The sequence below is a fragment of the Podarcis muralis genome, chromosome 13, assembly GCF_964188315.1.
Source record: "Podarcis muralis chromosome 13, rPodMur119.hap1.1, whole genome shotgun sequence".
Lineage (NCBI taxonomy): Eukaryota > Metazoa > Chordata > Lepidosauria > Squamata > Lacertidae > Podarcis > Podarcis muralis.
Window position 1 is genome coordinate 25,433,043 of NC_135667.1, and position 66,512 is coordinate 25,499,554.

Sequence of the window (66,512 nt, forward strand, 5' to 3'; positions counted from 1 at the left end):
TAAAAGAGCAAGTCATCTGATGAAGATCACCATTGTCTGGAGTTGGAAAACACATGGGCATGTCTTAGGAGGACCACACTGAAGTTTCACACAGAACTTTATTAGCTTATTCTGGGAGATCTCAAATGTCCTCTCCTAGATTGGAAATGGGAGGAAACCGCTGGTGGGAGGAATTATAAGTCACAGTGGGGTGTGGGGTGGTGTCATTTACCTTTAACAAAGATAAGCTTCTCCAATCAGCAGGTCAATTGCTTTCAGAAACCAAGCTGCTGAGCCCTTTGCCTGGTTCCTTGCAACTTCACTTCTAACAGTGAGGGAGCCACCAGAAGGCCCTCAGAACTGGAGTTCCATGTCTGGGCTGAGCGATGGGGGTAGAGGCAAATTGAATTGTGGTCAGAAACCTAAAGGGGACCAATGTACATCTTTTAGGATCGATGTTACATGGTCCAGGTGGCTGCTCCCATTCACCAGTCTAGCTTCCACCTTATGGATTAGTTTTAGTTTCTGTGTTACCTTCACATGTAGTCCACATACAGCACACTGCAATAGCCCAAGTGGGAGTAACCAGAACATATTCCTCTCTGGCGAGACAGTGGCTTAGAGAGGTAGAGTCTCAGCCAGTGTATCAGATGGAGCTGGTAGACAGTGGTCCTGGGTGTAGAATTAACCTGCACCTTCATAGACAGCTGTGAGTCCAAAATGATCCCCAGGTCATTCACCTGATCCTTTAGGGGCACAGTAGCCACATTCAGAACTTCTGCGCACCTCTGAAAATTGTGTTTTATTACTGTGAATGGGAAGGTCCATTACTTTATTAGAAGACTTTAGACAGCTGTAATTTAAGAAGGAGGTATCTTAAGGTGGCCTCGAAGGGTGAGCTTGTTTAGCCCATGCTTGTCTGTAGCCATTTTAGTGAATTGAGGCTAGCATCTCTGATTTTGATCTGATATTTTGGGAGGTATTGTTGGCAATTTAAAGCTTGCAATATGTTTTCAGCTTTTTGTGCCGCCTTTTCTTTTTGATACTTTGAGGACTTGACAATTTTGGGAGTAGTTGGCTTGACAGGGCTCCCTGCCACTCTGTTTATATTCTGTTCCCTAGCATCTGCAGTTGACCTTCTGCTATGACTCCTCAGAAGAATAAAGGAGCAAAGCAAAAAGGGAAATCTGTGTTTAGCAAGCAACATTCCCCTATACTTGTTTCCTCCTCTGATGAAGAGGGGTCTGTTTTGTCTTCTCTCTTGGTGTGTTTGGATGCCTTAAAGAGAAGAGCAGCTGATTCCTTTCCATTGATAGCACTGGTTTCCTTGTGTGCATAGGGAGCTATGTCTCAAACAATATAAGCATATTGAGACTATGTTATGGGGCTATAAGGAGAAGGGGAGGAACAACATAGGCCTTCCTATTCACCTTCATGTGGCGGCCTTGGAATGGGAGGCTGTTTTGGTTACCCTAGAAGCTGCAGTATTAAAATGAAATAGCCCAGATTCATTCTGCTCACATGTAAATATCCTAATGAATTGAACATTACTTACCCCCAGGTAAAGGTTTAGACTTGCAGCCCTGACTTCAGAGTTTGAGAAAAACAAAAATGCTTAATTGCTCTAAATGATAGAGTTATGGCATCATTTGGCTCTTAACCATCTGAGCCCTCATATGTTAACAAAGTCTCCTGTAGAATAAAAAGTCTAAACTCTTGTGAAATGAAGAGTCAGTTTATAATTAGCATAATTGTAATTTAATAACCAGATAGGAAGACAAAATCATTTAATTCTTCAATTGGTTCTTCGTATTAGCTGTTCCCTTCTGTTCAATTCAGGCTTCAACAAAATAATGTAGCATTTGGGTGAAAAGATGCAGACCAACAATCCAGCACTGGAGGCTAAGATAGAAAAGATCTCCACAGCTACCATGTATTTCCCCTTAGTGCTCAAGTAGGTTGGAACAAAGGACAACCACACACTGCAAAACACTAACATGCTAAAAGTGATAAACTTGGCTTCATTGAACGTGTCGGGTAACTTCCTGGCAAGGAAGGCCAAATTGAAGCTGGCAATGGCCAGGAAGCCAATATAGCCAAGGACACAGTAAAACATTGTCACAGACCCCTCATTACATCCTAGTATAATTTTTTCAGCCACTGAATGTACATCAGCCTCTGGCAACGGAGGAAAGATTGCCAGCCACACAATGCAAATGCTTCCTTGTATAAGGGAGCAAGAAAGTACAATGGAATTGGCCAGCCTCTTTCCCACCCATTTCCTCATTCTGGATCCTGGCTTGGTGGCCATGAAAGCCAGAACCACAGTGAGGGTTTTTGCCAGCACACAAGAAACAGCCACTGAGAAGACGATGCCAAAAGCAGTTTGTCGGAGGAGACAGGTCACCTTCTGAGGTTGTCCAATGAATAGCAATGCAGAAAGGAAGCAGAGCAGGAGGGAGAGGAGAAGCGTGTAGGTGAGCTGCTGGTTGTTGGCTTTGACAATGGGAGTGTTGTGGTTCTTCATAAATGTGAAGAGGACTAGAATGGTGACCAAAGAACAGGAAAGAGCAGAAAGGGCTAAACTGATCCCCACAGGTTCTTCAAAAGACAAGAAGCTTATTTCCTTGGGAATACATAAATCATGGTTTTTATTTGGATATGTTTGTTCTGAACATGTGGAACAATCACTCATATCTGAAAAGGAAAATACGTGGCTTAATCTCACAAACATGCCTTTAATCTCAAGAGCAGCGGATTATACAATTTGAATTTATAGCCCTGTTGTGATTAAATATCACGTAATCTCCCTCCTATTTCTAAACACATTATTGCTTACCCTTCTGGTCTGAAATCTTCCCTTCTGGACAGGGGATGCAATCATAGCAACAAAATGGCTCCCCTTCTTTTGCTTTCTTGCTTGAACCAGGTCTGCACTGCTCACTGCATAGAGAAATAGGCCTTGCCTAATCCATGAAGGAAAAAACAGAATATAGATCTTGGAGTCATCACGGGGATGGCTAATTTTAAATTATCTTATTTCAAACTGAACCTTTAGTCACCACATGAAAGTGGTGATGCAGGCTGACCGTGTCCAGAATGCACTCATTGTGAGGAAGGAACCATGTTCCCTTTCTCAAAGTGAGACACTGAGGGCTGTTTTCATAAACAGAAGGCTGGTCATTTATATTAGCTGCATTGCAGGAAATAATCATTTATGGCTCCCCTGTATCCAGCAGCTAAAACAATGATCTAATTGTGCCTTACGATAGTGGCAGTGCCACAGTCAAGGAGTGTGGTCATGTCCATTTTGTTCCATTTGAATTATTTAACTCCTGTCTCATTGCCAATATTCAATATTCAATCAATTATAGGAATAAATATTTTTAAAGAAACATGCTATTGTGATGGTATGGTGTCAGGATTCTGTCAGTGGCTCCTGAATGGTTACCCGGGAAAGTATAAAGACAAGGAAAGGTTTCTTACAGTCCTTTTTTATTTCAGACTTTACAGAGAGAGGCTATAGAACCCTGCCTCTTGAATAATGGCGTTGTTCCAAGTGAATCTCCACACTCACTTTTTCTCTTTCCAACTTCTCCATCCATCAACATAATCACCTCCTCTACAGGTACTCCTAAGTGCCCTCAGTCTTTGAGCTCCTTGCTCTCATACTTTTAAGGCTCACCAGGTTCTGAGAGATGGAGGGTCTGATATGATTCTAATGACAAGGTGTCAGCCAAGTGTTGGTCCAGCTCTCCCATGATTTCCCAACTTTCCCCCCTCATCTGTCTCTGAGCTGTGACCTCCCTCAAATGCCTGTTGTAAATACAGTATATGCCATCTACCTCTTCTTCCTCCCTAGAAGAGCCAGGATGGGGAGATGGATTCCACCATTCCTCCTTTGCCCATTACCTGACACTGTAGCCTCCCCTCATCAGTCAAAGTACCCAGAATACTGAGGTTACTGGATCAGCGAATTACAAAGTATTAAGGGCTGTTTTGTTACAGGCAAGCAGGAAATAAAGTTTTCCACTTGTTGAGAGGGAATAGGAGTCCTGACTGGTGATGCTAGCTAGATTGTTCACTTCCCTGACTCTCACTCAGCAGACTTCAAGCAGCTGACAGAAATCATTGCATAAAGAAAATGCTTAAAAGTGACATATAGCTTGGTCCTATGAAGGGAATTTGATATTTTGGGTAATATTCAATGGTGCAGTATTCTGAGCATACTCACTGAAATTAGTGTGCGTGTTTGCAATCCCATGTGCATGATACCCGAGGCCAGGTGCGGGGTATCAATGGAGAGAACATCAAATTTAAGTGGTGCAAACTAGTAGGCATGCAATGCTACTTGTTTGATAATTTTAGCATAGTCTCCCTAATTATTAATAAAATGTTCCTTAGATGGGGTCAATGCTCCATAACTTTCCACTCCCCTTCTGAGAAGTGCACTCCAAGATCTGCCTCCCATGCCATTTTCAATTCTCACCCGACCTCCATCATAAAATCAACCATCATATTATAAGTTTCTGAGGCAATGACCTTTGTGTCCCTGGTGTCTTTCATATATATCTGCCCAAAGATTTGTGGCTGATTTAATATATTTCTCAATAATTATCTTCTATGAAGATTAACAAAGCTGGAACTCCGTTAAATCACCTTATTCTCTGCTCTGAGTTAATGCATCTAAACTTCTCTTGGGGAGTGACTGGCTTCATTCAAGCTGATCCTGAATTCTCTATAAGCTCAGATAACGAAACACATAAAGGTAAGAAAAGGTAAAAGAACCTTGTGCATGTTTGTGTGTGAGAGAATGTTCTTTTGATTTCTTTTTTTGTATAAACAGATTCAGGATTTTTTATTTAAGGTTATGTTTTTCTTCACAGCACCACTTTCCATATTTTAACCTTTAAGCCACAAAGTGAAATATGGTTGGCCATACAAACATTAAGGGAAAACCCCCTTAAACCCATTGTACTCAGCACAGAGACTGATATACCTGTGGAATTTTGTAGATATCCAAGACTGTTGCTGCATGAAGAGAGGTTAGGGGGTCAAGTCCCCCAATGACGGCTATCAAATCATTCTGAGTGTCACATTTGTAGTTCGGGACGAATCTGTCTGGGCTGGATGTAAGGAGCAGTGTGGCATGATAAGTCCCCCTTGCAATGAAATAGCTGTCAAAGATGTGGAAGCCCAAGGTTGTATTGGATAAGATCTGAGGGTTGCCATTGATCTCCTTTACTGCAAATGCCAAGGCAAGGATGTGCTGGTAATTCTTAGGCACTACGCTGGAATGAGAATTGCAATATGCATCAGAAAGATAACCTACATTGTGTAAATTATAATTACTGATTTTTCACCAATGCAGTAGTAGTAGTAGTAATAATATTTGCCCATCTGTCTGGGTTGCCCCTTGCACTCTGGTGGCTTATCCTTTGCCAATTACCAATTTGATGCAGAAGGTACCGTAGTTTCAAATTACTCATGACCCAGAAAATTTTCACATAATAATCAGAGGCGTTCTGTTAAAGGTACAACAACATAGCTTTACTCAATGTGATACAAAGTCTACGTCTGGCCTCAAATAAGCTTTTAAACCTACAGTCACACATCTGGGAATAAGTCTTATTTTACTCAATTTCACTGTTGGATTGTGCTGTAAACCATTATTTGAAATGTAGCGCACAAGGGCAGGAGATAGTATTATTACATTCAAGTCCATATTTGCAAATTGTTTTTCTAAAGTTGTGGTTATGGATTGTATTTTTTAAAAAATAATAATAATATTGCAACCCACCTTTGGACCTTATGATGAAGTACAGGTAAGAAATAAAATTGATGATGATGATGATGATGAAACCATTTTATAGACTCATTTTATAGACACAAAGCTGAAACTTTGCATATTGCTTTTCTAAAGTTTAAAGCACCATCCCTGTATTGGCTAAAATCCACCCTAAATGCTTGACATCTTTACCAGAAGTGAGAATGGATTTAGGTCTGATACTCATTTCTGGCCAAAAGAAAGTTCAATAAAATTGTTTGACTTCAAAATAAAACAAAAAAATTCCTTCCAGTAGCACCTTAAAGACCAACTAAGTTAGTTCTTGGTATGAGCTTTCGTGTGCATGCACACTTCTTCAGATACACTGAAACAGAAGTTGCCAGATCCTTCTATATAGTGAGAAGGTGGGGAGGTGAAGAAGTGTGCATGCACACGAAAGCTCATACCAAGAACTAACTTAGTTGGTTTTTAAGGTGCTACTGGAAGGAATTTTTTTGTTTTGACTATGGCAGACCAACACGGCTACCTATCTGTAATTAAAAATAAAAGTAATTGGTATCAAAACCGTAATTTAATTTGCATATTTATCTTTAAACCCGATATTCTTACATCCACTTTTTGTATAAGGATAAACAGCTCCTTTGACCAACTCTTTTGGAGCCTGAAACAGCACAAACAAAGACATTGGAAAATTACATTCATCATTTTCAGTATTGCCTTTCTAAAGTCGAAGCTACAAGCCTTGCTTTTCTATGGATTAAAATAAAATTAAATGTAATAGCTTAGCATTTTTGAAAATAGAAATTGAACAGGTTGTATTCATAACTATAATTTTACGTTGGACATTCATTTTTTCAACCCAATATTCTTTTCACATAAGATATGTTTAAAGGGAAATTACAATGTTTAGGTTTTGGTAGCCAACCATTCTGGGCCATTAATCAACACTTCACTTAATGATGGAAGTATCAGTGGTCAATAACCAAAACAATAAATTGTGTAGTGGGTGGGTGGGTTGGGGGAGCGGAGAGGACATGAATATGAGAACAATATGTATTCTTATCATATCACACTTGCAAAAAAACTTGCAAAGAATGCAAATATGTATTCTTATCATATCACACTTGCAAAAACTCATATTGACTGTTTGAATCCCCCCCCCCCAATGTGGAGTCCATTCATTTAATACGTTCGGGGACCTATGCAACATCCCCACCATCCATCCATTTTTCTAAGATTATGGAGCACTGATGGGTGATGTCTCTATAATCCTGCATTCAGACAATGCATTCATCTGATTTATGTATCCTCCAAAAATTTTTCAACTGCTTGTCCTTCTATGGGCTGGGCAATTGAGAAATTACCTGTTTAGCTCTATTCTTTTTTGAAAGTAAAAAAAAAATACAAAAGGAAATAAGACACAGTAAGGCACAGGTGTAAGGTTTAAGCTATAGGGTGGACTATTCAAATGAACAAAGAAGGGATTCCCTTACATAAACTCTTCAGGCAGTACCTGTGGGGGTTCTTCAGTAAAGGTTAAGGCATTGGAGATGATGTAGCCGTGAGAAGCTATGCCACCAAGGATGACGTCTCCTGACTCGTGATACTTGTGAAGTGGAGGGTGTGGATCATGGACATGACACTTCACAATGTGAGCTTTGCATGTCGTGTGAGGTGGCAGTACAAGAAGCATCACCAGAAATATCAGCATCCTGAGTGCAATGACAAATCTTCACTTTACACTATCTCCATTGTCAACTCCCTTCTTAGAGTGTCTATAGCTTCAAAGGCTATAGCTTCAGTCAGTCTGTAAAGAGGCATGCTGCCCTGAATAATAAATATTGCTGGTGGAAAGCAGTAGTTCTAAACTCTCATTGTTATATTTAGTAAATGTCATCTTTCAATTTCTTTCTTATTCAAATTCCACAGGGAGTTTGAGAGGCAGAAGAATTAATTACTGTCATTTTTTTGATGTCAGGTTTTCACTGTGGAATAGCCGAAGGGAGCTAGTTTGTCACATCTGAACATATCTCCCCTAATGAGTTGAGTATTGAAATGAGAGTAAATAATCAGATGTACAACACCATGTTTTGGAGTTAGAAAACACATAGTCAGAGACGAAATATAGCTTTCAGAGTCTGAGCACGCTGAGAGCCAAGGAGAGGAGATAAGCCTGGAATGTGAAAAGGGGGAAAGGGCAGCCAAGCTGCAGTAGCAAACTAATCTCTGAGTACAAAGAGCAGGAGGGGGGGAAGTCCAAGGGGGAAAACACAAACTGTCAGTTCAAATTCGGGCTCAGAAGCAGGGGCACCAGAAATAGCCTGTCCAAAAACGCGTAGGCTCGCGAGAATATGCGAGAAGCGGGAAAAAGAAAGAAAACGAAAGCGGGGGTTTCGTTGCTGGGGGAGGAAGAGGCGGAGCTCAGACATGCCAACAGCAAACTTGGGAGAAGACACTGAGGACTGAGCTCCGCAGTGATTTACGTGTTTAAGCAATAAATCTGAGATAACTACTTCCGGAGTTGTCTTGCTTCTGTGGGAGAGACCCAAGCCATTACACACATGAACATGTCTTAGCAGGACCACACTGAATATTCATACTGAACTTCATTAACTCATTCTAGGAGATATCAAATGTCCTCTCATTGATTACAAATGGGGACAAACCATTGGTGGGAGGAATCATCAGTCAGGGTGGGGTGTAGGGAAGCTTCACTTACCTATAACAAATACATGTCTATCCTCCAATCAGCAACTCAGTTGCCTTCAAAAACCCAACTGCTGAGTCCTTTGAAACTAGACTCAAATGCTTCTGGGAAAGACATTTCCTTAGTATGTTACTTGGGCTGTGTCCATGCTACATAGAATAAGAAGCTTATATGCTGCGGAATACAGAAATAGTGTTTTGTTTTGTTTTGTTTTGTCTTGTTGTTGTTTTTAAAAAAATGTGAATAAGTTTAGTTTGAACTTGCAGGACCTTCAATCAGCAACTGGAAAATGTCTGGCTTGATCTCACAAACATGACATTAATCTTCATAGCAACCAACCCCTTTCTTCTCATAGAAATATTAGTTGCAGTATGGTGATTGTGGAGATTTCTAGGGCTGCACATCAAAGTCAGCAGAAGACTGAACACAATCAGACCTATTCAGGGGAATCTGAGCTTCCCAAGAGTCCCATGAAGATAGCTCCTTATTTCCCTTGGGTGGGTCACACAGAGTGATCTGGCACTATCAGTGTACTGTGTGTTGAATGGGAAGTCTACAATGGTATGTCCCCTGCAGGGAACACAGTAGTGAAGAAGTTCCGAGCAGGATTGAATCCACTACTCACAGCAGGGCAGATTATTGTAAAGCAGTACCCTGCAGGATTCAATCCTCTTGCTCTTGGCTTGGAGAGGGGAAGAAAACATAAATTCTCTTTACACCTCATGAGTTTTAAATTAGAGTTTTGAAAGGACTATTGGTTGATTATATTTCCATCCTGCATGTTTCCCCAACTGAGCCCCAATTAAACCTTAGCTCTGCATTATCACAGCTGTTGGTAATTAAGTAGGTGCTGTGTTGACCTTGGACTACTAGTATCCACAAGAAAGTATTCAAGAAAAATTAAAATCACTGTATTTTAAAGATCTTTTCCATGAATTTATATTTCAGTATTTCATACCACATTTGTGGTACTACTCTAAGGCAGTGGTTTTCAACCAGTGTGCCATGGCACCTTGGGGTACCTTGAATGATGGTCAGGGAGGGTTCCCTCCCTTCTTTGATGCCCTCATGCATCTGCCTCCCAATGGCTTGTGTGGCTGTTTGTTGCTGCAGCCCTGGCTACAAGCTCCTCAGGCGAATGGTGCCTCTGGGGCTGGCCAGGAGGTGCTGTTTGCCTAGAGCTGGGGCGGCCTTGGAGTAGACAAGCAAATGGGTGAGGGATCCCAGCCAGCCAGTCTGCTAGCCCTTGCTGTTGGGAAGGAACAGACAAGTGGGAGACTGGGCAGGCATGCACCACACTGGCCTTTCTTGTGTTTGCTGTGTGAAAGGTCTACCTGGCAATTGAAGGGGAGCCCTTCCACCATTCAGGCTCAGTGGCATCTGCTGTTGTCACTGCTGCCTCCCAAGGTGAGTAAGCTGCTGTCCTCATGTTCACCTTTGACCAGTCTCTGTCGGGCCACTAAGGCTGGGGGCATCTTCTTCCCAGGCCCCTGTGGGGTGTTAGGAGGAGTCACCTCTCTTGGGGGGTGGCTCATGGACCAGGGGTAGTTGCAGCTGCTCCCTGAAGGACTCTCAAGGAGAGATGAGGAGCCTGAGGGAACACTCCACAAGGGAGGTTGTTCAGAACTGGGTGGTGGCCTGCCAGCTCTGCAGCTTTTGAGGCTTAGAGCCACGGAAAGAATGTAGTTGATCATGGAAGCCATGGACTCAAAAAGATTGAAAACCTCTCATCTAAGGTGTCTTATTTTAAAAAGAAACAATTAAGCAATACATTACATTACAGTTAACCAATGTAGTACATAAAGTAGTTTCAAATTACTCATGCCATGGCACATTATTCAGCTTATGATCAAAAACATTCTGTTAAGGTGTATCAATATAGAATCCCTCAATACTGTACAAAGTCTGGCCTTCAAGAAGGTGGCAATCCCTTAGTCACTCAGTTGGGAGTAAGCCTTATTGAACTCAATGGCAGTTGGAGTGTGCTTTAAGTTATTACATAAATATTTGAAATGCAGCACATCATACCAGAATATTTAATTAGGAGATTAAAGTCCAAACTTTATATATTACTTTTCCAAAGGCCAAATTTTGCATATTGCTTTTCTAAAGTTGAAAGCACCATCCCTGTATTGGCCAAAAGAAAGGTCAACAAAAATGCTAGATATACGGTATTTCGTAGAGGGGTGAATGGATTTAGCACAGATACCCATTTTGGGCCAAAAGAAAATTCAACAAAATTGCTTGACCTAAAAAAAGAAAAGCGAGAAATTGATATCAATTTAAAACTGAGATTCTGAGGGTTTCCATTGATCTCTTTCATGGCAAATGCCAAAGCCATGATGTGATGGTAATTATTAACTATTACATTAGAACAAGAGTTGCATTCCACATCAGACACATTTCCCATGTTTTGTAAAATAATCACCAATGCATCATTTTTATTTTTATATATTGCAGTATTGCCATTTTTTTCATAACTCTTAGCCTAAATTGCCCTAAGCAGAAAGGAAGTATATTTGTACTTAATAATAGGTACAGATTGATTATATTCTCCGCAGCCAAAGATGGAGAAGCTCTATACAGTCAGCAAAAACAAGACCTGGAGCTGACTGTGGCTCAGATCATCAGCTTCTTATAGCAAAATTCAAGCTTAAACTGAAGAAAGTAGGAAAAACCACTAGGCCGGTAAGATACAATCTAAATCAAATCCCTTATGAATACACAGTGGAAGTGAGGAACAGGTTTAAGGATTTAGATTTGCTGGACAGAGTGCCTGAAGAACTATGGATGGAGGCTCGCAACATTATACAGGAGGCAGCAACAAAAACCATCCCAATGAAAAAGAAATGCAAGAAAGCAAAGTGGCTGTCCAACGAGGCCTTACAAATAGTGGGGGAGAGAAGGCAAGCAAAATGTGAGGGAGATAGTGAAAGATACAGGAAATTGAATGCAGATTTCCAAAAAAATAGCAAGGAGAGACAAGAAGGCCTTCTTAAATGAGCAATGCAAAGAAATAGAGGAAAACAACAGAATGGGACGGACCAGAGAGCTGTTCAAGAAAATTGGAGATATGAAAGGAACATTTTGTACAAAGATTACCATAATAAAGGGCAAAAGTGGTAAGGACCTAACAGAAGCACAAGACATCAAGAAGAGGTGACAAGAATACACAGAGGAATTATACCAGAAAGATATGGATGTCTCATACACCCCAGGTAGTGTGGTTGCTGACCTTGAGCCAGACATCCTGGAGAGTGAAGTCAAATAGGCCTTAGAAAGCACTGCAAATAACAAGGCCAGTGGAAGTGATGGTATTCCAGCTGAACTATTTAAAATTTTAAAAGATGATGCTGTTAAGGTGCTACACTCAATATGCCAGCAAGTTTGGAAAACTCAGCATTGGCCAGAGGATTGGAGAAGATCAGTCTACATCCCAATCCCAAAGAAGGGCAGTGCCAAAGAATGCTCCAACTACCGCAAGGTTATGCTTAAAATTCTTCCAAGAAGGCTCAAGCAGTATGTGGACCGAGAACTTCCAGAAGTGCAAGCTGGATTTAGAAGAGGCAGAGGAACCAGAGACCAAATTGCAAACATGCGCTGGATTATGGAGAAAGTGAGAGAGTTCCTGAAAGACATCTACTTCTGCTTCATTGACTATGCAAAAGCCTTTGACTGTGTCGACCACAGCAAACTATGGCAAGTTCTTAAAGAAATGGGAGTGCCTGATCACCTCATCTGTCTCCTGAGAAATCTGTATGTGGGACAAGAAGCTACAGTTAGAACTGGATATGGAACAACTGAGTGGTTCAAAATTGGGAAAGGAGTACGGCAAGGCTGTATATTGTCTCCCTACTTATTTAACTTATATGCAGAATTCATCATGCGAAAGGCTGGCCTGGATGAATCCCAAGCCGGAATTAAGATTGCCGGAAGAAATATCAACAACCTCAGATATGCAGATGACACAACCTTGATGGCAGAAAGTGAGGAGGAATTAAAGAACCTTTTATTGAGGGTGAAAGAGGAGAGCGCAAAATATGGTCCCATCACCTCCTGGCAAATAGAAGGGGAAGAAATGGGGGCAATGAGAGATTTTACTTTCTTGGGCTCCATGATCACTGCAGATGGTGACAGCAGCCACGAAATTAAAAGATGCCTGCTTCTTGGGAGAAAAGCAATGACAAACCTAGACAGCATCTTAAAAAGTAGAGACATCACCTTGCCAACAAAGGTATGTATAGTAAAAGCTATGGTTTTCCCAGTAGTGATGTTTGGAAGTGAAAGCTGGACCATAAAGAAGGCTGATCGCCAAAGAATTGATGCTTTTGAATTATGGTGCTGGAGGAGACTCTTGAGGGTCCCGTGGACTGCTAGAAGATCAAACCTATCCATTCTTAAGGAAATCAGCCCTGAGTGTTCACTGGAAGGACAGATTGTGAAGCTGAGGCTCCAAGACTTTGGCCACCTCATGAGAAGAGAAGACTCCTTGGAAAAGACCCTGATGCTGGGAAAGACGGAGGGCACAAGGAGAAGGGGATGACAGAGGACGAGATGGTTGGACAGTGTTCTGGAAGCTACAAACGTGAGTTTGACCAAACTGCGGGAGGCAGTGGAAGACAGGAGTGCCTGGCGTGCTCTGGTCCATGGGGTCACGAAGAGTCGGACACGACTAAACGACTAAACAACAATAGGTACTGTGCTTCTCTGTAAGTTAGGGTGTATGGGCTGATAAGGGAGTGGTAAGACCTCTGGTGGGGAACAGGTCATGCTGCTTCAGGGATAGTTTGTCCACCTTTGGCTCCCACCCTGCCCTCAGTTCTCATTTGTGGCTCCTAGAAGCTGTCACCATGCCATCGTGACCACATCCCAGGAAATCTCTTTGCAGCTAAACCAGGTGATTGTAGTCGATGGGTCTCAAACTCTCAGCAGCTTCCCACTGAGATGATACTGAAATTGGAGATTAGCTGTTAAATTATTTACCATGTGTGCAAAACTACAACACTCACCTGCATAGATAGCAACTGCCTAGTGGGAATAAGGCATCTTTAGCATATCTACCTAGGCCCACAAAGTCATGGTGCTCATAGTGTTCATGCTCTAGAGAACAGGGAACCTCCTCCCTGGTCCTGGCACACCTTCCTCATACCTTTATTTCCCTGAAGCTTTCTTCAACAGCCAAACCCCAAAGCCACCATTATGAGGATGCAGATATTAGACTATTTACAAAAAGTAGGTAAATCCCTTACATAAGTTCTTCAAACAATGTTGGTGGAGGTTCTTCAGTGAAGGATAATTGTTTGGAGATTATGAAGATCTGAGAAGCTAGGCCACCAAGGATGAGGTCTCCTGACTGGTGATACTTGTGAAGTGGAGGGTGTGGATCATGGACATGACACTTCACAATGTGAGTCTTGCATGTCATTTCAGGAAGCAGTGCCAGCAGCAACACCACAAATGCTACCATCCTGAGTGTGCGTTTCCACTGACACCTCCCTCAATGTATTGTCTATAGTTTCAAAGGCAGGCACTGAATACTTGTCAGTCTGAAATAAACCTTAAACCTGAGGAATAAATTTTGTTAGTCCTGAGCCATATTTTGAACATGGCACTTATATAAAATACTTCACTGTCTCCACCACTAAAAATTGTAGGTGGTTTTGCATGTGGCAGAATTAATTACAGTCTACTTTATAATAACAAAGGAAAATAATTGCAAAGTCAAGGTTGGAGTTTCCCCTGCGGAATTGCAGAAGCTTTCAAAAAATTATGTTTGTCACACCTGGACATGAATTTTCCTTTGCTTCATTTTCTGCCTAGCAATTTTGATCTGATGTGCAGCTCAAAGCTTAGCTTTCCATTAATTTTTTGCCCTTCCTCAATGGTCCAATTGAGTTTTGGTCTTTATTTATTTCTCTCTTTTTTACTTTACAAAGTTGTTATTGTACTTCACCAGACCTTAACCTATTAAATTTGTAAGAATGGATTCCAAATATAATTGAGTTTGTCCATGGCAAGTCTGTGTTTATATGCAAGTTGTTCACATGTTTTGAGTTTGTAAAAGTCTTCCATCCAATTGTAGAAGGGAGCTGCATTTTTATTTTTCCAATTCATCAGTATCAGTCTTTTGCTGTGGTAAGAGCATGGAGAGTCAACTCATATTGTCCTTTTGTAAGGTTTCATATGCTGGGTATATAATTCAAAAGGATATTTTGCCCTGTAAATGTAAGGTTGTTCCGTACGGTTCTGTTGATAGTTTCAGTTACCTTCTGCCAAAAATCTCTCAGTATAGGACAATGAAAAAACATATGTTTTAGAGAAGCATTATCCCTATTGCATCTTCAACAGTTAGATACCCTAGATAGCCCTTTTTTAGACAAACATAATGGGGTCCAGTATATTCTAAATGTTATTTTTTTGTTGTATGAGCCTCAGTTTAAGGTCCTGAGGTGCCCTTGTTATAGCACTTAAAACAGTTTCCCACTGTGTGGTCGAAATAGAGATCTCTAATTCTTTATTCCATTCCTCCCTCAATACCTGTATATCAAACTGGTTTGATAGTAACAAAGATTTATATATGTTGATGGTTGGGTATTATTGTTGCACAAGAATTAATCAGCTACTTCAATATCTTTGGGGTCTCTGAGGCTGTAGAAGCTGCTGATCCATAGAAGGTGGTTGGCAAGTGTTTTATCTGGAGATATTGGCAGTGAGCATTTGCGTGCCAAGACCCCACACCCCTCAATTGCCTATTGATTAATAACACAGAGATGTGAATATTTAGGTTAATAGGCTAAAACAGGCCACAACTTTATTGGTTACAGATGGGAGTGGTTTGGCTTAGGGTGAAGCCAGGCAGTGTCTTGACTCTCACCTGTCTGCAGGGAGTCCAGCTAAGGGTATGCTACCAATAGGGGGAGCCCTATGACTTACACCAAATAGGGACACCACAAGGGAACCCTGTTGTGGTCATAGCATGGCCGTAGCCCACGCCTGTGCTTAATACAAGATCCACACCCCTGGATCCTGTTAACAGATTGCCCTTATAGAGGTGGGGCAGGCGGAGGATACAACCTACCCTCCATTAAACAAAGGCTTACTCAATGCCTAACCTTACAAAGTTGTGGTAGGCGAAAACCAAATGGCAGCTGCTAATTCACTAAGTGGAAAAATTCCTTCTGGCCCCAACAATAAGGTGGCCCACATTTGTCCATAGCAAGAAACATGCAGATACTTAAATGCTTCAAAAACCTCTTTTTATTAGCTGTTCCCTCTTGTTCAGCTCAGGCCTCAACAAAAGAATGTAACATTTTGGGGAAAATATGCAACCCAACAGCCCTGCACTGGAGGCTAAAATAGAAAAACTCTCCACAGCAACCATGTATTTTCCCTTGGAGCTGAGATAGGCTGGAATAAATGACACCCAAACACTGCAGAAGACCAACATGCTGAAAGTGATGAACTTGGCTTCATTGAAACTGTCAGGTAACTTCCTGGCCAGGAAAGCTACAGTGAAACTGATAGTGGCCAGCAAGCCCATGTAGCCCAAGACACAATAAAACATAGGTACAGATCCTTCGTTACATTCTAGTACAATTTCTTCATTAAGTGATTTTGTGTCAATGTCTGGGAAAGGGGGAGTAGTAGCCAGCCACACAGTACAAATGGCTGCTTGAATAAAGGAGCAAGAGAAAACAATGGTGCTGGCCAACTTCTTCCCCACCCACTTCTGCATCCTTGATCCTGGTTTGTTGGCCATGAAAGCCAGAACCACAGTGATGGTTTTTGCCAGCACACAAGAAACAGCCACTGAGAAGATGATGCCAAAAGCAATCTGTCGAAGACACACCACCTTCTTAGGCTGTCCAATGAATAGCAAAACGCAAAGGAAGCAGAGTAGAAGGGAGGTGAGGAGAGTGTAGGTGAGGTCCCTGTTATTTGCTTTGACAATGGGAGTATTGTGGTGCTTCATAAATGTCCCTAGCACCAGAGCGGTGGTCAAAGCAAAGGAAAGAGTGCAACAGGCCAATCCTATCCCCAAAGGTTCTTCATAAGACAAGAAGATGACAATCTTGTGAAGACAGAAATCCTGTTCTTTGTTTGGATAGCTTTGCTCCATGCATTTGACGCAATCATTCATGTCTGAAATGAAAAGTTATTGACTTCCTCTCACAAAATCTGAACAGCACATATTGCTGAGGAAGGAAGGATGCAAGAATTGGGGGTGAAGTGAGGCACCCATGGGAGCAGCTACCTAATATTTTGTGGCAAACTCCCTCTCAGTATTGGCTCATGTAGACCAGTCTATCATTGCCCACTCCTCCCCTGGGAAAATACTGCTGAGTCATTCATTTCTTACCTTTCTGGTCTGAAATCTTCCCTTGAGGACATGGGATGCAGTCATAGCAGCAAAATGACTTCCCCTCCTTCACTTTCTTGCTAGAGCCAGGATTGCAGCTTTCACTGCACACAGAAATAGGCCTCACCTAAGTCATGAAGGATACAGTACAAGAAATATTTTGTGCTGAATCCATAAATCAAAAAGAACAAAGTGAGAATGAGGAGCTTGGAATCCTTATACTGGGGCCTTTTTTAATGTTACTATAGTGATGTTTCCACACATTTTTCTACACCGTCATATTGGTAATGGTTGACATGTTTCCTGTTTTCTTTTAAATTATCCACTGTTGTTATTTTTTCACAGCAAGGCAGAATTGATTGAAATTCCTCAGTCAATAATATCAAAAGGGCAGAACCTTTGGAATATAATTTAATATAGTATTTTATATATTTCTGTGGGGTTTTTTAACCTTCTCAATTAACACACTCTCTTTTCAAGCAGTCATTCATTGTCCACTAAAAATCATTTTACATATCATAACACAGTGTCAGTGCTCATTCAAACCTGGAAGTCAATCTAAATTCCATACAATTAGATTCTACCTGGTTAAACCAGGTATGCCATGTCACAGCATCTTCATTGATGGCGAATAGTTGGTCGGAAGAAACCTGGGGATCCACTGTCCCAACCTTCATCCCCTGAAAGGATTGGTTGGAGAAAATAATCCAGTTGATAATATCAAATCCAGCAACAAGCACCCCATTCTCGTCAAAAGAAATCATGTCCCCAGCACTGTTGTTAAACGAAATGCTTCTCAGAAAATGATGCAGCTAGAATGGAAAGAAAAGACAAGAGTTTAGAACATTCTTTAGTGGGATCTTTCAGACTAAATTCAATACCATCAGTTCAATGATGGCATGGGTGGGTTTTGAGTGGAGGAAGACAGATCAACAAAATTGCATCAGTCTCCACAGATTAAGGCAGAAAAAACTATTTTCCATTTCATGGTAAGAGGAAGGGAGATGTAAATGCCAAGATGAAAAAGGTTCTTTGGGGTCTTTCTTAACACACAGGATAAAATACAATGTTGGATAAAATATCAACCCATTACCTGCCACAAATCTTGAGTCTGAACTGTCCATCTTCCTCCATCCACCATTGCCCTCTTTTTAAGTCGAGATGAAGACACAGTTTGTAGAGTATGTGCCATGACATATACAGCATTATAGATACTGTAGCTGTGGCCAGACATGCTCATTTCAAAATAAGTGCCAGGAAGGCTCTCCAGCTTTTCATCCCCTGTGCAAATGTTTCCTTGCACCTCGTCAACAGTGGTATTTTGGAATATACAGTCAAAGGCCTGTTCCCAGAAGTGCCTGATAAAACCATCACCTTTTGTGCTGGAAGGGCTTCTGCTCTCAAGGAAAGTTTTAAATCCTGATAGATTATTGGAGTGAAATGTGAAGGACAGAGCACCATGCAGCATTTGTGTCTCCCAAGTCCTCTGATAGACAAATGAGACAAGCTCCATCTGGGCTGTCATTATCCATACTTTGCCTTTAGGTTTTTTAGACACATCTAGATTTGACAAATATGGCAACCATCTCAAAAAAACCAAAGTATAGGATTCTCCAGAAGCCACCAATACATTTGTTTGAGAGTCCATGATTTTATCATGTATTCTTGCCCCATCTTCCATCATGCTTCCCATTTCAGTGACGAAGGATAACATGGGTAATCTCTCTATGAAGGCAAAACAGATGCCTCTCTGGGAGAACACTGGAAGCACACTTTGCAGAAATCTTTCTCCACTGTCATTATCCATCACAATTATCCCAATCCATGTCCACCAGAAATGCAGAAGCAAAGAGAGAATCCCTTCATACTGAAGGGCTTCCTCAGGGACCAGCTGGTAGAACAAAAGGCCTGAGGCTTTGTCATGCCTCACTGGAGCTGGGCCATATATTAACTAAAGAGAGATATAGAATGGAGGGGTGTGTGATGATAATAGTAACAACAATATTGAGAAATATGAATGTCCAAAGATCAGCACATACACTATTCAAGCAGAAATTACAACAACCAGGCAAGCAAGTGAATGTTGTTATTTTCATGCTGCAAAGAGGGGCCTTATACTGATCAAATGGTGGCTAGCTTATGTCCACCTTGCAGAGGGAAGCTGGGGAGAACTGGCTGAGGGAACAACTGCACTGCAGAGTCCTTGTCTCACACCTTTAACCAAAAACTTGTTTTAAACACAATACAACACAATTGTCAATATAAATTAAGTTTGTTTGCTTATTGCCCATTCATTTCTTGGTTCTATTTAAGGTGCTCAAGCTAATATTTAAAGCCATAAATGTCTTAGACCCCAAATATTATAAAGACTGCCTCCTTCCCTACAGTCCCACTTGGGTATTAAGATTGGCTTTGTGGCCCATCTTGCTTGTTCTACCATCTCAAAAACCTGGGACTGGTGGCATGGGAAAGGACATTCTCTTTGGTAGCCCCTAAGTTGTGAGGTGCACCTGGCAAATTCAGTATGTAGTTTACACTGAGAGCTGAAGACACATCATTTTACCCTGGCTTTTGACACCTGATATCTGTATTTTCACGACCTCGCTTCTTCCCATTACATATCAGATAGGTGGCATCACTGTTATCTGTTTGGCACCTACTGGAAATTTTCCATTTTCAATCAGTCTTTTAAGTGGAGATGTTTATCCCCAGTAGCGTCGCGTGGGGGGTGCAGGGGGGGCCAGCCGCACCGGGCGCAACATCTGGGATTAGGGCAAATCCACAGGTTAGGGGGCACAAATCCACGGGTTAGGGGGCGCAAATCCACGGGTTAGGGGGCGCAAATTACTTGCCTTGCCCCGGGTGCTGACAACCCACGCTACGCCACTGTTTATCCCTATCTTTATCCATGTTGGGTTTTAAATTGTTTTTATGCATGTAATGATTTTAGTTTCCTTTTTATATGTTGAACTTGTATACATGATTTGATTGTTGAATATTTTTATTGTTAGATGGCTTTGAGATGTTTCATAGGAAAAGATTAATAAGTGGAAATAAATAAATAGATAGTAATAAACACAATACCTAAATAATGTATAAGTACTTTAAACAACACACATTTCTCACCACCTAGCCTTACCTGTATTCAAGTTACTCAAGTATGGAGCTTCTTGCTCAGTTCAATGAAAATCAGGATCTACATACTTTTGAAAATGGGTCACCTTCCTACATGTGGTCCAGTCTAAAATAAGAACTTCAACATACATATATGGCTCCCCTCCTATCCTGGCACAATAGTGTGTATAACAGATGGCAAAAAGGAGAATGAATTAAAACACTGAATTTCACTCATCCAAATTTAGCTAGATGCTGTAGATCTTCTGTTCTTCTGTTTAATCTGCACAAGTACCAGAAGAATATTTTCATGAATCTCAGCTCAGCCTTTTATGGATTCCCATTTATGAACAACCAAACACAAAACGAAGAAACCCTAATGGCTGTTTCTCCTGATCTGGACATGAAAGGTACAGAAAAGATCACGTCTACCTCATTACCTTCATTTTACACAATTATGTCAATAAACAATGAAATGGAATCTGGAAGGATAAAGCAGGTATGAAAGATGTTCAAAACTGCATGTTTCACACACACACACACACTACCTGTGGAATTTTATATTGATCCAAGATTGTAGCCACATGAAGAGAGACTGGAGAGTCCAACCCACCAATAACTGCTATCAGGTCATCCTGACTGTCACATTTGTAGTTGGGGAAAAATCTGTTTAGTGTAGATATCAGGAGCATTGTGGCATGATAGGTCCACTTTCCATTGAAATAGCTGTCATAGATGTGGAAGCCCAAGGTAACATTGGGTAAGAGGTGGAGGTTTTCATTGATCTCCTTGACTGCGAATGCCAAGGCTAGGATGTGTTGGTAATGCTTTGGCACTACACTAGAACAAGAATTACATTCTGTTAAGCTTCTAAAAAATACAACTATGTTACGTGTAAGCTTCTTTAAATATTGTTATATATTTTAGTATTTACACAACTTCTTTCTTCATGGCACACTCTTCCACTGTCTCCCAAGATGGCAGGTGTCAGTACAATACATTCCTTGATGTAATCTTTGGCATAACATTGTCTACACAAAGGTGAAGCTACCAGAGTGATAATCTTCAGGAAATGATATTGCCTATACCTATATGTGCAGAGATGACAGAACTAAACAGCATCAGTGTTCATCTTCAGAACTGTATGCTAGCCTTTATTGTACAGTTTTATGTTTTATAGCTGTAACCTACTTTGATGTATATTTTTATGGCACAGTGGTATATAAACATTTTAATAACTAAATAAAAAAAAATATTGGACAGCCTGACTTTTCTTCAAAATGACATTTTCTTGGTAATCACCTTCAAAATTTAAAGTGTTATATAAAAACATATAATCTAAACACAATAAGAGGTGCTATTTAGTATTTAAATGTAACAAATATTCATTTATTCCAGTTTTATTCTTACTCTAAATTAAATGCCTTTGGTACAGGGTGCCTTATGAAGATTTTCTGAACAAATCAGAGATGTAGAAAACAATGAAATAACACCAAACAAGGAGAAAATGAGCTTTTTGTTTGTTTGCTTGCTTATCATCAGGAATCAGATTTGAAGGAAGATAGTGGCGACTCTCAGGTGAACAATTTCTACATAATACTTTCTTAGTCACATCTGAAAAAAAGCAACTCTTCCTTGATATTTTGAAAGATGGCAATTAGGGTACCAAAATTATGAATGAATAAATAAAGATGAGAAAAGTAACACCTGCTGTATTTTTAAAGAAGGAGGGGAGCAGAAATTGGGCTTTAACCCGAGATTTTGCCATCTGTGAGATGAAATCAGAAACATTCATGAAGTATAGGGTGATCAATAACTTTTTATAATGATAGATATATAACCTTTAGCTGGGAATCATGAACAGGATGTTCCATAAGTGTAGCAGGTTAAGAAAAGCAGTTCTGAATCAGACCACAGGTCCATCTTTTCCAGTACCCTGTGCTCACAGGGGCCAGATTGATTCCTACTGTTCTATTGTGCTCACCTCCTACTTATGGTCTTCCAACTGAAATGGTAGTATAATTGGGAATTAGCTTTTAAATAATATACCAGGTATGCAAGACCATCAGATTCACCTGCATAGATAGCAGGAGACAGAGATAAAAGCTTCATTGGTTACAGGTGCCTGGTTGAAATAGGATACAAAACATCCCTAGCATATCTAATTAGGTCCACAGTGTGTGTGTGTGTGTGTTTGCTCTAGAAAACAAGGAGCTTCCTCCCTGCCCCTGGAACAACCTTCCTCAGACCTGAAGCTTTTTCCACAGTCCTAACCCATAAGTCATCATAATGAAATGCAGATCTAAGACTGATTTAAAAAATGAAAGGAAATTCCTTACATAAGTTCTTCAACCAATGCTGGTGGGGGTTCTTCAGTGAAGGATAATTCTTTGGAGACGATGAAGTTGTGAGTAGCTATGCCACCAAGAATGAGCTCCCCTGACTGGTGATACTTGTGAAGCGGGGGGTGTGGATCATGGATATGACACTTCACAATGTGAGCCTTGCATATGTGAGGAGGTTGTGCCAGCAGCAACATCACAAAGGTCTCCATCCTGACTGTAACGACAAACCTTCACTAGACTTGCTTTATTATGTTTCTACTGACAACTCCATCATTTCAATGGCTGATCTGAATACTCGTCTCTCTGCAATACACCATAAACCTCAAGAATAAATACTGTTATTCCTGAACAGGACTTTTTTTCAGCCAGAACTCACCATATGGGCGCTGTTGGCATTATAAAAGAACAAGGGAGGTGTTCAGGGTGAGTTCCAACACCTCTTTTTTAGAAAAATAGCAGTGGTCCCGAGACATATTTTTTAACATGGCACATAGATAACATCCTTTGCAGTCTCCAGCACTAATAATTGCAAGTGGTTTTACATGTGTCAGAGTTAATTACAGTCTACTTTACAATAACAAAGGAAAATAATTACAAAGTCAAGGTTGAAGTTTTCCCTGTGGAATTACAGAAGATTTCAGAAAATCATGTTTGTCACACCTGGGCAGAAGTTTTCCTTTGTTCAGTTTTCTGCCAAGGAATTCTGATCTTATGAGCAGCTCACAGGATAGTTTTCCATTAGGGTTTGTTTTTTGTTTACTTCCTGAATGGCCGAATGGATTTATCTGCCTTTTAAAAAACTTTTCAAAATACTTTAAAGAATGGGTATTTGGACACACACACACACACACACACACACACACATGTAAATGCTATTTTTGTCTATTTTCCTATCATTTTAATGCAGAAACCAGAGAGCACAGACCCATGGACTGTATGTCCATCCATAAAAAATGAAATGGGTCCCAGAAATATGGAACAATGATCTACATCAGCAAAAGAAAGTGTGTGTGTGTATATCTATCAATATCTATATCTATATCTATTTCACTTAGTTGGATAATGTGGTATACTATGTGCACCAGTAGGCAGCAAGAAGGCATGGACAAATATATTAGCAAGGAGGGTAGGGCAAAAATAACGGGAACATCAAAATGAGCTAGTTGAGAAAAAAGACAACAACACATGGTGTGAGATGAGACCTTACTGTGAGGGTAGGGGTGGAGGAGAAATTTTAATATTAGCCTACCTAATTTCCAGTTCTCAAAGCAATATGTGAACTGAAATTTTGTCATTCTTGGGTAATTTTCATGAAATATAGTTCTCCAACAAAATAACATTTGCAAATGTGCATATGGACCTGGTGTTTACCTCTATGGATGTTGGGGATCTGACACTAAGTAAAAGCGAAACGAAAGAAGTGCCATGGTCAGATCACTTCCTGGTGCAATTTGACTCCTCCGTGACCCTTCCCCTCTCCAGGGAGGTGGGACCGATTTGGATGGTCCACCCCCGCCACTTAATGGATCCAAATGGTTTCCAGAGAGTGGTAGGGGATGCTTTATCCCATGTTGATGGCCTTTCAGCTGATTCCCTGGTTGCCCACTGCAATGTGGATTTAACCAGGGCTATTGACTGTTTGGCTCCAAAGCGCCCTCTCCGATTGCATGGAGCCCGGACAGCCCCATGGTTTTCCAAGGATCTGAGGGCAATGAAACAATCACTGACATGGCTAGAGCACTGGTGGCAGATAACTCATTCTGAAGCTGACCGGACACAGGTTAGAGCTCAGTGTCGAGCCTACCAAGTGGCGGTAGTGACGGCGAAGAAGACTTTCCTCACCGCCTCTATTGCATCTGCAGAAAACAGCAGCAGGAAACTTTTTCAGGTGGTTCGCAATTTAGCGGAACTACCTGCTACATCGGGGCCCAGTACGGGCCTCATGATCTCCTGCAATGATTTTGCAAAGTTTTTTTGCAGATAAAGTCGCTCAGATTCGGGAAGAGGTAGACTCTACCGTGTTGAGCAGGGCCGAGGCGGGAGAGTGCTAGAGTCCTGTTTAGTCAAGTTGCGTGGGATCAATTCCAATCTGTTACCTCCGAGGATGTGGACAGGCATGCTTGGACGAGTGAAACCAACCACCTGTCTCCTTGATCCTTGCCCATCCTGGCTTATAAAAGCTAGCCAGGAAGTGCTGGGCGATGGGCTTCGCAAGGTGGTGAATGCTTCTCTCTGTGAGGGAGCCTTCCAAGACCCGTCAAAGAGGCGATTATCAAACTGCTTCTTAAAAAAACATCTTTAGCTGCTGTCAATATGGCCAACTATCGCCCAGTCTTAAATCTTCCATTCTTGGGCAAGGGGATTGAGCAAGTGGTTGCTGAACAACTCCAGGCACGCCTGGAAGAAGCGGATCATTTGGATCCCTTCCAGTCGGGATTCAGGCCTCATCATGGGACTGAAACTGCCTTGGTCGCACTGGTCGATGATCTCCGGCGAGCTAGGGACAAAGGTGAGAGCTGTTTCCTAGTTCTGCTGGATCTCTCAGCGGCTTTTGACACCATCGATCATAACATCCTTCTGGACCGTCTAGAGGGGTTGGGAGCTGGGGGCACTGTTTTACTCCTGGGCCGTGTTCAGAAAGTGGTGGTGGGGGATGAGTGTTCAGACCCCTGGGCTCTCACTTTTGGGGTGCCTCAGGGTTCTGTCCTCTCCCCCATGCTTTTCAACATCTACATGCAGCCGCTGGGAGAGATCATCAGGGGGTTTGGGCTGGGTGTTCATCAGTATGTGGATGATACCCAGCTCTACCTCTCTTTCAAATCGGAACCAGTGAAGGCGGTGAAGGTCCTGTGTGAGTGTCTGGAGGCGGTTAGAGGATGGATGGCGGCTAACAGATTGAGGTTGAATCCTGACAAGACAGAAGTACTGTTTTGGGGGGACAGGAGGTGGGTGGATGTGGGGGACTCCCTGGTCCTGAATGGGGTAACTGTGCCCCTGAAGGACCAGGTGCGCAGCCTGGGAGTCATTCTGGACTCACAGCTGTCCATGGAGGCACAGGTCAATTCTGCGTCCAGGGCAGCTGTTTATCAGTTCCACCTGGTACGCAGGCTGAGACCCTACCTGCCCTAGGACTGTCTCGCCAGAGTGGTACATGCTTTGGTTATCTCTTGCTTGGACTACTGCAATACACTCTAAGTGGGGCTACCTTTGAAGGTGACCTGGAAACTACAACTAATCTAGAATGCGGCAGCTGGACTGGTGACTGGGAGCAGCCGCCGAGAACACCGGTCTTGAAAGACCTACACTGGCTCCCACTACGTTCCTGAGCACAATTCAAAGTGTTGGTGTTGACCTTTAAAGCCCTAAACGGCCTCAGTCCACTATACCTCAAGAAGCATCTCCACCTCCACCGTTCTGCCCAGACACTGAGGTCCAACGCTGAGGGTCTTCTGGTGGTTCCCTCGCTGTGAGAAGCCAAGTTACAGGGAACCAGGCAGAGGGCCTTCTCGGTATTGGCACCTGCCCTGTGGAATGCCCTCCCACCAGATGTCAAAGTGAAGGAACAGGTTACCCAAACTTGATTGTTCGGTCACGCGAACTGGGCCCCAGAGTTCCCAAATTCCTTCTTCAAGGGTGCATTAGCTAAAATCCATTAGCTTGAGCTATATAACACAACCCCAGCTGTATAAACAAACCTTTCTCCTTTATCAGTCCAGGAAGGCTGAATGGATGGCTTTGGCAGTTCCAACTGGAGATGGGATGACAGATCTGGGTCTTATCCTGTAGGCTGTAAATATCCTGACCACGCTGACGCACAGACCTTGCAAGACAAGCCTGTCAGCCCCCGGGCCCGGGGATGGTGCCAAGAGTACTATAGTTGGGTGACCTTCTTACCCCAATATAAGAGTACTGGAACAGGAATCTCTGTTCATGCTCAAGGATGTCAACTTACATGTACAAACCCACGAGGCTGGATTCCTGGGGAGGGGAAAAGGGGAACTTGAAGGGGATATAAGCTGTATGTAACTGCTCTTTAAGTGTGCTTGCTGTGAATGATCACACAGTGCTTTTCTGCTCTCTGGAGCACAGAAATAAACTCTTTCTCTGAACGAACCCTCGGTGTCTATTTACTCCTTCCTCCCTCCCGGGAGCAACGCAGACCCCACCAACGGGACAGGTCTGAAAGGCTATAAAAGAGAAAAATAACTACCAAACTTTTAGAAGACATCTGAAGGCAGCCCTGTTTAGGGAAGCTTTTAATGTTTAATAGGTTATTGTATTTTAGTGTTTTGTTGGAAGCCGCCCAGAGTGGCTGGGGAAACCCAGCCAGATGGGCGGGGTATAAATTATTATTATTATTATTATTATTATTATTATTATTATTATTATTAATAACAGAAGTGTGTATTAAAATGCATTTATTCATGAAAAATGCACACAGAAATACAATGTATTAGGGAACATGGGAAGCTGCTTATGCCAAGCGCTATATTGTAGGTTATGTTTTTTTTCTAATTCTTGTTCCTGTAGCTTGCTATTTCTCTTGCATGCTTTTGGATCCCAAGCACTTTGTTCTAAAATTTAGAAATCAAAATATTTCGTCCTGACATTGACATACTTTGGTCCTCACATTGAGAAAGCACAATTCATTCTATTTAGAATTCAGGATTCATCTGAAGCAGTTGCACAGCCCTACTGATTTGGCAGGAGGTGTCTTTAGCAGTGGTTGCCACTGAAGTGTTTGATAGGCTACATTGGCAGGTATGTGTGAGAAGTTCTCAGGTAGCAAAGGTTCGGTGAGGACAATTAATCACTTTAATAGGGAAGTGCATACTCTCCAGTCATGTATTCAGTGCTGTGGGACTCAATGGCAGTTTGGGTAGCACCTTGAGGTAAACTCCTCGAGTTGTGGGGCCCAGGGAAGGGGTGAAGCAGGAAGGCCTTAATCCTCACCTGAGAGGTAGAGACTTAAGGGAATGGGTAGATGAAACACAACCTAACACCCTTGTCAAACTGGGCACATCCACAATTTGTTGCAAGTAGGTTTTTTCTTTCAATAAACTTTATTGAAAATATTAAAATGATTACCAAGCAAAAAGTGTTGTCTTCCAAGACAAATAAATGTGCAGATGATATGTTTTCTATGCAATCATCCAAATGCCATCAAAACAAACTGGGAAAATCACTTGCATTATAAATTTAGCTCATGAGTCGTTAACATTCCACAGAATTGTCATCTACTGCAGACCTGTTAAATTCAATCAAACAAAAGTAGCCCAGTTTGAGCAAACATGTCCCTTGCCTATTTCCTTGCGTGATCACATTATGTTTCATGGTAATAATCCAAAGGGTGATGTTCTGCCATTCATGTATAAACGAACTTCCAAGAGGAGTTGTATATCCGCAGCTAAACCAAATTATAAACATATGAACAGAAGAGTAGCTAAAGGGGAACCAGAGGGCAAAATGAGATACGTTGCAAGTCAGTTTGCTTTTAAGCAAAATTTTGTTCCATTCCTCTCCACTACAGATGATTCTCTTTTCTTCTAACTATAAGGAAGATCTATGTAGGAGCTGCAAGGGAAGCTCACATAACAGTTCTGTGGTTTTTTTACACATTCAAATATCCAGCACACAGACTATAGCAAAACACACATGTAGATAAATGTTTCAGTAACCCCTTCTTGTTAGCTGTTCCCTCTTGTTTTTTTTTTTTTTTAAATATTTTATTAAGGATTTTCTTGTTTTACAGAAGTGTAGTGCCTCATATATATTTTTCCCCATGTAACATTTTTACAAATCCGTTTCATTTGTTGAGGCATTAGGGGGAGAAGAAAATAAAAATAAAAATAAAAAAAGGAGAGAAAAGAGAAAGGGGGGTGGAGAGAGGGAAGATGGATAAGGGTGGGATTGGGTGGCGGTGTTTCTATTATGTTTAATGTATGTAGAGTTTGGGGTCAGCGTTGTTTGTGTTGTTCACTTGTGTTCCTTTGGTGGTGAGAGAGGTTGGGGTTGGCCTAGGGTGTGATTGTTTGCTTGTGATTGGCTGTGGTGATCTTTGTTTTCGTGTGTGAGTGAGGTGGGTGGGTGTTTTGGATCAGGTTAGCCATATTGATTTGTATGCTGTTGGTGGATTATTGTCATTGTCCTGTTGGGCTGTGTGTGTGATAAAGGGGAGCCATACCGGGGTGAAGGCATCTTCTTCTGTTTGTCCCCGTGTCAGTTTCAGTTTATTAGTTAATTTTTCTAGTAGGGCTGTTTCCCATACTATTTGATACCATTGGTCCATGCTTACTCCTGACAGGTCTCTCCAGTGTCTGGTTATGGTGTTTCTGGCTGCTGAGAGCAGGTGGGTTATGAGTTCTTTGTGGTGTAAATGGGCATTGTTGTCTTGGAAGATGTTTAGTAGGGCCAATTCTGGGGTGGTGTCTATTACTTGCTTAGTTATTTTACAAATTTCTTGTATGGCTGTTGTCCAGAATAGTTGAATTTTGGGACACTCCCACCACATGTGGAAGTATGTGCCTGTGGAGGTGCACCCTCTCCAGCATTTTGGTGAGGTTCCTGGGTGTATTAGCGCTAGTTTCCTTGGTGTTAGGTACCACCTGTAGGTGAGTTTCAGTGTGAGTTCTTTTCTTTTCGTTGATATGGATTTAAAGGGGGGTTTAGACCACATTCTGGTCCATTGAGTGGGGTTTATCTCATAGCCTATGTCATTCTCCCATTGATTTTTGATTGCGTCTAGGGGATTTGCGAGATTTTGGAGTAGTATTTTGTATATTGCGGATACCATCCCTTTACCGTTTCCCTTTGTTGTTAGGAGGAGGTTTTCGAAGGTTGTCAGGGGCCTAGTTGCTGCTGATTTTACTGTTGGGTTGTTTAAGAGGGCATGTAGTTGGTGTTGTGTTAACCAGGGCATTTGGGTGTCTTCTAGTTTGTCTTGTATTTCTTGTGTTGACAAGGGTTTGTTATTTTTATAAAAGTCTATTAGGCGATACAAGCCTTTGGTTCGCCAGGTTTTTATCTTGAGGTTTTGTGCTACATGGTGGAATAATGGGTGGTATGCCAGGGGGATTAGTGGGGATGGGGTTGGGGATAGTTTGCCTATTTGTGTTTTCCATGCTTTGAGCATGGTCTGTGTGTACCTGTTAAGTGTTGTGGGAATTTTCTTTAGTTTGTTTGGGAGGAGTGGGTATGTTGTGGTGCAGGTGTTTTCAATTGTGTCCTTCTCTAGGTGTACCCATTGTTTTGTCTCATCTTCTAGTATATATGGGATTATATGGCGTATTTGGTTGGCGTTGTAATATGCTTCTATGTTGGGGATTCCCCATCCTCCTTCTGAGGTGGGGAGGTGCAGGTATTTGGGGCTTATTCTTGGTTTTTTATGTGAGAAGATGAAAGAGTGTAGTTTTCTCTGCCAACTGTGAAGTTGGGTTGAGGGGATCCAGATTGGGAGGGTTTGGAATAGGTAGGTTAGTTTTGGGAGTGTGATCATTTTGATCATGGCTATTTTGTCTGAGAGAGTGAGGTTCATGTTATTCCATCTCTTTAGGTCTTTGTTAATTTGTCGCCACAGGGGCTTGTAGTTGTGGAGGTATAATTTATTGAGGTTTCTGGTTATTTGTACCCCTAGGTATCTGAACTTGGTGTGGCAAAGTTTTATTTTGGTGACCTTCGTGAGTTCTTTTTGGGTGTGAGGAGGGGTGTTGAAGCACATAGCTTCTGACTTTGTGAAATTTACCTGTAGGCCCGACACCATTGCAAATGCGTTGAGTTCTCTGATTAGGGAGGTTGCTGTGCTTATGGGGTCTGGTGTTGTGACCATTAGGTCATCTGCAAAGAGCCCTAATTTATAGGTCCTGCCTTTTATTTCCACTCCCTTGATGTCTGTGGCTGCTCGGATGCGGATTGCTAGGGGTTCCAGAGCCAGGATAAATAAGAAGGGAGACAGTGGGCATCCTTGTTTCGTGCCTCTTTGGATAGCTATAGTGTTAGAATCCATATTGTTAGTTCTGCATTTTGCTGAGGCTTGGGAGTATATTTGTTTGAGGATTTGTAGGAAGTTGGGGCCAAATTTCATGTTAGTTAGTACTGCTAATATGTATTTCCACTCCAAGCAATCAAAGGCTTTGAGTATGTCTAGGGACATAATTGTCAATGGGAGTTTGGTTGCCTTGCTGTGTTCGATCAGGTTCAGTAGTTTCCTGATGGGGTCTGTTATATTGCGGCCAGGGACAAAGCCAGTCTGGTCTGGGGCTATTAACTTGTGTAGGAAGATTTTTAGGCGGTTGGCCAAGATTGATGTGAATATCTTGTAGTCTTGGTTTATTAATGAGATTGGGCGGTATGATTCTACTTTGAGGCTGTCTTTTAGTGGTTTTGGGATGGAGACTATTTTGGAGTGGGTCCAGGTTTTGGGGATGGGGCCTCCTTTTATGATGTCGTTGAATAGGCGGGTCATGTAGGGCATCAAGGGTTCTTTGAATTTCTTATAGAATTCTGCTGTGAAGCCGTCTGGGCCTGGGGCTTTGTGTGGTTTCAAGTTTTTGAGGACCGCATCTATTTCCTCTGGGGTGATAGGGCTATCCATGAATTCCTGTTCCTCATCAGTTAGGGTAGGCATGGTCAGTCCTGCTAGAAATTTTTTGATTTCCCTCTCTGGTGGGTTATGGGAGGTGTATAGGTTGGAGTAAAATTCTGCAAATTCTGAAATTATTTCTTTGGGGGAGAATGTTATGTTGCCGTCTTTTTTGGTGATGCAGTGTATTCTTGTTTTGAGTGCTTTTTTCCTACATCTATTTGCTAGTAATCTGGAGTTTTTCCCTCCATATTCATAGAAACGTTGTTTAGAGTATAGAATGTTGATCATTGTTTTGTTGATTTCTAAGGAGTCCAGTTCTCTCCTTTTCTGTTCTATAAGTTTGAGGAGTTTTTTAGATCCTGTTTGTTTGTAGCGTGATGAGAGGGCTGTGATGTCTTGTTCTATTTTGCTAATTTTTGAGGAGGTTTGTTTTTTAAGGAGTGTTTTCTCTTTTATGCAAGCTCCTCTGGTGACCGCTTTCATTGCGTCCCATAGGAGGGGGGTTGTTGTATTGTTTACATCGTTTTCTTTGAAGTAGTTTTGGAGGGTTTTTGTGAGACTCTCTCTAATTTGTTTGTTTGTAGTTAGGATGGGACTGAAGGACCAGGATGGGGTGGTTTGTGTTCCTTCTCCTATTTTAACAGTGACTTCTACTGGGGCGTGATCTGTGATTTTAATGTTACCTATGTTTGTTGATTCTACTGAGGGAATCAGACCCTGTGTGAGTAGAATGCTGTCCAGTCTGGACACTGTATCATGGCGTCCCGATTGGAATGTATGGCTGATGTCTCCCGGGTTTTGCTCACCCCAAATGTCATAGAGACCCCTGTTTTTTAGCATTTTTAGTAACTTGTAAGAGTTCCTGGTTGTTGGGGGTTTCCTTCGGAGGAAGGTTGCCCATGGGGTTGTGGGGTGGATATCTTTCAGGGATATACCTTTCATATTTAGATTGAGGTCCCCTCCTAGGATTGCTTCCCCTTCAGAGAAGGAGAGGAATTTGTTTAGTGTTTTCTGGAAGAATTCTAGTTGTTTCGTGTTTGGGGCATATATGGAGCCGATTGTCAGTTTGATTTTGCCATCTAGTGTCCCTTTAGCGAAAATGAATCTGCCTTTTTTGTCCTTGAGGACTGTTGTGGCAGTGAAGTTCAGGTCCCTACTGAGTATTATGGCTACACCACGGGCTTTCCCTGAGCCTTGTGCGACCCACTGTTGACTAAAGCGGGGGTCGCTCAGGAGTTTGCTGCCTTTGGGTGGATTGTGTATTTCTTGTAGGAAGGTGATGTGTGGTTTCATGGTGTTTATGTATGAGGTGATGCGTTTTCTTTTGATGGGGTTTCCCAGCCCCCTCACGTTTAATGTAATTGCTTTTAGGTTAGCCATTTTGTTTATCTATTATGTGGGGCGATTCCATGCCAACCCGTTCGGGTTGTCTTGTGTCTCTCTCTTCGTGTTGTTTAAAGAACCAGTGGGGTTGCGCTGACCTAGGGTGTGGTGGGTGGGGGGCTAGTAGGATTAGAGTGAGATTTGGGTTAAAGAGTAGGGGGTAAGTTGTAGGGAGTTTCCTATATGTAGTCATATAGGTGTTTGTTTGGGGTATTTTGGGCCATCTGGCATTTAGCCAGTTGGTCCTAGGTCTCAGCTGGTGTGGAAGGCCGTGTTCAAGGACAGGCCGTCCCCCCTGTTGTCTGCGATAGGGGGTGATCAGCGAGACAGTGTGAAGTGACTTTGTAACGTCGCTGTCAGGTATAAGGTTTGTAAGCAGTGTTGCCAGTATTATGAGCAACATTGTTGGTGTGTTGGGGTGGGGATGTGGGTGCTGGTACGCTCTGGTGCCACCATAGTGCTGGTTGGGTATCAGATTTTAGCCTGATTGTGGGTTGTGTTATTAAGGTTGGAGTTGTTTTTCCTTAGTATGGAGTATGAGGATGTTGAAGGTGTGGGTGATGGGGAATGTGGTTGAGGTCGTCTGGACTGGTGTTGGGGTGGGGATTTCTGTGGGGGTGCGGGGCTGGGGGGGGTGTTGATGGTGTTAACTAAATCTATGTTTTGGGGGGGAGGGAAAAAAAAAGGGGGGGGGGAATCACCAGTCCTTCAGTTTGTGGTTTTTTCCTGGTTGCTTCTTTCAGCCGGGGTTGTTGTTGTTGTAGGGTTGTCCATCTGCGATGAGTTGGTTTGGTTGATCTTGGTCTGGTTTCTTGTGTCGTATGGCCGGCGGGACGGTTCTGAGCATGATGCTTGCCTGTATTGGTTTGCGTTGTTGCGCCGCTTCTGTTGTATCTTTTTCTTCTGTACCATTGTCCAGTTGTTTGCTGTTGTTTCCTCGTGGTTGGGGCTGTCACTTGGTGAGTTTGTCGGTTTCCATTCCGGCGGGAGGTCGAGTTCAAGGTTCTTTAGTAGTTGCAGGGCCTCGGGTATGTTGGTAGCCATGTGTTGTGTTGTGTTCGTTGTTACAATGAGGCGGAAGGGGAAGCCCCATCGGTATTTGATCCCTGCTTGTTGGAGACGCTGGGTGCATGGGCGCAGGCTTTTCCTCCGGTTTAGGGTATCCTGCGATAGGTCCTGTAAGGCCAGAATGGGGGTTTCTCCATATCGAAGGTTGCTTGAGTTTCTGAGTTGGTGCCATATTTCTTCCTTCTTTCGGTAGCGTGTGAAACATACAATGATGTCTCTCGGGGGGGGGGGCGCTGGGTTTTGGCATAGGTTTTAGGGCTCTGTGAGCCCTCTCCAAGTCCTCTGCCTCAAGTTTCAGGCTTGGGATTGTGTTTTTCAGCCAGCGTATAATTAGGTCCGCTGGGCTTTTCTCCTCTGTTTTTTCAGGAAAGTTGCGGAAGCGGATGTTACAACGTCTATTGCGGTCTTCAAGGTCGGCTTGCTTAATTTTCATCTCGTTGTGTTCTGCTTCCATTTGGTTTACCAGTTCGTCCAGTTTCTTGTTCACACGTGCGTTCTCCTCCCGGTATTGTTCTATTATTCTTTCTTGCATTTGGTTCTTGTTCTCTAGAGCTTCCACTTTGGAGGTTAGATTGTTGATTAGTACCTGCATGGGAGCCATTGTGGCCTTCAGTGCTTCTTCTAATCGTGCTTCCATTTCCCTCAGATCTCGTTTCGTTATTGGGTGGTCATCATCTTGAAGGGGAGCTACCATCTTAGCATTGTTTGCCATCTCCCTGGTTGGTGTCATCTCGGTCTCCCTGATGGTTTTGGTTTGAGGTTGGCTTGGCGTCCTCTTGGGGTTGGGCGTGTGATGGTTAGGAGTTGTGGCAGTGGTGATTCCTGGGTATTGTTGGGTTGCTGAGCTGATCAGGCTTTGTTGGCTGGTGGCTTTTACAGAGCGTTTGGATTAGGTGGTCATTTGTGTCACTTCTAGCCTGTGTTTTAAGAACTTCTCTAGGGCTTCTGTAGATGCCTCAGCGGTGCCGCCGAGGCGGGGGGGGGGCAGGTAAGCAGAGATGGGTAGACTAATGGACAGACAGTTCATATAAAGGGAAGGGGGTTAGCAGGTAGAGATGCAAGAGATTAGAGGGTATATGTTTAATTTTCCTCCATTTTTAATTACTTTCCCACAAGCAAAAAATAACAACAATAACCAGGGGGAAATATTATTCTTAATAAAAACAAATCAAACAAAACCGTGCAGTTATTTTTTGTTCTCCAAATGGGTATATGGAGGAAATTTTTGTTTTAAAAGAGAGTGGTGGTCGTAGCTGGGGGCGAAAGATTCCCCCCTCAGGAGCAGGCGAACAAGAGCTTTAATAAGAGAAAGAAAAGAAGAAGAATTGTATGGCTCTGCTCTGTCTTTTAAAAAATAATAATAATATGTCCCCCCAACCACCGCCACCACTCTCCGTCTGCAGAAAAGCAACCAAAAATGTACGGGTAAAAGATAAAAATGAGAATTAAAGGTAAAAAAAAAAAAGGGGGGGTGTCTTTAAATAGAGCTTTTTATTTATTTATTTATTTATTTATTTTTTAATGAGTAAAGTATAGGTAAAAGAGGGTAGGTAAAAGAGAGTGGAAAGTCTGGGGCGGAGTGGCAGTCCCAGGAAATGGCCTGTGATGGTTCAGGGCTGTTTTCTGGGTACTGCCATTTTAAATCTTAAGAGGGGGGTTTGAGGTGGAAATAAAATGAGGTTTAAATTGAGGATGTGTGTGTGGAAAAGTGTGTCTTTAAATAGTGAGTAGAAAAGATAGAAATAAAAGTAAAGATTCAAATAAAGGGTGGCTGCAGCAGCAGTGGCCCCTCTTTTAAAAAGAAAAGTGGTAAAAGTAGGTATATGGGGGGGGAGGGATAAGAAAGATGTATATATATATTTTCTTTAAAGGGAGGGAGGGAGGGGGAGGAAGGGGTTAAAAAAAGGGGGTGTTAAAAAAAAAGGGGGGGGAAGGTTGTTTTTTCTTTTCTGTGGTCTCCTTTGTTATGCAGCTTCTCTGTGTTCTCCTTGCCGCTGGAGCTCCCGGTAGGGCTCAGCCACGTGCGTTTTGTTTTTTTTTCCCCTTCCTCCCCGAAGCCTATTTTGCCTTCACCGTGCTCACCTACCTCTCCTCTGCTTTCCCGTCGGCAGAGATGGGGGCAGCAACGGTAAATTTGGGGCTCCTTTTTCTTTCTTTCTTCTTCTTCCTCTCTCCCTTTCTTTCTCCCTCTTTGCGTTAGTTCCACTGTCCTCCGGGTTTTGGAGCTCCTCTCGGCTGTTGGGGGGGGGGGTCGGGTGCCTTTCCGGCTCAATCAAGGTCGTGGGGGGGTGTTTTGGCTCCTTTGATAGATGCCCGGGCACCCCCAATTCCTCTCCGTTGGCAGTGCTGGCAGCAGCAGTTCTGGGGGGTCCGGGAATCGGTCACCAGAGCCTTTTACTCTGGCTGGCTTCAGGAGCTCTTTTCTTCTGCTGCTGCCGCCATGCTGCCTCGCCGGAAGTCCCCCCGAACCAGCTTTTTAAAAACTTCTTACTCCAAATTATTTGGAGCATTGTAGCTGGGATGAGAAAGGGCCTTGCGGGTTTTGTTCAGTTGTATGACCAGCTCCTCCTCATTCTGTTCACGTGAACTAGCCTGCTTCCAGCCACACCCGGTGCCAACCCAGATATAGCTGTGGATCTGACTCGAGAGCTCAAAAGGCGCCTTGGTCCTTGCCTCCTCCCACCACCACCTTGCTAACAGGGAGACTCGTCCTCATTCAAGTCACCCACCGTTATCGCTGTTCCCTCTTGTTCAGCTCAGGCCTCAACAAAAGAATGTAACATTTTGGGAAAAATATGCAACCCAACAGCCCTGCACTGGAGGCTAAAATAGAAAAACTCTCCACAGCAACCATGTATTTTCCCTTGGAGCTGAGATAGGCTGGAATAAATGACACCCAAACACTGCAGAAGACCAACATGCTGAAAGTGATGAACTTGGCTTCATTGAAACTGTCAGGTAACTTCCTGGCCAGGAAAGCTACAGTGAAACTGATAGTGGCCAGCAAGCCCATGTAGCCCAAGACACAATAAAACATAGGTACAGATCCTTCGTTACATTCTAGTACAATTTCTTCATTAAGTGATTTTGTGTCAATGTCTGGGAAAGGGGGAGTAGTAGCCAGCCACACAGTACAAATGGCTGCTTGAATAAAGGAGCAAGAGAAAACAATGGTGCTGGCCAACTTCTTCCCCACCCACTTCTGCATCCTTGATCCTGGTTTGTTGGCCATGAAAGCCAGAACCACAGTGATGGTTTTTGCCAGCACACAAGAAACAGCCACTGAGAAGATGATGCTAAAAGCAATCTGTCGGAGACACACCACCTTCTTAGGTTGTCCAATGAATAGCAAAACACAAAGGAAGCAGAGTAGAAGCGAGGTGAGGAGAGTGTAGGTGAGGTCCCTGTTATTTGCTTTGACAATGGGAGTGTTGTGGTGCTTCATAAATGTCCCTAGCACCAGAGCGGTGGTCAAAGCAAAGGAAAGAGCACAACAGGCCAAGCCTATCCCCAAAGGTTCTTCATAAGACAAGAAGATGACAATCTTGTGAAGACAGAAATCCTGTTCTTTGTTTGGATAGCTTTGCTCCATGCATTTGTAGCAATCATTCATGTCTGAAATGAAAAGCTGTTGACTTCCTCTCACAAAATCTGAACAGTACATATTGCCAAGGAAGGAAGGATGAAAGAATTGGGGGTGAAGTGAGGCACCCATGGGAGCCGCTACCTAATATTTTGTGGCAAACTCCCTCTCAGTATTGGCTCATGTAGACCAGTGGGTCATTGCCCACTCCTCCCCTGGGAAAATACTACTGAGTCTTCTTTTTTAGGGGAGCTAAGGGTGTGGCTATGGTGCCTCCATTTTGGTTGGGAGTGGTACTGTACCATAAGCAATATAAACAGTATATTCAAGAACAATTCTTTGAAGCAATATAAATGATAGTTCTATATGCCGTATTTTTCGCTCTATAACACGCACCCGACCATAACATGCACATAGTTTTTAGAGGAGGAAAATCCATAGGCATGCCACCCATAGGCATTCCCTCCATAACACGCACAGACATTTCCCCTTACTTTCTAGGAGGAAAAAAATGAGTGTTATGGTGCAAAAAATACGGTAATTCATTTCTTACCTTTCTGGTCTGAAATCTTCCCTTGAGGACATGGGATGCAGTCATAGCAGCAAAATGACTTCCCCTCCTTCACTTTCTTGCTAGAGCCAGGATTGCAGCTTTCACTGCACACAGAAATGGGCCTTACCTAAGACATGAAGAATACAGTATAGCAATAATCAGTACAATAATAAATATTTTGTGCTGAATCCATAAAACAAAAAGAACAGAGTGAGAATGAGGAGATTGGAATCCTTATACTGGGGCCTTTTAAAATGTAACTATAGTGATGTTTTCCCACGTTTTTCTACATCATCATGTTGGTAATGTTTGCCTTGTTTCCTGTCTACCGTAAATTCTGAACTGTTGTTATTTTCTGATAGGAAGGCAGAAGGTAACCTGGGTGTCTCTAACCTGATTGTCACTTAAGTGGGAAAGGAAAATGCAAGTTAGATGGGTAGAATACACGTGATTGGTTGAATCCATTTATTTCTGGGTCTTTCCAATGTTGTCACAGTAGTATCAGGTGGGGCTATAGAAAAATCCACCTGCAACCCATTTTGCAATAGTACTATATGAATGGGTTCAATATAGAGAACTAACTATTGCATTCAGATTAAGGAGATGACACTGCATTATACATATATCTGCAATATAATGTAAAAATTGTGTGTTTCTGAAGAAACATATACTTTCTTTCCTTTGAAAAAGTTCTTATATAGCATGCTAAGAATTGATTAAAATTCCTCAGTCAATAATATCAAGAGGAAAGTACCTTTGGAAGATAATTTAATATGGCAATTTTATATATTCCTGTGGGGTTTTTTAACCTTCTCAATTAACACACTCTATTTTAGAGCAGTCATTCATTGTCCGCTAAAAATCATACATATCAGAACACAGTGTCAGTGCTCATTAAACCTGGAAGTCAATCCAAATTGCATACAATTAGATTCTACCTGGTTAAACCAGGTATGCCATGTCACAGCATCTTCATTGATGGTGAATAGTTGGTCAGAAGAACCATGGGGATCTACTGTCCCAACCTTCATCCCCTGAAAGGATTGGTTGGAGAAAATAATCCAGTTGATAATATCAAATCCAGCAACAAGCACCCCATTCTCGTCAAAAGAAATCATGTCCCCAGCACTGTTGTTAAACGAAATGCTTCTCAGAAAGCGATGAAGCTAGAATGGAAAGAAAAGGCAAGAGTGGTTTTTTTGTTAATTTTTTTATTGATTTCATATTTTCAAAACAAATTTCCAATATCAATAAGAAACATTCCTTTTTCAATTCACCCCCTCCCTGTTGACTTTCCTCAGCTTCCATTTCTGGTTTATTACATCAGATGATACATTCTGCTGTTTGTATATAATACTATATTATCACATTGTTATATTTCTTGTTTTTTGTAGATGAAGTTGTAAATGTTTATTTAAATCCTGCCAACGAGTCCATTATTTTTTGTTTCTGCGAATATATTGTAAAAGTTTCCCATTCTTTTTCAAAGCCCCTATTGTCCTTTTCTTGCAGTTTGTCCATTAACTTTGCTAACTCTGTGTAGTTCGTCAGTTTTTCTTGCCATTGTTTTTTAGATGGTACTCCATTCTTCCAATTTTGTGCTATTAGAATTCTTGCTGCTGTTGTAGCATACATAAATAATGTTCTTTTTTCTTTCGGCAGCTCTTGTCCTAAAATAACTAACAGAAAAGCTTCTGGTTTTTTAACAAATGTTATTTTAAACATTTTTTTTCTAGTTCATTGTATATCATTTCCCATTTTTAAAAAATAATCTTGCAATCCCACCACATATGATAAAATGTACCTTCCCCTTCTTTACACCTCCAACAGTTCTTTTGTGCTGTTTTATACATTTTTGCCAATTTTACTGGTGTGATATGCCATCTGTACATCATTTTCATGTAATTCTCCTTCAACCATATGCAATCCTTAAATTTCAAATTCACTTTCCAAAATCTTATCCAATCCTCAAACTATTTATTATGGCCTACATCCTGTGCCCACTTAATCATTACTGATTTGACTTCTTCATATTTGGTTTCCCATTCCAACAATATATTATACACGTTCTTTAATAGTTTGGAATTATCATCTATAATATCCTTTTGGAATTTAGAAACCGTATAAGTAAACCCTTTCTTATTGTCTTCTTAAAAAACTTCATTTAATTGTCTATGTTGCAACCAACTCTGAAGGTTTTCTTTTATCTCATCATAGTCTTTCAATTTTAACTTTCCTTGTTGTTCTATTAATAAGTCTCTGTATGTTAGCCATGTTTCTTTCATTGTTGAAGTTTTAACTGATAGTGCTTCAATGGGTGATAACCACCACAGAGTTTTGGGTTCCAGTAATTCTTTGTATTTTTCCCATACCTTTATTAATGATTTACTTATTATATGATTATGGAATCCTTTGTGTACTTTAGCTTTCCCATACCACAGGTATGCATGCCAACCAAATCTGTTACCATGTCCTTCCAACTCTATTGTCTCTCCCCCCCCCCCCCCCAATTTTATCTAATCCTGAATCCAAGTAAGACATGCTGTTTCATAGTAAATTTTAAAATCTGGAAGGGAAAAGCCTCCTCTTTCTTTTAAATCTATAAGTATTTTATGTTTTATCCTTGGCCTTTTCACACTCCAGATAAATTTTGAAATATCTTTTTGCCATTTCTTGACAATACTGGTATTGTCTGAAATAGGAACAATATTTTTGGTAGTACAGCAATTCTTCCTAAGAGGGAAAGATTCATCCTATTCCATATTTCTAGATTCCTTTTTATTTCATTCCAAACTTATTCATAATTACCTTTGTAAATACTAAGGTTCTTTGTCGTCAACCATATTCCTAAGTATTTTACCTTTTTGTGGATTTCTATATCAATAGATTAGGGACGCGGGTGGCGCTGTGGGTAAAAGCCTCAGCGCCTAGGGCTTGCCGATCGAAAGGTCGGCGGTTCGAATCACTGCGGCGGGGTGCGCTCCCGTTGTTCGGTCCCAGCGCCTGCCAACCTAGCAGTTCGAAAGCACTCCCGGGTGCAAGTAGATAAATAGGGACCGCTTACTAGCGGGAAGGTAAACGGCGTTTCCGTGTGTGGCTCTGGCTCGCCAGAGCAGCGATGTCATGCTGGCCACGTGACCCGGAAGTGTCTCCGGACAGCGCTGGCCCCCGGCCTCTTGAGTGAGATGGGCGCACAACCCTAGAGTCTGGCAAGACTGGCCCGTACGGGCAGGGGTACCTTTACCTTTACCTTTTTATATCAATAGATTCCGATAGCTCCTTCTTTACTCTTTCTTTAAGATTTTTAACTAACAATTAAGTTTTAGTTTTATTGAGTTTAAATCCTGCCACCTGTCCAAACTTCTAAAACATTTCTAATACTCTAGGGAGAGAATTCTTTGGATCCTCTACTGTAATAACCAAATCATCAGCAAAAGCTTTCAATTTGTGCTCTTTTTTATTATTCTGATTCCTGCCCCTCTTTGTCAGCCCTGATATTTCTGGATAAAACCTCCAAGACCAGAAGTTATATCTGAATCTTGTTTTGGGATTAATTTTATAAACGCCTTTAAGAAAAGGCAAGAGTTTAGAACATTCTACAGTGGGATCATTCAGACTAAATTCAATACCATCAGTTTAATGATGGCATGGGTAGTTTCTGAGAGGAGGAACACATCAGTGTTCACAGATAAAGGCGGAAAATATGGAACTATTTTCCACCTGATGGTAAGAGGAAGGGAGATGTAAATATGAAGATCTTTGGGGTCTTTCTCAACACATAGGATATAACACAATGTTTGATGAAATATTAGCCCATTACCTGCCACAAGTCTTGAGTCTGAACTGTCCATCTTCCTCTATCCACCATTGCCCTCTTTTTAAGACTAGATGAAGATACAGTTTGTAGAGCATGTGCCATGACATAGACAGCATTATAGATACTGTAGCTGTGGCCAGTCATGCTCATTTCAAAATAAGTTCCAGGAAGGTTCTCCAGCTTTTCATCCCCTGTGCAAATGTTCCCTTGCACCTTGTCAACCAAGATATTTGGGAATACACAGTCAAAGGCCTGTTCCCAGAAGTGCCTGATAAAACTGTCTCCTTTTATGCTGGAAGGGCTTCTGCTCTCAAGGAAGGTTTTAAATCCTGAAAGATTATTGGAGTGAAATGTGAAGGACAGAGCACCATGGAGTATCTGTGTATCCCAAGTCCTTTGATAGACCAATGAGACAAGCTCCATCTGGGCTGTCATTATCCATACTTTGCCTTTTGGTTTGTTGGAGTCATGTTGTAGGTGTGACAGATATGGCAACCATCTCAAATACATAACAGAGTAAGATTCTCCAGAAGCCACCAATACATTTGTTTGAGAGTCCATGATTTTATCATGTATTCTTGCCCCAACTTGCATCATGTTTTCCATTTCAGTGATGAAGGATAACATGGGGCATCTCTCTATGAAGGCAAAACAGATGCCATTCTGGGAGAACACTGGAAGCACACTTTGCAGAAATCTTTCTCCACTGTCATTATCCATCACAATTATTCCAATCCATGTCCACCAGAAATGCAGAAGCAAAGAGAGAATCCCTTCATACTGAAGGGCTTCCTCAGGGACCAGCTGGTAGAACAAAAGGCCTGAGGCTTTGTCATGCCTCACTGGAGCTGGGCCATATATTAACTAAAGAGAGATATGGAATGGAGGGGGAGGTGATAATAATAGTAACAACAACATTTAATGCCAAGTTTCAAGCGTCCAGCATTCAGCACAAAATAATGCAAGCTGGCAAGCAAGTGAATATTGTTATTTCCATGCTATAAATTTTATGTCCACCTTGCATCAGGAAGCTGGGGAGAACTGGCTGAGGGAATAACTGCATTGGGGAGAACTTGTTTCCCTTTCCCTTTAACCACACAATGTTTTAAACCCAATGCAACACAAGCAGTCAGAAGAAAAGAATGTAAATATAATGTAAGCATGTTTGCATGTTGTCAGTGGTACCTCGGGTTGCATACGCTTCAGGTTATAGACTCCACTAACCCAGAAATAGGGCTTCAGGTTAAGAACTTTGCTTCAGGATGAGAACAGAAATCATGCTGTGGCAGCGTGGCGGCAGCAGGAGGCCCCATTAGGTAAAGTGGTGCTTCAGGTTAAGAACAGTTTCAGGTTAAGAACGGACCTCCGGCACGAATTGAGTACTTAACCCGAGGTACCACTGTATCTCTAATACATGAAAGACTGCCTCCTTCCCTATAGTTTCCTCTTGAGTGTTAAGACTGACAAGAGGGCTCTGAAAAAATGGCAGAGGAGCCCCTCTTGTTATTTCTGCAACCTCAGCAGCTCTGGGACTTATGGCCTGACAAAGTGCATTCTACCTGTATTCAAGTTATTCAAATTCTGAGCTTTTTGCTCAGTCCAGCTAAAATCAGGATCTACTTTTGAAAATTTGGGTACCTTCCTACAGGTGGTCCATTTTAGATTCAGGACTCATGTAGCTCCACTGCCAGATTTATGTATAAGCTAATCAAGCTATAGCTGAGGGCCCTACTTTCTTGGGCCCCCCCAAAAAATTTAAGGGGGAAAACTGGATATACATTTCTAAAATATAAGATAAAAATGAAATAAAATAACAGTGTTTTGTTATGTGCAAATGGCTTTAGATCCCTATTAGGTCCATAAGTTACCACACAGCATATATTCAACACAAAAACCAGCAACAATTTGTTGTTGACAAAGGACAGCTGGGCATATAAAGGGCCCCATTACCTTCAGAAGCTTAGGGCCTCATCAAGCCTAAATTTGGCCTTCTTATCTCACCACAGGAGTGTTTATAACAGATGACCAAATAAAATAGAGTTTGAATTAAAACCTTAAATTGCACTCTTATCCAAATTGGCCAGATGCTGTAGATCTATTTTTCTGTTTGAAATACATGAGTACCCAGAAGATTTTTTTCATGAATCTCAGCTCAGCTTTTGCTTTTTCTCATTTATGAACAAACCAACACAAAATAAACAAACCATAATGGCTGTTTCTCTTCGTCTGGACATGACAGGCACAGAAAATATCATAGCCACCTCATTACCTTCATTTTACACAATTATGTCACTCAACAATGAAATGGAATCTGGGAGGATAAAGAAGGTATGAAATAAGTTCAAAATGTTATGCTACACACAAACCTTACCTGTGGAACTTTATATAGATCCAAGATTGTTGCCACATGAAGAGAGATTTGACAGTCCAGTCCACCAATAACTGATATCAAGTTATCCTGATTGCCACATTTGTAGTTGGGGGAAAATGTATTCAGTCCAGATAAATGTAGCATTGTGGCATGATAGGACCACTTTGCAGTGAAATGGCTGTCATAGATGTGGAAGCCCAAGGTAACATTGGGTAAGAGGTGGAGGTTTTCATTTATCTCCTTTACTGCAAATGCCAAGGCTAGGATATGCTGGTAATGCTTCGGCACTACACTAGAACAAGAGGTATATTCTGCTAAGCTTTGCACAAATATCACAACTGTGTTATGCATAATCTCCTTTCAATATTATTATTCATTATAGGATTTACACAACTTCTGGAGGCATTCCTTAGCATAACATGGTCGACTCTACACAAAGGTGAAACTACCAAACAGAATTAGCCATCATCTTCAAGAAGTGAGGTGATAGTACTAAACAACATCAGTGATCATCATAAGAACATTTTATCTTGCTCTTATTGTATGGTTTTATGTTTATGGCTGTGAATCACTTGATATATATTTTTTCAATGACATAGTGGTATATATTCTGAGATTCTTGCATTGCTGGGGTTGGGCTACATGAGCCTTGGGGTCCCTTCCAACTCTAAAATTCTGTGATTCTATGAATTTTTATATATAAATATTTAAATAATAAAACATGACACAGCCCATCCTTTCAAGGTTTGTTATTTCCTTTCCAAACAGCAAGAATCAAATATGAAGAAAGGTGGCGGCTCTCATCTGCTGAACAATTTCTACACAATAATTTCTTAGTCACATTTGAAGATAAGTGTTTCTTGATATTCTGAGGGATGGCTACTAGGGTACCAAAAATGATAAATGAATCAGAACTAACTCTGTTATCAAATGAATAAAGTAACATCCACTGTATCTATTTTTTTAAAAAATCCCAGAAATGGGAAAGTGACTGAGAATGGAAAAAAGTCTAGATAGCATTAGGAAGTGTCACAAACATCACTATACCTGTTAAAAGGGGATGTCTTAAAAACAATGCATATAGACCAGGGGTCAGCAACCTTTTTCAGCTGGGGGTCGGTCCACCGTCCCTCAGACCATGTGGTGGGCCAGAGTATATTAAAAAATAATAATAAACAAATTCCTATGCCCCACAAATAACCCAGAGATGCATTTTAAATAAAAGCACACATTTTACTCATGTAAAAATGTGCTGATTCCCGGACCGTCTATGGGCTGGATTGAGAAGGTGATTGGGCCACATCCAGCCCACGCACCTTAGTTTGCCTACCCCTGATATAGATGGAAAGATGGAAATGATGATATTGAAACTCATTGCTGTATCTACAAAACATAGTTCACAGAAAATGTGAAATGTGAAACAAAATGAACTACAAATTGAGCTCGTCTTTTGCTGTCAGATGGCCCCGTTAAAAGGCAGGTTGTGGGTATCAAGGTTACAGAAACCTGCACCTCAGTGCTTGGAGATTTATTGTTGCTAGGAGTAAATTGTACTGGCCTGTAGACTATTGTGAGTATCCAGTTCATCTGTACATTTGTGTGAGAGTCCTGCTGATGAGAAACACCTTTAGTAAATCGAAGAAATATTAAAAGGATGCTGTTATGATCCAAAATACAGTATTTAGGCTGAAATAGAATTCACATGTATTTGTCAGTGAGACGCACTTGAGATTCTCAGTGAACATGGGTAGGGTTGTGTTGTGAATTTCTAATTCTTCACAGGGTGGGAACTGAATGCACTTGGTATTTTTTGTAATGCTAAATACTCTTTGGAAGTTCCAAGAAGAATGAGTTTGATTATGCCCAGTGCTATTTTTCTAGAAAAAGAGCTGCCGGAACTCACCATGAACACCTCCCTTGTTCTCTTATACTGGCAATGATGCCCACTTGAGAGATGTCAGAACTGAGTTCTGGTGAGTTTCAGCTGGAAAAAAGCCCTGATTATTCCCAGATATCATTAAGAATGTATGAGTTGCATCCAGTTACATTATACTTAGGACAGACCCATTAAAATGAATGGGCACGGTTAATTAAGTCCAGTGATTTCAATGAGCATACTCTGAGTATAACCAAGTTGGCCACAACCCAATGTTTTGGTGGTGTATTTTGTGTTTTAATATTTGCTGTGCTACTGTGTCAAGAAAAAAAGAAAAGAAATTCATGAGTGAAGACAGGGATGAAGATGTATGATGACATAGAATAACCACAGGAAAAAATAGAATGAAAACTGTGATCAAAGCCAGTTGGAAAGAATGCAGGAGGACATGTGAGCAGAACACTCTCTTTTTCAGCAGACAGTTGTGGATGGTAATTTTTAATACCTGCATGGATTACTTGTATCCAGGTACCAGGTAATGTCAGAATACCCTTCATGTGACACAGAAAGCGGTGGACAAATGAACAAGAAACAGCAGGCGAAAGTACACCTCTTTTTCAGCAGCACCCTCAATTGCACCAACATTTTCTTCTGTCCAATCCAATAAGTCACGTCTCCGGATCAGGAACTCTCAAAGTGATTACTTGGGTAACACAAGGGAATGAAGGAAGGAAAATAGCAAGGGTACTACTACAGCTTGTCAATCAGCTACTTAACCACCATATAAGCCCAGACCAACTGGGGACCAGGTTACCTGAATGAGTGCCTGCCCCCGAACAGACCTTTCAGACCACATAGGTCACATAGGTTACTTGTGGCACTGTATTATACAAAATCAGCCCTGAGTGCTCACTGGAAGGACAGATTGTGAAGCTGAGGCTCCAATACTTTGGCCACCTCATGAGAAGAGAAGACTCCCTGGAAAAGACCCTAATGTTGGGAAAGATTGAGGGCACAAGAAGAAGGGGACGACAGAGGACGAGATGATTGGACAGTGTTTTCAAAGCTACCAGCATGAGTTTGACCAAACTGTGGGAGGCAGTGGAAGACAGGAGTGCCTGATGTGCTCTGGTCCATGGGGTCACGAAGAGTCGGACACGACTAAATGACTAAACAACAACAATCATACAAAAAAATCATCTGTCATAAAAAAGGCACCATCTATTAGTTGCTTCGGATGTCTTGTTATCATTCTGCCTAGGCTCTTCCCAACCCATGAGATTGGATCCTGTTAGTTCAGAATTCCTGTTTTTACCTCTTACTGGTTTTATAATGCAGTTTTACTGCCTTTACTATACTGTTTTGTGGAATTAAAAAAATAGCAGGGTGTTAGTTTTTTAAATAAAAAAATTAAATATTTTTTTTTAGAAATCCTTACGTAAGCTCATCAGATAATACTGGTGGAGGTTCTGTACTGAAGGTTAGTGAACTGGAGACAATGAAGCTCTGGGAAGCAATAACACCAATGATGAGGTCTCCTGACTGATGATACTTGTCAAATGGAGGGTGAGGAAAATGAACCCTGCATTGAATATTATGAGCCTTGCATGCCATGTGAGGAAGCAGAACCAGCACCACCAGCACTAATAGGACCATCCTAGAATCCAAATACAAATCTTCATTTGATAAACGTTTTTATTCTCCCCCCCCCCCCCGCATCTGTAGCTGAATATTAAGGCTGCAATCCTATACATACTTTCTTGGGAGTAGGTCTCATTGAACTCAATACGGCTTACCTCTGAGTAGGCATGTATAGGATTGCAATATAAGAGTCTCTATGGTCACAATTTGATTTGAGCATTCATTCAGTGTACTGATAGGCTTAAAGACAGGAGTATAAATCTTCTTTGTTCCTTTTCTTATTTCTAAATGGTATTAGGTATATTTATATTTCACAGTATTTGCTACTCATTTAGCAAGTGGTCACTAAAACACCTCAGTTTTGTTTTGTTTTTTACAAGCAGCAAAATAATTACAGCTCTTTTGATAATTAAAGGAAAGACAATCACCAGATCCAGGTTTGAAGATTCCCTGTGGAATTGCAGAAGAAAATTTGTTTTTCACAGGTGAACATTTTCTCCCACCCAAGACAGGAATATATCTATTTAGAATTATCCACAGAAAGAGAATGTCATCACAAATTACAGTACTGTGGTATGCGACAGAGAACAGGAACATACTTGTTGCTGATGAAGCATGGGTTAGAAATTGAATAATAATCACTCTTGCTCAGTTATTGTTCCATTCCAACTCATTGTATGTATTTACATATTTTTAGCAGCTTCATAAAAAAATCCAATTTAAATTGAATGTCTTTAATACACAGTTTTATGTAAAATCTGAAACATTTAATTATAAAATATTTTTCAATACATTCATCCATAAAATGCACATTTTGTCTGCATCTTTTATGTCAAATATCTGTACTGCAGAAGGTAGGAGTAGCCAACTTTTATGCATTGCTGACTGACCAGACATGGCCAACAGCTAATGCCCATCCGGCTGGCAAGGCTCTGCCCTTCTGAAGACAGTATTTGGGTGGAGATTCCTAGATTCTGCCAGCTGGGGAATTCCCCTAAGGGCTGGCAAGACAATGTGGGCCCTAGCTGCTGTGCACTGTGGGCAGAGGTGAGGTGTGCAACTAGAGACGCCCATTTTTTGTATAGAAGCTGTATCAAAAAATCTGGAGAACTGCATAATTATACTGAAAACTGTCCTGTGATCATTGAATGAAGGGTGGTATAGAAAATTAAGAAATAAAGTAAATAAATAATTGAACTGAGAGTTGAATTTCAATTCACTAGAAAGCTTGAGCATGTTGGCCAACTGTGAGAAGTAGACCAAATAATTTTGTCACCTCCTCTACTGTTCAAGGTTTATAGCAACCCTCCCATTCCTTTACTCCCCATCACATATATCTGTTTGTAATAGCACAGAGCAGGAAAAAGCTCAAGAGGCATAGTAGCATTTTTAACATACTTTTAACAGAGCATAGCCCTCTCTTGCTTTGATTGTTGGCCACTCAGATTACCTGCTGCTATTCCTGATGGTAGAGAGTAATTATTCTGCATTGTTTCCAAAACAATACATAATGAAGTTCTATTCAGAGCCCCAGATTTCAATGCCATAGAACATTTGGGTAAGCATTTTGCTGCCAAATATCTTTAAGGCAGGTTCAATTAGCTGCCCTCCATTATTGTAGCATAACTTCATTAATGCCCCAATGGTTTTCTGTGTCTTTACTTTAACTGCATCCATATGACACTTCCAAGGGAGGGTTTCATCAAAGAGAACACCCAGGTATCTAAATGAAAGAGTTTCTTCTATAGCCTGCTGATCCAGGAACCGTCTTATGAACTGCCCTGAGATCTTCGGATGAGATCTCCAAAAGATTTTTGAGACAGAATCAGAGAATAAAGAAAACCACTAAATCATCTAATCAAGGCTGGGAAAATTCTGATCCTAATTACTAAAGAGGGGGTGTATACTATATCAGTAAAAACCATGGGAGCAAGAATGCAACATTGCTTCACTCCTCATAATGTTTTAAAAGCAGTCATCATTCTACCATTTAAACCTACTCTGATCCTCATTTCTGTGTTGCTGTATACTTCTGGGATGGAAGTTTGCCATTTTTATATTACATGGTGTTTCAACAACTACGAAAATATTCTATATTGAGAGAGAAATGTTCGCAAACCTTAGGGGTCATGGACACACACGTATGGATTGCAGACTATGATAACTAGCAGTGCACATTATTTGGGCACAACATTCAAGTCTTTCTTTTCATCAACTGTTCCCTGCTGTTCAGCTCAGGCTTCAACATAATTATGTAACACTTTGGAGAAAATATGCAAACCAGCAACCCAGCACTGGAAGCTAAGATGGCAAATATCTCTACAGCCACCATGTATTTTCCCTTGGAGCTCACATAGCTTGGAACAAAGGACAACCAAACACTACAAAACACTAGCAAACTGAATGTGATAAACTTGGCTTCGTTGAAACTGTCTGGCAACTTCTGAGCAAGGAAAGCAACGATGAAACTGATAATAGCCTGAAAGCCCAAATAGCCCAAGACACAGTAGAACATAGCCACAGACCCCTCATTGCATTCCAGTACAATTTCTTCAGGTGTGGAATTATTGTCAACATCAGGGAATGGTGGAGTGGTTGCCCACCATATAGAACAAATAACTGTTTGGATAAGGGAACAGGGGAAAACAATGAAAGTGTCCAGCTTTCTCCCCGCCCACTTCCTCATCTGGGATCCTGGCTTGGTGGCCATGAAAGCTAGAACCACTGTGATGGTTTTTGCTAGGACACAGGAAACAGCCACTGAGAAGATCATGCCAAAAGCTGCTTGTCGGAGGAGACATGTCACCTTCTGAGGCTGTCCAATGAATAGCAATGGAGAAAGGAAGCAGAGGAGGAGGGAGAGAAGAAGAGTGTAGGTGAGCTGCCGGTTGTTGGCTTTGACAATGGGAGTGTTGTGATGCCTCAAAACCAATCCTAGCACCATAGCCGTAATCAAAGAAAAGGAAAGAGCCAAAGATGCTAAACTGATTCCCAAAGGTTCTTCATAAGACAAGAAGCTTATATCCTTGGGAACACAAGAATCCTTATATTTGTTTGGGTGGTTTTCATCTGTGCATTCATGACAGTCATTCATATCTGTGGGAGAATATCTTTTTAACATGCCAGAACTTTTCTACATATTAGAATATACATATTAATTTTATTCAATTGCATTCTTAAACTACTTAATATTTTAGAAGAAACACTATACATACATAAATAGAAAAACAAATATGAAACCATTCTGAAAAAAAGAAAAATGAAAAGAAACAGGTGAGTGAAAAAGAAACAGGTGAAACTGCACTACAGAAGTAACAGGGTCCATATTTATAGGGTAAAATACCACATACTCTCTTCAAATTACAGACTGAATTAAGAATAGAGTTATTGTCAGCGACAAACAGGAGTCTGAGGGGGCAGAGGAGGCTGGTGAGGAAGAGGATCATCTGAGGAAGGAGACAGTGTTTTGTTGGGTCCTCTTCCACCTGTAAGGCAGCTGCCGGGGTGGAGGAAGAGGGGAGTCATAAGGAAGAGACCAGGCAGGCAGACACAAGAAAAAAGGAGGCAGAGGAAGATCTTCAGGAAGGGCTGTAGGAAATCGTGAAGTCATGTGTTCTGCCCTTCTCCGTGATAGGTCTGGAGGCCAGTTCCCTGCTTGTCAAATGCTCTCCTTAGGAAGGCTCACCTGCCACCTTTGTTACATATCTTTAGGGACCAGGCAAAAACATTCCTCCTCTCCCATGCCTTTGCTAATTGAACAATATATGACCTTTTATACTGTGGGGTTTTGTTTTCATTTGTTACTATGGAATGCATTATTGTGTTTTTATATTGTAAACTGTGCTGTGATCCTGGAATGAAGGGCAGTATAGAAATTTAATGAAGAAGAAGGCAGCATAGGGGATGGGGTCACACAGTTGCATTAACTGTCTGAGACAGAGCACAGGTATGCAGAGGTAGATTGCCTAGACAGCTAGTTAGCAGGAAGTAGTGTGTAAATCCTTTGCACCTTAGGAGCTGAGTGCTTTCCTAATAAAGAACTAAAATGTCATTAACTTGTCTTCATCAGTCTAGGTTTGTTCAGGACAGTTATGTTAACACCACTCCCTAAATATATTTTGATTCAATCAAATAACTATGATGAAGAGATGGTGATTAATTTTCATACCCAAAATTGTCAACTTTTTTTGCTGGCTAATCTTAACTTTGAAAAATGAAAAGGGCTCTTTGCTTGGGCTGTTTATAAGAAGAAGCTTTCAAAGAGCCCTGTTCAGCTTTATGCAAGCCCCTATACTGCAGGCAGACTCATAGAGCTTGAAGTCAGTGCCGACCAGCTGATAGGACCTGACATAAGCTTTCTCTTTTTGCTTGGACCAGCTGTGCTACAGAGTTCACCATGTGGCATTCCATAGCACAGCTGATCCCAGATAGTTTGCTCTCACCACCAACCAGCTGCTTTTTGGCAACAGTGAGCCCCACTTTAAGGTTCCCAATTGTACACTGGCAACACAATTTATTCTGCCCCTTATCTGACATCACCTGTTGTATCAGGTATTGAGCAGGTCAATGTCATTTGGGGAGAATGGCCTCAAGGTTACTTGCTTCAAAGAAGAATTCACACCCTCCCACAGCCAAGACCTCAGCTAGATGTGATGCTGCACATGTCATTTGAAATTGCAAGATTTCTTTCATTCATGTGAATGATCAGGATCATAATGTGCAAGGTGAGTACAGTCAAACCTCGGTTGTCAAACATAATCTGTTCTGGAAGACCCTTCGACTTCTGAAATATTTGACATCCGAGGATCCAAGGGCGGTCGAAAGTCAATGGAGAAAAAAGGGGGAAAACTTTTCAGCATTCGAAAATTGAAACGTATGATAATGGAGGCGTCTGGGAACTGAGGTTTGACTGTATTATCCCTTTAATACCCTGCTATGATCTTAATAAGAACTCCCCCTAGTGTGGAAGGAGATTAAATACTGGTCCACATGGCTAGAAAGATTCCTCACCACTGCTTTATATGTATGTTTTACAGCTGATGCACTCATTGAATGTTGGAGTATATTTCTTACCTTTCTTATCTGAAATCTTCCCTTCAGGACAGGGGATGCATTCATAGCAGCAGAACGGTTCCCCTTCCTTCACTTTCTTGCTAAAACCAGGATAGCAGCTCTCACTACATACAGAGTGAGGCTGAACCTAAACCATAAATGAAAGAGGACAATGACTATTTTGAGAATAATGATCTTAGACACTTGAAAGTACTGGGCCCTTACACTGTTTGTGAGGAAGTTTGGGGCTGTTACTCAATGTGTTATACAACCATTCTAATATTGGACATGCTGGGAATGTTAATAGTGCTGTGCCCTGACTTTGCATGTAACCTCAATGCTGAACTGAGGGAACCCCTTGGACAGATAAAGGATTTGTGAACTGAAGTAGGATCTCTTCAAAGCACCCCAAAGTGAAGCAGAGGCCTCTAAAATGATTCTGCATAGACCTTGTGTCTGCAAAAACTGAAACATTTGTTCTCAAACTTGCTACAATTTCTACCCCCCTTCTCCCAAAAAACGAGCAATTGTGGTGAGGGGGGATTCTGAAGAACACCTGACAGGTTCAGGGTGGGGAGACTCTTTGTGACTGACAGGTCTAATTCCTAATGAGTGGTAATGCATTTATCATGGCTTTTTCAATCAGTGTGCTTTGGAAAAGGGCAGTGTCAGCCCATACATGAGGCAAAACAAGGTCACTGCTTCAGATGGCAGGATCCAAAGGGGCAGCAGATTTGACCTCCAGGAAATGCGTAGCACACTGCAGCTGCTGTACACTATGCATTTGAATCCTAATTATATAAGTTTAGGAATATCAGAAAGCTCCGTTCTCTCAAACAGTAAAGGATGCCCCTTTAGGGGGAAATAAACTGTAGATATGCTTCTGAAATTAAGCATGGTCCATCCCCTCAGAGTGGAATGATATGCCTGCAAATAACAAAGACTTCTGTCAAAGATGAAAAAGACAGTTTTAAATAGTTCATCTATCCCACCCCGCCAAAGAAGACCTCATTTGGGGCTGTGTTTTCATTTATAGATATTGCTTTTACACTTCCTAGTAAGAGCAGATCCACTGAAATCACTGAACATAATCCAGACTAACCAGACCATTGATATCAATGAATTGGCTTCGAGTCTGACTGAGTTGAATAACATCCAATGACTGCAGTTCCACAAATTACAAGAAGAAGGGAAAAGAGTTGCCTATGCAGGTAATCCTCCTCCATTCTCTTGCTAATGAATATATTGATCAATACATAAACAGTACAGAAGTCTTTGGGGTTGTTGTTTTTTGCCTTAATAACTGTTTTTACAGATGAAATTCAGTATTTTTCAAGGGTCGACCACTATCAGATGAAATCAGCTTTGCATACCAGGTAAGAGCCCTTAATAAAATAGTGGTAGACCATCCAAACCTGGTTAAATGATCTGGGCCAAGTTATGACCTTCTCATTGATGGTAAACCTTTGACCCTGGGGAGCCAGGGGATCCATCATTCCAACTCTTACTCTATGATAAGAATGGTTGGAGGACTTGACCCAGTTGATAACATCAAACCCAGCTGTTAACTCCCCATTCTTGTCAAAAAAAATCTTGTCTCCAGCACTGTTGTTAAATGTGACACCACGTAGAAAGAGATGGAGCTAGATTGAAAAGGACAAGAAAAAAGTTTAGAAAAGGTTGTAATTTGATCTTGGAAACTGAAGAGTGGTAGATAAGTGCTCACTATTTTCGACCCAGAGTTTGCAGGAGGATGCACTACATGAATCAGCAAAATTATAATGATGTATATACTATGGGTGGACACAGCCCATGTCCCATATTTGCCATTAGCTCAATCCAGAGGACTCAGTCAGTTTGGCCCATGCTTTCATCATCACCATCATACCAGTATGGCTGGAAGATGAGCAGAAAGAAGCACACGTTGCATCTGCTACCCTCACTCTGTGAGCAGAGTGGGATCAATTCTGTGGGGTGCTTCTTCCAAAGTGACTTTTCTGCAGGGAAGCCTCTTGTAAAAGAGCACCCTCCATCATGCATGATAAATCTCATTGCTGTTGCATTGAGGCATTGATCCCAGGGGCTGCTGCTTCACAAGGGATGTCAGATGCACAGACCCCTCTGAATAGGCCTGATTTGGCTCCAGACTCAGCCGACTCCAGCAAGTTTATGGAACAAATCTCTGTGTTGAGCTCCACCTAAAGTCGGCACTGAAAGCAGTGCTTTTTTCTGGGGAAATGCAGGGGGAGGCATATCCCTAAATGTTTTGTGAATCTAAGTTTGGCCTCATTGAGAGGCAGTATTTCAATATGAGTAAGAAAATGAGAGTACCCCTAAACATTTTTTTTTTAAAAAAGCACTGACTGAAAGTATATACTAGAGATGAGGGAAATTGCAGCCTTTCAGATTTTATACTCCATTACCCTTAACCATTGCCCATACTGGCAGACAGTGAAGAGAGCGGGACTTCAATTGTGTCTGGAGCGTAACAGGTTCCCCATACTGTATATGGTGTAAAAAGTTAGTAAGGTGATAGAGGAAAAGCCACAGTTGATGAATATTTAGAGCGGAAGAGTCCAGAGATTGAATCATTTTTGAAGAACAGAAGAATCAACTCTACCCCTCTTCAGATATGATTGACCTAAGAGACAACATAAGGAGAGCATAGCTGCTAAGAGGCAAGGCCAGCACACCCATGAGGCCTCCAAGGCAGAGCTTTCCAAACTTTAATGCTGGCACACTTTTTAGACATGTATCATTTCGCGACACAGTAATTCAGTTTTACTAGCAAACCGGAGGTTTAACTAACCCCTTATAAGAGATAGGGACACATACATAAATTGTAAAAGTGAAATGTATGGGGACACAACATATCTCTTGATCTACACACTCCTGATCAGGGAGGAGCACAAGGAACGTTCATATGGCACACCTACATGCTGCAGCCAACACATTAATGTGTTGCAACACACAGTTTGGAAAGCTCTGCTCCAAGGAATGCAACACCTGCTATTGCTGCCAAGGTGGCAGCAGCAGCTGCACCATGTTCCTTGCAGGCTAGATTCATATTTTTTTTGAGCCAAAGCAGCAAAGGCAATTATGGACATTTCTCTCCCCCTCTCTAATCCCCAGCACATGGGTACAAAATCAATTCTAGATTCTTATCCAGTTCTCCAGAACATATTTCAGATTGTTTTGGGGATGAGGCACTGCAGAAGGTAAGGAAATCCCCCTCCCTGTGAAAATCCCCTTCCCTGCTCAACCTCCAATAGCAGATCCCGCCAACTGGATCAACAGTGCTTGGGGGCCCAACTGTCGCCTTCCCCAAACACTGGTGGGTCTCACATTCAGAACACTGAAGAAAGCTTGCAGCTGTTTCATGGCCATTTCCTTGACCAATTTATCTGTTTTTAAAATGATGTGGCCATGTTAGAATTCATAATGCTATTGAATAGAATACTATTCCTCACAACAATATTCAAGAGTTTGCTTAAAAGAGGAAAAGAATAATATTAAGATTCTTTATTGTTGTGGACTCGTGAAATAGTGGATTTATTTTTTTATTTGTTGTTGATTTGCTAATTATAAAATCTAATCAAATATGTTAGATTATGTCAAAGATATTGTTTCAAAAAGTGTGTTTTGGTTTCATACAGTCAAACTATTAAAAAAAAAATTAGCCTGGAAGTTGATGCCACAATTACTCATAAATTGATCCCGATCCATTCAGTTTTACATTATGATAGTAAACTTGGGTTTACAAGTTGGAGATGGCAATTAGAGAAAACACATTATGTGGTATCATTTCCAATCAATGTCAAGAGGAATGAAGGTGAAAGTGTGAGCACAAAGAGTGAGTCACAAGGTGATGTTCAGTCTCTTACCTGCCAGCACTGTTGAGTCTGAAGCTTCATTCCTCCTCTATATCTGACTCTGGATATAGACATAGCATGCAAAGCATGGGCCACAGCATAGACAGCATTGTAGATGCTATAGCTGTGGCTAGTCATTCTCATTTCAAAAAAAGGTCCAGGAAGGCTCTCCAGCTTCTCCTTCCCAGTGCAAATATCTCCCTCCACCTTGCCCCCACCTGTAGGGAATTCACAAACAAAAGCCTGTTGCCAAAAGTCCTTGATAAATCCATCTCCTGTTACGCTGGAAGGGTTTCTGTCCTTAACAGCCTCGGAAAATGCTGGGAGGTCATTGGAGTGAATTGTAAATAACAGAGAACCATGGATTAGTTCTGTATCCCATGTCTTCTGATAGACAAATGAAGTGAGCTCCACCTGGGCTGTTGCTATCCATACTTTGGGTTTATTTGCCACATGTTCTAATTCTGATAGATAGTCAAACCACCTATAAATTGTCAAAGAATAAGATTCACCATGGATCACTATTACATTGGCATTGCTGTCCATGATTCTGTCGCGTATTTTTGCCCCCCGGACAAACATTTCCAAAATTTCTGTGACTAACGTTGGTCTGGGAATTCTTTCTATGTAGGCCAAACAGATACCACTCTGGGCAAAAAGTGGAACCATACTTTGCACAAATTGTTCTCCATTGTCGGTTTCCATAACACTGACCCCAATCCACATCCACCTGAAATGTAGAAGCAAAGAGAGAATTCCCTCATACTGGAGAGCTTCCTTAGGGACCATCTGGTAGAAGGAAGCACTTGACACTTTACTATTCATCACTGGAGCAGAACCATATATGAGCTAAACAATGTTTGGGCAGAGAAGAGAAAGAATTTGAATGACATTGTTTTAACAATACAGTTTTGAATGTTCAAAGCATGACCACATGTTCCTATATGAATCAATTATTTCTCACCTATGAATATGCTTGCCTTTAACATTTACTGAGGCATTACTACAAAGTCAAACTGCTGCACCTGCCTCGCATCTGCAGAACTTCCTCCATGAAAGATCCACTTCTTAACTTTTTTTTTGCCTCGGTTCTTGTAAGCTGCTCCTAATAATGTAATTTATTTTACTCCAATTGTTCTCTGTCACTTCTTCCTTTTCATCCAGGTCTAGCCTTTTTTATTCATAAATCATCAATAATGTATCCTTAGCTTAGATCTCATATTTAAACAAGCTATATGGTCCATTTAATCACTAGAAATGCCCACATTTCCATTTCCAAACAAAATCCTATCCTGTCTCACTCAGAGGGAAAGAAAGAAGGAAGGAAGGAAGGAAGGAAGGAAGGAAGGAAGGAAGGAAGGAAGGAAGGAAGGAAGGAAGGAAGAAAGAAAGAAAGAAAGAAAGAAAGAAAGAAAGAAAGAAAGAAGATACCACCTGTGGAATATTATACATATCCAAAACTACTGCCACATGAAGCGAAGTTTGGGAGTCCAGTCCCCCAATGGCTGCTATCAGATTTTTCTCAGTATCACATATGTAGTTGGGGACAAACTTGCTCAAGGCAGATATAAGAAGCATTGTGGCATGGTACGTCCACTTGGCATTGAAATAGCTGTCATAAATAAGGAGCCCCAAAGTGGTATTGGGTAAGATCTGAGGGTTTTCATTTATCTCCTTTACAGCAAATGCCCAGGCCAGAATGTGCTGGTAATGCTTAGGCACCACACTACAAAGAAAGTGATATTTTGAATCAGAAACATAGGCCACACTTTGTAAAATTATCACCACACAGCTTCCATGAGTATCATGCATTACTTTATTGATGCAAAAACATTTCTTGACAAAATCCACATCATGGAGCTTTCTAGGCATGATTAGAGAGCTAAACAACATCAGATGATCATATTAAAAAATTGAAATAACCTGCACTTGCTTAAGTTAGGTACTTGTTGAAAGTAGTAGTAGAAGAAGAAGAGTTTGGATTTGATATCCCGCCTTTCACTCCCTTTAAGGAGTCTCAAAGCGGCTAACATTCTCCTTTCCCTTCCTCCCCCACAACAAACACTCTGTGAGGTGAGTGGAGCTGAGAGACTTCACAGAAGTGTGACTGGCCCAAGGTCACACAGCAGCTGCATGTGGAGGAGCGGAGACGCGAACCCGGTTCCCCAGATTACGAGACTACCGCTCTTAACCACTACACCACACTGGTTTACACATCCTGTAAGTAGGATGTACTTAAGCAATGGATAAGGATCAAAACCATTTGAAGATATTATTTCATACAGTCATATACATGTATGCTAATGCTTATAACATTCTTATTATACACTAAATAACCATTTATCAAAAAGAATTGTAATTTTAATGTTAAATATTTTATGTCCTTACTTTATCTCATCATATGATGGTGGTGGTGGTTCTTCATGGAAGGATATTGGACTGGAGATGATGAAGCTGTGAGAGGCAATGCCACCAATGATGAGGTCTCCTTCCTGATGATAACTGTGAAGTGGAATGTGTGAGTTGTGGGCATTGCATTTAGCAATCTGTGGCTTGCATATTGCATGAGGAAGTCCTGTCATCAGCAAGACTAATAATAAAATCATTCTTGATACAAACCTTCTATTTACACAGAAATGCCCTAATTTCATATAAACTGACTAAAATGGCCTGACGTACTTGGCCGTTTAGTCACCTAATGTGTGTGAACTGTGGAGTGCAAATGAAAAGTATTGTTTGGTTGATCCTTGCTTCTTCTAGTCCCTAATTCCAGCTCTGACAACTGAAAGGTATATTTGTACCATCATTCACAAATGTCTGATTGGTTTTAGTACTGATCACTGTAACATAACAAAGGTTTTTGACGAGCATATGAAATAATTACACTTTTGAAAACCTCTATTCAGATGTGACAAACATGTTTTCTCTAGAGAATTTCCAGTTTTGAATGGTGATTACCTTCCCTTTGGACAAACATATTTGTCACATCTGAACAGATGTTTTTAATTCTACTTAGATGAATAAGGGGAAAATTTTAGGACAGCAAGGGAAGGAAATAAAAAATTCAAGGCTTTGTTCTGGAGTCAGACAGGAAATAAAAGTGTTTGGTCATAGAAATTATTTACTGGTATCTATGAGCTAGAGAATATAAATATGTGGGAGGAAAAATATATATGTGCCTCTAGGGATAAACAGATTTGTCAGTTTTGGTTAATCTCTGTTTTTTAGTTTTACCGTTTTTAATTCAGTTCTGCACATTTCTGAAGCAATTTTTTTTAAAATCCTCATGAAAATTCAACAGCATTGTAGTGCAAATTTATCCTAATGAACAAGTTCTAAATACACTTTTGACTAATATAAACATTTTGCAAACACTTCTCCTGTAAGGCTTGGGTCTCTCCCACACACACGAGATGACTCCGGCAGTTAATTAATTAGGATTTATTGGTTCAACAAAAAGCCACTCCGCTAATTTCAGTCTTCCTCCGATGCCACAGTTGCCAGGACTGATCTCCGCTCCCTTCTCCCTCAACAGGAAAACCCCCACCTCCTCTTCCTGTAATTTTTGTGCTTCCTGGCTGATCTCATAAGTCTACGCGCTCAGGGTGATTGCACACTCTCTATTTCTATGTCTGTGTCACTATCTGAGCCTTGCAGCTGAATTCCTTCTCTCTCTCTCTCTCTCTCTCTCTCTCTCTCTCTCTGTACAAAGGTTGAATTCCTGTGGCTAACTGCTTCTCCCCCCTCTTCCTCTGTGCCTGCTCTTTCACTGCTTGTCAGAAAGTCCAGTTCTCTGACATCCCCCTCATTTACTTCATTTTTGTTCATATTGTTTGGTTACTGATACAGAAGGGGCGGCATGTTTTCTTCACCCCTTCCGCCGGTCACCAGAGGGTCTGAGGCGATGACCTCAAGGGCACCCGGCCCTACATGGACCCCTCAGCCCCCCCACCGTTGCACAAGCACCACACTTAACACCAAGCCCCATAAATAAAAGTGCCTTCTTCCCTTCCCTACGCCAGTTCGTTATTACGGGCGAAATAAGCCCGAACACCTTATGCCTCCCTCCCGCTCAATTGTTTCCATTGGTAGACTGTGTGAAGTAGTATTTTGTATCTCATGAATGGGAGCGTTCTACCCAATCAGAACAATGCATTCGCCCCTGCAGAGCTAGCTCAGCTCGAGCTGTTGCACGCCTCATTTAACCTTTGACAAGCTGCTGACGGCTCCCCGCTGGGAGAACAATGGAATCAAAACTCGTAAACCTGTCAAAATCTCGCTACAATGCATCCAGTTATTTCCGAATTCAATTGTCAATGTAAAAATGGGCTAAAATCTATAAAAATCATAGAAAATCAACCGTAGCACCAATTTTCTTGCTTTCGGTGCCAATCTGCCTAATTTCTCTAGGACTCCATTGCACCTCCACTGTCCTTCATAATCCCTCAAGTGAGGTATCATGTACACTCAGGAAGACCCTAATCCCATCAAATCACTCTGCCAAGCCTTTCCTCCGGGCAGTGCCAGGTGGCAGACTATGCATACCTAGACTATTGTCCTCTCACCACTGGTACTCAGGATGTACTTATCTGTGCATATCTCCAGCTCTGCATATTCCCCCCTCCCTCCTCCATATGTTAATCCTGTGTAACCCAACCCTTTCTTAATGTATTCATGATGTAACCGTGATGTATTGATGATGATTTTGCACTGTATTCTGGGACATGGAGGAAAGTTTTAAAAGTTCATGTCACCCCATCCTCGGGGTTAAATCTTGCCTTGAACCTGTTGCACAACAAACGTGGATCTTCTGCATCTTGCTCCTGTCTCCGGCTGTGCTCATTTTCTCCGCAGGGACCCGCAGACTTAGTCCGACGAGCTGGGTGGCAGAGCAGTCTCGCACCCAGATTTAACCGTAACAGTTGGTAAAAATAAAATAATTATTTTTTATGGTCTCAGAAATTCAGAAAGAGCAAATCACATGCCCTTGTACAAGGAAAGAAAACACAAGCCATGTCAAATCACTCCCCCAACAGTTGAGCACATTTTCATTTTCTAAAAATGTATGGTCAGTAAGCCAAGAGCCAAAAGGCAGGTGCTTTGAACAGAGATGAAAAAGCATCCAAAAGTGGTTAGAAAGTGGTTAGGGAAGCCCCAAACTTCAAGTGAATGTTACAAAGTGAGCCCCAAATGAGATCCTAACCCTATCAAAAGGCCTCATAAGTGAGAAGGCAGTTTTTAGGTCTCACTGTCTGGAACAAGCCAACCAACAGTAAATTACACAAAGTAGATGGAGTTAACCGTTTACTAGAAAAAACAGGTTCTGCACAGGAGTGACAGGCCTAATAAACACAGCAACTCTTCTTTGGTAGACCTTGGCTCTGTGAAGGAGTGGAGACTGAAGCTCCCTGCCTCCCCACAGCTGTCTAAGGCCCTCCTCTCTCTTTTTTTCAAGCAATCAGAGATTGTGCCTGCATACCTGTCTTTGTTCCACCCTTTTCATGCTTCTTTGGTTCTGGGAGACAAAGGTGGGGAGGAGTTATCACAGCAGGGAGAGGGAGGCACCTATGCCTCTTTTCTGCCTCCTATTCTACTGACTGCTTTCTGCCTCAAACTCCTCCTTGTCAGGTCTGTAGGCTCTTCCACACATGATAAGCTCTCAGGTTATTTTCTTACTTAGATTTATTAGCAATTAGCAAGCTTTGTACACGGAGCTTCGCTACATTACTCATCACTCTCACTACCAGTTGCCGAAACTAATCTCTTCGGACCGAAACATGATCTCCACCCTTTCCTCTTCCTTTTCCCCATGAGTTGCTTTTCCATTAAGCGACTCCAGCGTCTGCTTCTGGGAGACTCAACCCCCTCTGCAGTATCTTCTCCTCTGTCTGTGTCATTATCAGAACTGGTAAATTGCCTTTCTGTGTGCTGTGACTCCTTCCCCCACCCCTCGGAAATCCTCACTGCCTGCCAGCTCTGTCCTTTCTTCCTCCAATTCTGAATCCTCTCTGTCAAAAGAGGAACGTCTCTGACACTCCTACTCACGAAATTCTGTTATCTATTCAGCTTCCAATGCCTCCCCCCCAGTCTTCTACTTCTCCCTCTACTGTCTGTCAAAGAGGAACAAAAGCACATACCTAGAACAAACTCAGTTGGTCTCTAAGGTGCTACTAGACAATTTTTTATTTTTTTAACCTCGTCAGACCAACATGGCTGCCTACCTGAATCTTTCTTCATATCAACTGTTGCCTACTGCTCAGCTCAAGCTTCAACAGAATTCCATAACACTCTGGAGAAAATACAGAACCCAGCATGACAACACTGGAAGATGGAAAATATCTGCACAGCCACTAGGTACAGTATTTTCCCTTGGAGCTCATATAGCTTAGAACAAAGGACAACCAAATACTACCAAACTCTGTTAAGCTGAATGTGGTAAATTCGGCTTCCTTTAAACTTTCTGGCAACTTCTGAGCAAGGGAAGTAACTGTGAAACTGATAATGGCCTGAAAGCCCAAATAGTCCAAGGCATGGCAGAACATAGTCACAGACCCCTCATTGAATTGCAGTACAATTTCTTCAGCCATGAAATCCTTGTCAATATCAGGGAATGGTGGAGTGGTTGCCCAGCATATTGAACCAATAACTGCTTGGATAAGGGAACAGAGAAGAATAATGAACGTGGCCAGCTTTCACCCCACCCACTTCCTCATCTGAGATCCTGGCTTGGTGGAAGTGTGCATGCACATGAAAGCTCATACCAATAACAAACTTAGTTGGTCTCTAAGGTGCTACTGGAAGGATTTTTTATTTATTTTGGTGGCCATGAGAAACAGCCACTGATAAGATGGTGCCAAAAAAGCTTGTCGGAGAAGATATGCTACCCTCTGAGGGTGGCCAATGAATAGCAATGCACAAAGACAATTACTATTTCTCTGTAATTTGGAAGTATTCCCACCTAGGGACACCTCTATGATGTATGGTATTTTCTTTTTAATGACCTCATACATGTTAGTGATGGCCTCATAGAAAATCAACTGCAGGTATCCTTCTGAAATTAGGCAGGATTTATCCCATAAGTAGGGTGTGATACACTTGAGAATTTAATACAATTCTTCTAAAATTATAAAAATTGTAAGCTGTTCATTTTAAACAAATGAACAAACTCACAGAGCTTTTTCTTTGTAACTTGACAAAGTTTATGCACACTGGAGAGATAGTAAGCTTTCTGTGTAAATATTCAAAATTCTGAATTAATAGCTGCTGCATTTTCATACATATAGATACTGTATTTCTACATAGGACTTTGTGTACATCTTTCTCCAACATCTGATTAGATCATACACAATTAATGCCTCATTGGCATGTCCCATTCCACTTCTGACCCTAACTGAAGCATATTCGGCTTTACAGAATAGTACCAATTTGACATGGGAGGATTCAGGACTAACTAAACCCAAATCCAGATGTGATAGAATACCACTCTAAGGTTCCTCAATAGGCAGTTTTTATGGGCAGATGGGGTTACATCAAGTGACAAACAAAAACAAATCACTTTGTAGGTGCAGCTCAAGCTGTTCCTGCAGAAGAAGATTCTTCACATTGCTAGTCGGAATTGATGAATAGCAGCAGGCTTCAGTAAGTTCATACAAGCAAGCTCATTTTAGCCAAGTCACACTCTTCTTGAATTCTTATTATTTGTTTAAAATATTATGAATCTCTGTATAATTTAAAATATTACCAGACCACAGACTATAATAAAATGCATACCATCATATCTTCATTTAAACCTACTCTGATCCTCATTTCTGTGTTGCTGTATAGTTCTTGAATGTGTCTGACTTAAAAATACTTTCTGTACATACGTAAGTCTGTATCACTTCTGTATATACTTCTGTATACCTTCTGTATATACTTTTTGAAAAGTTGATTCTGAGTTTCACATGTATTTCAAACTAGTAGTGACTGGAAAATTTTGAGCAAAATATATATCGAACAGCTCCAGAAAGGGAAACATATCAGAAAGTTGTGTGCATGTGTGCACGCATGCATCCAGACCACAGACTGTAACAAAAAGCATGTATCTTATCTTCTTACCAGCTGTCCCCTGTTGTTCAGCTCAGGCCTCAACAAAATGATATAACATTTGGGTGCAAAGATGCAACCCAGCAACCCAGCACTGGAAGCTAAAATAGAAAAAACCTCCACAGCTACCATGTATTTGCCCTTCGAGCTCAGATAAGCTGGAATGAAGGATAGCCACACACTGCAAAAGACCAACATGCTGAAAGTGATGAACTTGGCTTCATTGAAACTGTCCGGTAACTTCCGAGCAAAGAAAGCCACAATGAAACTAACAATAGCCAAGAAGCCAAGATAGCCCAAGACACAAGAAAATAAAATGACAGATCCCTCATTACATTCTAATATAATTTCTGTAATCCCTGAGTGCATGTCCACATCTGGGAATGGGGCAGAGGTTGCCAGCCACACACTGCAAATGCCTGCTTGCTTGAGGGAACAGGATGCAACAATGGAGTTGGCCAGCCTTTTCCCCACCCATTTCCTCATCCTGCTTCCTGGCTTTGTGGCCATAAATGCCAGAACCACCATGATAGTTTTTGCCAGCACAGAAGAAACAGCCACTGAGAAGATGATGCTGAATGCAGTTTGTCGGAGAAGACATGTCACTGGTTCAGGATGGCCAATGAAAAGCAATGCAGAAATGAAGCAAAGCAGAAGGGAAATCAGGAGAATGTATGTGAGGTTCCGGTTGTTGGCTATGACTATGGGAGTGTTGTGGTGCTTCAGAATTATTCCCAGCACCAGAGCTGTTATCAATGCAAAGGAAAGTGCAAAGAGGCATAAGCTGATCCCTAGAGGTTCTTTATAAGATAAGAATGTTCTTGCTTTGGGTATGCAAAAATCATGTTTCATGTTTGGATAGGTTGTGTCTTTACAGTCATAACAGTCATGCATATCTGAAAAGCAAAGGTAATTTATTGTTATTAAATTTACATATGGCCTTTCATCCAAAGATCACAGGGTGGGGTACATACAAACACAAAATATATAACATACCGGTAATTCATTCAAAGGGCCATAGATTCTTTAATCAGAGAAAAGCCTGATTGAAGAGGAATGTTTTCACCTGGAGCCTGAAGATATGTAAAGATGGCACTGTGGGATAACCAGCCTCCTTTAACCAATATGCTTAAGTCTAAGTAACACACGATGGGGTTAGTACTATATATTAGGCTGTCCTGCTATCCTTAGCTAGGTCTTGGTAGGCTTTGCTCATTGTGACAATTGCTATGAGGAAGGCAAAAAACCCCACAACAGGCTCAAATTGTTTGAGGGCAAATTCCTTCCTGGCCAAGAATACGATGGCCATTTTGCACCACAGCACAGTCTAAGAACCAAAGAACTAAGATACCGTATATATGGTGTGGGATGGAAGGTTGCTGGTGGCTACTGTCGGTTTAAATACTCTGGAAGTGGACCAGAGTGAAGACTTCTTCACTACAGTCTGCTGAATTTTTGCCCAGTTCAGATTCAATATTGTTGGGCAATCCTGCAAGCCCTTATGGTTGGCTGTAGAGGGTTCCAATGGCCAGACACAAGAAAATGGTTTTCAAAGGTGGGGGGGGAATTGGCTGGGCCACAACCCCTGCCCATCCAGAATGCTGCTGAGTGGCCATGACCTTCAAAACTTTTTGTTTCAGGCTTCTGGTTCCTGTATCGTGCCATGGCAATGGCTCTCTCAACATTGGAGAGAAGAACAGGCTGAAAAAAAGGAGATGGAAGGGGTTCAACCACCGCCTGTGAAACTCTCAGGGTATGGGAGGTACTGGCAATCTGCCTGTGCCTCAATGGCTCACCACGGGGGACAGGCAGGGGGCACTTGGTGCTATACACTTCACATGATGTGAAACCCCCCTAAATTGCCCCTGGATGCGGAGTTTCTTCTTATAATGGGTTTTAATTGGCATTAGGAAAAAGAGCACACCATAGGAGATGGACATTATAAGTGTGAACAATCAGCTGCATGGAAATGAGATTTGTGTTGGAGGTGGATGGAGGAGAGGGCATAAGTATATGTCTTACCCTTCTGAGTTGAAATCTTCCTTTCTGGACATGGAATGCAATCATAGCAGCAAAATGGCTGCCCCTCCTTCACTTTCTTGCTATAACCAGGATAACAACTCTCAGTGCATATGGATAAAGGTTGTGCCTAATCCAGAAATGAAAAACAACAAGAAAAAATGAGCTTGGGATCCTTAAGATTTTGAGGACTTGTTTCTTAGAGAATAAGGAAGCCATTATGTTATGAAAAATTATAAATACAGTGGTACCTCGCAAGACGAATGCCTCGCAAGACGGAAAACTCGCTAGACGAAAGGGTTTTTGTTTTTTGAGCTGC

At 41.6% G+C, this 66,512-nt stretch overlaps 5 protein-coding genes across 5 annotated transcripts; all 5 read right to left on the bottom strand.

Annotated features, from left to right (window-relative positions):
* Positions 1-15,717: 15,717 nt before the first annotated feature.
* LOC114582967 (vomeronasal type-2 receptor 26-like) lies at positions 15,718-22,501 on the bottom strand. Its single transcript, XM_028704314.2, has 5 exons — positions 22,287-22,501; positions 20,496-20,787; positions 17,418-17,645; positions 16,834-16,960; positions 15,718-16,616 (listed from the first exon to the last, which is right to left on the bottom strand). The coding sequence occupies exons 1-5, from the start codon at positions 22,499-22,501 to the stop codon at positions 15,718-15,720; spliced, it is 1,761 nt and encodes a 586-aa protein (XP_028560147.2).
* A 10,411-nt stretch (positions 22,502-32,912) lies between these two features.
* On the bottom strand, positions 32,913-35,781 carry LOC144325112 (uncharacterized). The gene is made up of 2 exons (XM_077917227.1): positions 35,411-35,781; positions 32,913-34,331 (listed from the first exon to the last, which is right to left on the bottom strand). The coding sequence occupies exon 2, from the start codon at positions 34,052-34,054 to the stop codon at positions 33,254-33,256; it is 801 nt and encodes a 266-aa protein (XP_077773353.1). The 5' UTR covers positions 34,055-34,331; positions 35,411-35,781; the 3' UTR covers positions 32,913-33,253.
* Positions 35,782-36,055: 274 nt separating this feature from the next.
* LOC144325344 (vomeronasal type-2 receptor 26-like) lies at positions 36,056-43,999 on the bottom strand. The gene is made up of 4 exons (XM_077918243.1): positions 43,649-43,999; positions 38,399-38,626; positions 37,461-37,587; positions 36,056-36,975 (listed from the first exon to the last, which is right to left on the bottom strand). Exons 1-4 carry the CDS (start codon positions 43,997-43,999, stop codon positions 36,056-36,058), a joined length of 1,626 nt encoding a protein of 541 aa, XP_077774369.1.
* A 5,360-nt stretch (positions 44,000-49,359) lies between these two features.
* Positions 49,360-58,671, bottom strand: LOC114582966 (vomeronasal type-2 receptor 26-like). The gene is made up of 6 exons (XM_077918244.1): positions 58,478-58,671; positions 57,540-57,815; positions 56,102-56,819; positions 53,726-53,860; positions 52,239-52,365; positions 49,360-50,261 (listed from the first exon to the last, which is right to left on the bottom strand). The coding sequence occupies exons 1-6, from the start codon at positions 58,669-58,671 to the stop codon at positions 49,360-49,362; spliced, it is 2,352 nt and encodes a 783-aa protein (XP_077774370.1).
* A 5,503-nt stretch (positions 58,672-64,174) lies between these two features.
* LOC114582965 (vomeronasal type-2 receptor 26-like) lies at positions 64,175-65,026 on the bottom strand. The gene has a single exon (XM_077918245.1). The coding sequence runs from the start codon at positions 65,024-65,026 to the stop codon at positions 64,175-64,177; it is 852 nt and encodes a 283-aa protein (XP_077774371.1).
* Between the last annotated feature and the right edge of the window lie 1,486 nt (positions 65,027-66,512).

Bases quoted from the DNA above. Each gene is read 5' to 3' on its own strand.
- LOC114582967 (XM_028704314.2), bottom strand. From the start codon at position 22,501: ATGGAGACCTTTGTGATGTTGCTGCTGGCACAACCTCCTCACATATGC. The intron at 20,788-22,286 runs GTAAGGAATTTC...TTCTTGTTCTAG, and splicing joins GCATTGGTTGAAGAACTTAT to TGTAGTGCCAAAGCATTACC. The intron at 16,961-17,417 runs GTAGAATCTAAT...TTCATGACTTAG, and splicing joins GGCATACCTGGTTTAACCAG to GTGAGGCCTATTTCTGTGTG.
- LOC144325112 (XM_077917227.1), bottom strand. From the start codon at position 34,054: ATGACACCAACCAGGGAGATGGCAAACAATGCTAAGATGGTAGCTCCC.
- LOC144325344 (XM_077918243.1), bottom strand. From the start codon at position 43,999: ATGCATAACACAGTTGTGATATTTGTGCAAAGCTTAGCAGAATATACC. The intron at 37,588-38,398 runs GTAGAATCTAAT...TTCATGTCTTAG, and splicing joins GGCATACCTGGTTTAACCAG to GTAAGGCCCATTTCTGTGTG. The intron at 36,976-37,460 runs GTAAGAAATGAA...TGTACTGTTCAG, and splicing joins GAAGATTTCAGACCAGAAAG to ATTTTGTGAGAGGAAGTCAA.
- LOC114582966 (XM_077918244.1), bottom strand. From the start codon at position 58,671: ATGACAGGACTTCCTCATGCAATATGCAAGCCACAGATTGCTAAATGC. The intron at 53,861-56,101 runs GTAAGAGACTGA...TTTTCAATCTAG, and splicing joins AGACTCAACAGTGCTGGCAG to CTCCATCTCTTTCTACGTGG. The intron at 50,262-52,238 runs GTAAGAAATATA...ATTCTCCCACAG, and splicing joins GAAGATTTCAGATAAGAAAG to ATATGAATGACTGTCATGAA.
- LOC114582965 (XM_077918245.1), bottom strand. From the start codon at position 65,026: ATGAAACATGATTTTTGCATACCCAAAGCAAGAACATTCTTATCTTAT.